Genomic DNA, 71,411 nt, shown 5'->3' on the forward strand with positions numbered 1-71,411 from the left:
AGGCTAAGGTGGAAAGATTGCTTGAACCCAGGAGCTCAAGGTTGTAGTGAGCTATGATCACACCATTGCACTGCACTGCAGCTTGGAATGGCATGAATTTCCTGTTTAGAGTTTTTGTGAACCAAATACTACACAACTGTAGTCATGATCTCCTTGGCTGGAGAGAGGCTGGCTGTCACCCAGGGCCACAGGGTGATTAGGTAGAATGAAAGGAGAGTCACCAACCCAAGACAGTAGCACAGTGTCCGTGTGGTTTTGGCTGGTGTAGTATAATACGTGAATTACACAAAGTGTATTCGATCTTGCATCACATCAGGAAAAAGCCCAGTAATCTATTTCATCACGGGGTGTGGAGAAGTTACTAGAACCATTTCTAGACACAGACTTTGGTTCTCCAGAGGCCACCAAGTTAGCTTCACTGAGCTTCGGGGTCCACAGTGGGAGAAGATGTCTCGCTGAGGCTTAGTATTGACTTCCCTCTTGTGGAGCAAAGGTGTAGGAACTAAGGGCTCTATGCTAATTAAAAGATGAGGCCAAGTGCAACGTAGTCTTTTGGGGTTGAAACCTGTGCGTGGTGGTTGGTGACTCATTTGAGGAAACTCACTCCCTGGGACTCGGAGAGGATCTGAGAACCCAGGGCCAATTCCTGTATCCTTGAGCTGTGCCCTGGAGAGCTGAGGGCTCTCAGATAAGCTCTGGCTGTGTGGGCCAAGACCAACATGCTGTGGAGATGTGGAGCAGCTGGAGAGGAGGGCTGGGTCTCCCAAGGAGCCAAGGAGTCTGAGGAAACAGGCACAGAAGAGGCTTGGGTTTGTGTAAAAGAGTTTTCAGGCCACGCGCTGTAGCTCACACCTGTATTCCAGCACTTTGGGAGGCTGAGGTGTGTGGATCACCTGAGGTCAGGAGGTCAAGACCAGCCTGGCCAACATGATGAAATCCCATCTCTACTAAACATACAAAAATCAGCCAGGTGTGGTGGCATGCACCTGTAATCCCAGCTACTTGGGAGGCTGAGGCAGAGGTTGCAGTGAGCCGAGATCGTGCCACCACACTCCAGCCTGGGTGACAGAGCAAGACTCCATCTCAAAATAAATAAATAAATAAAAAAGAGTTTGTAGAATTCTGAGTAGCTCTGTGCCCCATTGCTCCCCCTCCACACCTGGTCAGGACTTGGATCTTCTGAGGTTTCCTCCTCTTCTTCTACCCCGACCCATCTCTCCTGTTGTGAGGCCAGAACTCATATTCAAATCTTCCTTTGCCCTGGCCTGCTCATGTTTCCTTTTGCTTTTCAAAAAAAAATTTGAAATGTTCCTCCTGTCATGTGCTATTCTTTATTTGCTCAAAGTATTAGGACTAGGTGATTTCCTCCTGAGGGATTTGGCTTATCTTCTCTGACTAAATGGGTCATACCTGTAGTAGGGTCTTGCTATGTTGCCCAGGCTGGTCTTGAACTCCTGGGTTCGAGCCATCCTCCCACCTCAGCCTCTTGAATCACTGGGATTAAAAGTGTGACCCATTGTGCCTAGCCCCCCTTTAATAGAATTGATGATTAATCCACAGCTCTCCTGTCAGCCCCCAATTCTTGAATTTTGGCCTTTTATCTCCACTTGAATGTAAATATACTTCAAAATTCCCACCCAGAATCTTTGGAATCTAATTTCTTCAATCCCTTTGTTTTAGAGTCATTTTTAGGGTAAATGAATCTGCGTGGTTCTCAACTTGACACCCTCTCTAAGTGTGAATGAGTTCAAATCATATTTGTTCCTAAGGAATCACACTCAAGCATAGTACAAATCTGTGGGATATGCCATTGCAACTCTAGAAATCATGTTCTTAAGATAAAAGCCTTTAAGAAAAGCCGTCTTGATATATCATGTAAGCATGACAATGGAATACTAAATCAACATAGCTAAGATTTTCCTTATGTCCTGTGCTTTTAAATGATCAATCCTACAGTCCTGGAACCAACTTTTATGGTTATCAATACCTCCATTATTTTAAACTATCTCAGGTATCATATTCCTCCTTTTTTTTTTTTTTTTTTTTTTTTTGAGATGGAACCTTGCACTGTTGCCCAGGCTGGAGTGCAGAGGCGTGATCTCGGCTCACTGCAAGCTCCATCTCCTTGGTTCACTCCGTTCTCCTGCCTCAGCCTCCCGAGTAGCTGGGACTACAGGCGCCCACCACGACCCTCGGCTAATTTTTTGTATTTTTAGTAGTGCCGGAGTTTCACTGTGTTAGCCAGGATGATCTGGATCTCCTGACCTTGTGATTGACCTGCCTCGGCCTCCCAAAGTGCTGGGATTAACACACCCAGCCCCATCCCTGGTTATTCTTATTCAATACAATTTGCAGCTTACTTGGAAGAAAGGATTTTGAAAACAACTCTTTTTTAAACCTTTTATTTTAGGTTTGGGGGTACATGTGAAGATTTGTTACATAGGTAAACATGTGTCATGGTGGTTTGTCGTATATATTATTTCATCACCCAGGTATTAAGCCCAATAGTTGTCTTTTCTGCTCCTCTCCCTCCTCCCACCCTCACCCTCAAGTAGAGTCCAGTGTCTGTTGTTTCCTTCTTTGTGTTCATAAGTTCTCATCATTTAGCTTCCACTTATAAGTGAGAACATGTGGTATTTGATGCTCTGTTGCTGCATTAGTTTGCTAAGGATTATAGACTCCAGCTTCATCCATATTCCCTCAAAAGACATGATCTTGTTCTTTTTTATGGCTGCATAATATTTCATGGTGTATATGTACCACATTTTCTTTATCCAATCTGTCATTGATGGGCATTGAAGTTGGTTCCATGTCTTCACTATTGTACATAGTGCTGCAATGAATATTCGTGTGGATGTGTCTTTTTTTTTTTTTTTGAGATGGAGTCTAACTCTGTCACCCAGGCTGGAGTGCAGTGGTGCAATCTCGGCTCATTACAACCTCTGCCTGCCAGGTTTAAATGATTCTCCTGCCTGGGCCTCCTGAGTAGCTGTGATTACAGGTGTGAGCCACTGTGCCCAGCTAATTTTTGTATTTTTAGTAGAGACTGGGTTTCACCATGTTGGCCAGGCTGGTCTTGAACTCCTGACCTCAGGTGATCTGCCTGCCTTGGCCTCCCAGAGTGCTGGGATGACAGGCATGAGCCACCATGCTCGGGCGGATGTGTCTTTATGGTAGAATGCTTTATATTCCTTTGGGTATATACCCAATAACGGGATTGCTGGGTCGAATAGTAGTTCTGCTTTTAGCTCTTTGAGGAATACTGCTTCCCACAATGATTGAACTAGTTTACACTCCCAGCAACAATATGCAAATGTTCCCTTTTCTCTGCAACCTTGCCAGCATCTGTCATTTTTTGACTTTTTAATAATAGCCACTCTGACTGGCATGAGATGGTATCTCATCATGGTTTTGATTTGCATTCCCCTAATGACTAGTGATGTCGAGTTTTTTCATATGCTTATTGGCCGCATGTATGTCTTCTTTTGAGAAGTGTCTGTTCCTGTCCGGCTTGATTGTTTTTCTCTTGTAAATTTGTTTAAGTTCCTTGTAGATGCTAGCTATTAGACCTTTGTCAGATGCATAGTTTGCAAATAAAACAAAACTCTTAATGTCTTCACTTGCCAGACATTTACACTTAGGTTGGTGTTTGAGTCTTAAGAGTAATACCGTATTTTGCCACAAGAAGGAGCCTATGAGTGGGCTGCAATTTCAGGTATGCGCCACCACGCCCCGCAAATTTTGTATTTTTAGTAGAGGTGGGGGTTTCTCCATGTTGGTCAGGCTGGTCTCAAACTTCCAACCTCAGGTAATCTGCCCGCCTCAGCTTCCTAAAATGCTGAGATCACAGGTGTGAGCCACCATGCCTGGCCATCTTTTATCTTACTTTTAGCATCCTTATCCCAAATTCCTGGCGTTCCCATCTCTACTATCCATTTTAAATAATTCTCCATTGTTTTCCTCTCCTTGAATCCCACTTTCTGAGATCAGTGCAACCTTCATTTAGGGCTTCAACCTCCTCCATCTGCTTATTTAAAAGAGTAACTCCTAACAAGGATTTTACCCAGTATAGTAAGCATTATGATTAATGACCCTGACTGCACAAAAAATAATTTAAAAATATTAGTTGGGTGTGGTGGCTCATGCCTGTAGTCCCAGATACTCAGGCTGAGGTGGGAGGATTGCTTGAGTCCAGGAGTTGGAGATCACAGTGAGCTGTATTGCATCATTGTATTCCAGCCTGGGCAACAGAGTGAGACCCTGTTTCTAAAACAATTAAGGTAAAATAAAAGAGATAACATGTACCTGGCACACAGTACTTAATAAATCCCGTCTACTGTAAATACCCAGTGCCCATCATCCCTGTAACTCGTAACTTCTTTCCCAGTTCCCTGTGCTTTAATTACTCCTGCTTAGGAGACAGCCCAGGCTACCTTCTTATCTCTCTTCCTGGAGCCAGATTCTCAGCATTTTGTTCTCTAATTCCACCCTTTACTCCTTATTGCATGCCTTGGTATCAATGCTTCACCTGGTCTGAGGAACCAGGATCTAGTCTTACCCTGTGTCTGGCAGTCCATATGGCCTGTACATATCACTTAGTCTGAGTCAGTTTCCGTATGGGTCAGCTGGGTTAGTAGCTCCTTAGGGTTCCATGTAGCTCTCACAGACTATGGCGAGTAAAACAACAATTTGTGAGTAGCTAGCATGGACTGCAAACTATGGACTCTATTTACCAAGCAAGTTCTAAATACCGAACGTTGTGTTTGGCAAAGGGGTTTCAGGGCAGTTCAAGAGCCACACCTTCCCTGTCCTCAGGAAACCCATATAGGCTGGTTTTGCTATACTGAATTCTCACAACTCATTGATGCAATGCAGCCTAGATAATTAAGTTACTTGCTCATTGTCAAGCAGGTAGTGACTAGCAGAGCCACCATATGATTCTTTCTTTTTTCTTTCTTTCTTTTTTTCTTTTTTTTTTTGAGACAGAGTTTTGCTCCGTCACTCAGGCTGGAGTGCAGTCGTGCCATCATAGCTCACTGCAGTCTCACTCTTGGGCTCAAGCCATCTTCCTGCCTCAGCCTCTTAAGTAGCAGGGACTACAGGTGTACACCACCATGCCCAGCTAAGTTTTAAATTTTTGTAGAGATGGAGTCTTGCTCTGTTGCCCAGACTGGTCTCCTGGCCTCAAGCATCTTCCTGCCTCAGCTTCCCAAAGCACTGGAATTACAGGCATGAGCCACCATGTCCAGCCCTAAGTCTGATACCTTCTAAGAGGGATCATCTTCAGATGAGTCGGGTGTGGAGGTGAGAGGTCAGGGGTGCCTGGATAAGAAGTGACTCTGCTATCACTTCCTGTGTGAGCTGAGGCCTGGAGAGAAAATGAGGGAATGATGGGGAAGGAGGAAGCAGATGTGTTGTAGGGTGGGGGAATGGGGAAATGTCTGCGCATTTCTACTTTTACCTTTGATTTCTCCTTCAGGGCTTTGATATTTTCTTCCTGCGAATCCTCCTTTTCACACCTGCTTGGGGCTGCCCCATGAGCTTGTGAAAACGGCATGTTTCTACCTTCCAGCCACAGTCCTCAGTGCAGCGGCCCTCTCTTCCCTTGGCAGAGTTTACGATGTCTTTCAAAGTCACCATGAAGATTTCTTTCTTTTCTATTTAATTTTAATTTTATTTTTTTTGAGATGGAGTTTCGCTCTTGTTGCTCAGGCTGGAGTGCAATGGCATGGTCTCAGCTCACTGCAACCTCTGCCTCCCGGGTTCATGTGATTCTCCTGCTTCAGCCTCCCAAGTAACTGGGATTACAGGCATGTGCCACCATGCCTGGCTAATTTTGTATTTTTAGTAGAGACAGAGTTTCTGCATGTTGGTCAGGATGGTCTTGAACTCCTGACCTCAGGTGAGCCACCCACCTTGGCCTCCCAAAGTGCTGGGATTACAGACATGAGCCACTGTGCCCAGCTTTATTTTAAGTTCCTGGGTACAAGTGTAGGATGTACAGGTTTGCTATATAGGTAAACGTGTGCCATGGTGGTTTGCTGCACCTATCAACCCATCACCTAGGTGTTAAACCCTGCATGAATTAGCTCTTTTTCCTAATGCTCTCTCCCAACCTCTGCCCTCTCCTGACAGGCCCCAGTGTGTGTTTTTCCCCTCCGTGTGTCCATGTGTCCTCATTGTTCAGCTCCCAGTTATAAGTGAGAACATGCAATGTTTGGTTTTCTATTCCTGCATTAGTTTTCTGGGGATAATGGCTTACAGCTTCATCCATGTCCTTGCAAAGGACATGATCTCATTCTTTTTTATGACTGCATAGTATTCCATCGTGTATATGTAGCATATTTTCTTTATTCAGCATATCATTGATGGGCACTTGGGTTCATTCTATGTTTTTGCTATTGTGAGTAGTGCTGCAATGAACGTATATGTGCATATATCTTTATAACAGAATTATTTATATTCCTTTGAGGTATATACCCAGTAATGGGATTGCTGGGTCAAACAGAATTTCTGGTTCTAAATCTTTGAGGAATCACCACACTGTCTTTCACAACGGTTGAATTCATTCACATTCCCACAAGATTTCTTTCCTGACTTTCTGAACTTGGATCTTCTCCTATCCTCCATCCCTACCACCTGGCTCCAGGATCCCAGAGACTCAGGCTTTCTGCATTCAAAACCATAGTGGAAGAAGGCCTGATTGTTGGGGTGGGTAGTGGCCTGAAACCTGGGGAGGACTTCACTGGGCCTAAACATTCTGGTGTAGAGAAAGTCACTAAGTAAGGACTTGAAAATGTAGAGGACTCTAAGGTGGCGGTCAACTGCGGAGTCCCACTGTAGGGCAGCAAGGAGTCAAGAAGGAGGACCTGGCAACTGGGGTCAAGAGCTGCCCACACGCTCTTCACATCCAGCCTTTTTCTCCTATCAGCCTTCTAGTGTTGCATGCTCACATGGGCAGAAAGACTTGCCTTTATTTTATTTTATTTTATTTTATTTTATTTTATTTTATTTTGAGGTGGAGTCTCGCTCTGTCGCCCAGACTGGAGTGCAGTGGCGCAATCTCGGCTCACTGCAAGCTCCGCCTCCCGGGTTCACGCCATTCTCCTGCCTCAGCCTCCCGAGTAGCTGGGACTACAGGCGCCCACCACCTCGCCCGGCTAGTTTTTTGTATTTTTAGTAGAGACGGGGTTTCACCATGTTAGCCAGGATGGTCTCGATCTCCTGACCTCGTGATCCACCTGTCTCGGCCTCCCAAAGTGCTGGGATTACAGGCTTGAGCCACCGTGCCCGGCCAAGACTTGCCTTTATATGCTAGAAAGTACAAGGAGGAGGCCGGGTGCGGTGGCTCACTCCTGTAATCCCAGCACTTTGGGAGGCTGAGGTGGGTGGATCTCCTGAGGTCAGGAGTTCAAGACCAGCCTGGCCAACGTGGTGAAACCCCATCTCTACTAAAATATAAAAGTTAGCTGGGCATGGTGGCAGGCACCTGTAATTCCAGCTACTTGGGAGGCTGAGGTAGGAGAATCACCTGAACCTGGGAGGCAGAGTTTGCACAGTAAGCTGAGATCGCACCACTGTGCTCCAGCCTGGGTGACAGAGCTAGACTCCATCTCCAAAAAAAAAAAAAAAAAAAAAAAAAAAAAATGTACAGGACGGAAAATTTATTAGAAAATTCAGGCAGTGGCCGGGCGCGGTGGCTCAAGCCTGTAATCCCAGCACTTTGGGAGGCCGAGACGGGCGGATCACGAGGTCAGGAGATCGAGACCATCCTGGCTAACACGGTGAAACCCCGTCTCTACTAAAAATGCAAAAAACTAGCCGGGCGAGGTAGCAGGCGCCTGTAGTCCCAGCTACTCGGGAGGCTGAGGCAGGAGAATGGCGTAAACCCGGGAGGCGGAGCTTGCAGTGAGCCGAGATCCGGCCACTGCACTCCAGCCTGGGCGACAGAGCAAGACTCCCTCTCAAAAAAAAAAAAAAAAAAGAAAAAGAAAATTCAGGCAGCCTGGGCAACATAGTGAGACCACGGCACTACAAAAGAATACAAAAAAAAAAAAAAAAAAAAAAAAAAAAAATCGCCAAGCATGGTGGTGTGTGCCTGTTGTCCCAGCTATTCAGGAAGCTGAGGTGGGAGGATCACTTGAGCCCAGAGGTCGAGGTTGCAGTGACGTAAGATCTCGCTACTGCACTCCAGCCTGGGTGATAAAGTGAGACTTAAGTGAGATTTAAAACCTGTGCACTCTTAAGACCTCACCAGTTTATAGGTTTGTTTGTTCCAGATTTCTGGGTAATGACGGGCCCAAGGCTGGCTTTGCTCCCTTTCTCTAGGTCACACAGTATCCCAGGCCCTGTGCTGATATATCTGACTCTGCGGAAGATGCTTTGTTTTTAGTTCTGAACCTTTTCTTCTGCTGATTCCTTCTCAACCTGTGTTCCTTGTGTCGCACACTCTCCCCCAAACCAGGTAGATGCACCCAACTGCAGAAAAGAGGGAGAGAGAAGAAAGATCCCTTCTATCATTGATACAGGAGCTAGAAAGAAATTATTTAGGCAGATAGTGAGGGTAAGAGAGTCCGCGGTAAGATTACCCTTTAACAAAAAGCAGCCCCCAAATAATTTCTTTATTTGGGGTGACAAAAAGCAGCCTGAAAAATCAAGCTGCAGGCATAGATAAGCAAGCTAAAATCTTGCATAGGTAAATGCCAGGAGCTGTGCCAACAGAAAAAGGATACCTGGAAGCCAGGTATATTCAACACGGAGGTTCCCTCTTCCTTTTCCTTTGTCGCCACGTGTACAGTAAAAAAGCAGGCAACATGGCGCTGGCCAAGTGGAGATCTCACCCGCATGATAAAATATTAGTGTGAGAAGGCCAATTTCTTGGCGCGCTATGCAAATGGCACACCTGGTCCGACCAATCTCTCGGGCCCTATGTAAATCAGACACTGCCTCCTCAAGCTTGTCTATAAAACCCTTGTGCATTTCACCACAAAACCGGAAGACCCACTCGGGAGTCCCTCTCTCTCTGCAGGAGAGAGAGCTTTTCTCTTTTCCCTTTCTTTTGCCTATGAAACCTCCAGTCTTAAACTCCTCCTTGTGTGCCTCCGCCTTCTTGATTTCCTAGGCGTGAGGCAACGAATCTTGGGTATTACCCCAGACAAATGACGCCACTTCATCATTGTTCTTGAGGCACAGAGGTGCTGAGCTTCCACATTTCTCTCCACTCCCTACTCTTGGGTGATCCCTTCACCCTGGGTGCCCTGTTGCCCTAGGCCTTGGCACGTATTGTCAACTTATGGCTGTGGGAGGAGGCTGGTCTTATCTGGTGGGAAGGAGAGAGACAAGGAGGGCATTGTTGGTAGAATAAAGAAGTGGAATGAGAGCTCCCTTTACCCTTGGGGGCTTCTTTTCTGGCATTAATCCTCAGAAAATAATGTGAAAGAGAAGTTTGTCTTTGTGCTTTAGGGTGCTGTTAGAAGCTTAGAAATAATTAGGCAGAATCCCCATCCCCCCAGTCCCCATTACCAACTCTAGTCTCCTCCCCTGATACCCACACTGACCTGGGGTTAGGGACATTTATAAATGGAGCCATTGAGCAATCAGGAGAAACTCATGTAACTGAAAAATGGCCCCTCTTTCCTGGGTCCTAGGCAGCTCCCCACTTTCCACTCCCACTTCAGACATTTAGACAAGGACTTTGGTCACTCTGGCTAGACCATCTGTGTAACCCAGAATGGTGGGGTCACAACTCTTGGTTTCCAAGGATATAATCACGTGTTGTGAGCAAAAATGTGCTGAGCACACCTGACTCTGTGGCTCGTTCTTTTTTTCTTTTTCTTTTTTTTTGAGATGGAGTCTTGCCCTGTCGCCCAGGCTGGAGTGCAGTGGCACGATCTCGGCTCACCTCCCGGGTTCACGCCATTGTCCTGCCTCAACCTCCTGAGTAGCTGGGACTACAGGGGCCCTCCACTAGGCCCGGCTAATTTTTTGTATTTTTTTAGTAGAGACGGGGTTTCACTGCATCAGCCAGGATGGTCTTGATCTCCTGACCTGGTGATCCACCCGCCTCGGTCTCCCAGAGTGCTGGGATTACAGGCGTGAGCCACCGCGCCTGGCCTGTGGCTCCTTCTTGAGAAGTGATTTTGCAAAGCGGGGAAGGGTTGACTCTGGAAATGTTTCATTTGTCTATTGGCAACTATTGTCTATTACCACTCTTCATACATTATAAGAACCTTACAGTATACTCCCATTTCTTCCATCCTGGCTTTTATATAATTGTTACCATATATCTTACCTCAATATATGCTATAAACCCCATAATACATTGTTATCTTTTTGCTGTAAGCAATCAATTATCTTTAAAGCAATTTAAATAATAACAAAAATAACCTTTATATTTACCCTCATAAACACTTCTGTGAAGTGCCTTTTCACGATTTTCATCTATATTCTCTTAGGTTTATCCTTGTTATTGATTTGTAGTTCTTTATATATCCCTGATAACAAGGCTTGTTTTTTCATGCTCTTTATAATTTTTTTTTTTAGTGAAGTGTAACATACAAAAATCTGCACACAAAGTGTAAAATGTGATGTTTTGACACACACACACACATATATATATATATGCACTGAAACCATGACTATTAATTCCATTGTGATCAAAGAACATATTTTGTATCACTGAAATCCTTTTACATGTATCAAGACTTGTTTTATGGTGTAGAACATGATCTATCTTGGTAGATGTTCTGTGTGCCCTTGACAACAATGTGTTGTTGCGTGGAATGTTCTATTGTCAATTTTGTTGATTAGGTCAATTTGGCTTATAGTATTGTTCAAGCCTTCTATTTGTTTACTGATTTTCTGTCTACTTGTCCTATCGATTTTTGAGAGATGGGTTTTGGCTCCTTAACTATTTTGTGAATTTGTCTATTTCTCCATGTAGTTCTATTAGTTTTTGCTGTATGTATTTTGAAGCTCTGTTATTAGGTGTGTAAACATTTAGGATTTGATAAACGGACTCATTTGTAACAATCAAATATCTTCTTTATCTCTGGTAGTATTTTTTGCTCTGAAATCTACTTTGACATTAATATCGTCACTGTAGGTTACTTTTGATTAGTGTTAGCATGGTCTATTTTTCCATTATTTTACTTTTAACCTTGTACCTTTATAATTAAAGTGAGTTATCTTTGGGCAGTGTATAGTTAGGTCTTGCTTTGTAAGTGAATATGTTAATCTCTGCCTATAAATTGGAATGGTTAGATCATTTATATTTAATGTGATGATTTGTAGGTTAGGTTTAAATCTCTCAGTGTTGCTATTTGTTTTCTATTTGTGCCATCTGCTTGATCTGTTCCCCCTTTCCTCTTTTTCTACCTTCTATTGGATTGAGCATATATTTATATATAATTCTATTTTTATCTCCATGTTTGCCTTATTAACTATAACCCTTTTTGGGTTATTTTAGGGCTTATGGTTTGTATCTTCATGTTATTAGTCTACTTCAATTGATATTATACCACTCTTCACACATTGTAAGAAACTTACAGTATACTCCCATTTCTTCCGTCCTGGCTTTTATATAATTGTTACCATATATCTTACCTCAATATATGCTATAAACCCCATAATACATTGTTATCTTTTCACTTTAAGCAATCAATTATCTTTAAAACAATTTAAATAATAACAAAAATAATCTTTATATTTACCCTCATAGTTACCACTTCTGGTATTCTTTATTCTCCAACGTAGATCCAGATTTCTATCTGGTATCAAATTCTTCTAGCTCAAAGGACTTCCTTTACCATTTATCATGGTGCATTTTTTTTTTATTAACTCTGGAGATGAATTCTTCCAACTGTTATATATCTTAAAGAGTTTTATTTTGCCTCAGCCTTTGGAAAAAAATATTTTTGAGATAGGGTCTCACTCTGTCACCCAGGCTGGAGTGCAGTGGTGTGATCATAGCTCATTGCAACCTCCACCTCCCAGGCTCAAGCTGTCCTCACACCTCAGCCTCCCAAGCAGCTGGGACTACAGGCATGTGCCACCACACCTGGCTTTTTATTTATTTGGTTTTTTTTTTGTGTGTGTGTGTGTGTGGAGACAGGGTTTCACCATATTGCCCAGGCTAGTCTTGAATTCCTGAGCTGAAGCAATCTGCCTACCTCAGCCTCCCAAAGATGCTAGGATTACAGGTGTAAGTCACCATGCCTGGCCTGAAGAATATTTTTGCTGGGTATATAATTCTACATTGGCAATTTATTCCTTTGATTACTTTAAACATGTTTTTCCACTGTCTTCTAGCTTGTATTGTTTCCAACAAGAAAGCTACTGTCATTCTTATCTACTGCTGGTGCCCTGCCTAGATGTCCTTCTCTGGGCTGGCATGCCCACTCACAAGCTGTTGTTAATGTTGGCTACTATTGGCTCATGAACTCTCTCCTTTTCTAAAGGGATGGTTTCACCTGGGATAATATGATTTCTTCCTCTCCCCCATGGCATCCCAATGCCAATGACTGAATGATATTGGAGTACAAAAGACCAGCCCTTTTACCTCAAGTGGATAAAATCTGTGGTATGATTTATGCTTCAGGGCCCCCTGTGGATAAGATCAAGTTCAAACCTTACCTGAGATCACATCTTTCCACAGTTTTTTTTTTTTTTTTTTTTTTTTAAACATTACCTTTTCTGCTTCCTATATTTCCTTAGAGATTTTTACCGGTGAGTCCAACCTAAAAAAATCACGTGTATTCAAATCTCTTTTAAGTTCTGCTTCTAAGGAATCAAACCTAAGACAGTGGGTACCAGGAGCGGTCCTAGGAAGCAAAATATGAGGATGGGATTCTAGGGCTGGGTCACCTGTTAGTCCTCTGGCAATGGGGACAGCCATGTTGATGGCAGGCATAGTTTCTGACTTGCTTTAGCAGTGCAACTGTTAAGACTTTTACTCGGAATAACCTGGCTAGGACACAGGTGGAATTAGATTCACTGGCTGATGCAACGTGTCTGGCATTTAAGAGATATAAGACAAATTGCAAGTATAAGGACTATGGAGCTGGGCGTGGTGGCTCACGCCTGTAATCCTAGTACTTTAGGAGGCTGAGGTGGGCAGATCACCTGAGGTTAGGAGTTCAAGACCAACCTGGCCAACATGGTGAAACCCCGTCTCTACTAAAAAGTCAAAAATTAGCCGGTCATGGTGGCGGGCACCTGGAATCCCAGCTACTGGGGAGGCTAGGGCAGGAGAATCACTTGGACCTGGGAGGCGGAGGTGGCAGTGAGCTGAGATCTTACCATTGCACTCCAGCCTGGGTGACAAGAGTGAGACTCTGTCTCAAAAATGAAATGAAATGAAATTAAATGAAATGAAATAAAATAAAATAAAACAAAATGAAGGACTATGGAATTAGGTGGCTATTACTGAACTTCAGTGATGCCTTAAAGAGAAAAAAATGAAAGTCTCAGGACAACAAGTAATCAATTTAAAGCAAAATATAAGAGTTACAATGCCTCCTTGGCAACATTTAAAGAGATCCTTATCTCTTATTGCCTGAAGGCAGAGAGGCCAGGCTGAATATTTAACTTTAAGAGTGGCATAACTACAGAGAAGTTCACATTTTTCAGCCTAGGGAAGTTTCTAGTACCAAAACCAGGATCCCAATAGGAAAGAATAAGACCCTGAGACTTGGGATGGTGATATTAGGTAGATGCCCTTTGAGGTCCTTGGATCATCAGATTATTCTGGACCATTTGGACCTGCAGAAGTGACTCACACTTTTTACTGGAAGATAGAGGCCCACTCTTGCTTGAAAACCATACAAAAGTCTTACACTAGACAAATTCATTGTAAGAAAATGCTGGCTCCCCTCAGGATATGTTGCACCTCCCCCTTTGGCCACTAGACCCATAACAAAAATCAAATCGTAGCATGGCCCAATTGGGGAAGTACTTGACTTACTAAGGAGAGGGATGGATTAGATACTAAAGGAGCTGCAAGACTTGGACAACATGTGTCATCAGGAGCAAGGAAAGTAAATCAGAGAGAAGATTCTGAAGATCCTGGATCAAAGGGAAGGGACTAAAAATAGAAAGCTGGATGTAGAAGTTTGTCAATATAGGGCATTCTTATGGGACACAGGATTTAACACCCTAGCAAGTTTATTCTTAAGAGGTTGATATGAAATGATACCGGGGTGGCTTTTTGAAAGTTGGAAAAAAATAAGAGCTTCTATTAATAAAATTGAGATGTCAGAACTCATATGGAAAATTGTGAGTAAAGAGTTCACAGTTCTCAGAGAAACGGATGTGGGAGAATCAATCTATAACAAAAGATTGGAAAATCCACCGCCAGACTCTATTCCTTGGGAAGTTCTGGATAATACTCATTTTCACCAAAGCAATAATGAATGTGCTGTTGATGAGGAGTTTAATAGCCATAAGAATCTCAGTAGTGTTCATTCTCTGTAGATGGAGGCTGACAGCAGATGCTCTTATATACTGGATATACTGGTTCCCTAACAGCAATAGGAATGATAGGATCCTGAATCAGCAGAAGCTATTTGTCAGCACTTAATAATCAGAAGCAAAGTAGTTATAATTATTATAATAATCAGGAAGGTTGAAATTATGGCCAAAGGGCCTTGACCTTCAGGGATCTGTGGAGATGGCTAATAGAAAATAGTGTTTCCATGGAGAAGATATACAGTTGCAAATGCATCACATTTGCTAAAATGATTGGTCAATATATTTAAGAATATCAACAAACTCCAAGTAGGAGAAACTCAAAGACATCCACACTTAGGTACATGATGATCAAACTGTCAAAAGCTAAAGACCAGATAAAACAACAACAACAACAACAACAACTTAAGAGAGAATCTTGAAAGTGGCAAGAGAAAAGCAACTCATTAAAGATAAAGGATCCTCAATAATTTTAACAGCTGATGTCTCCTCAAAACCATGGAGGCCAGAAGACAGTGGAACGATATACTCAAAATGCAGAAAGAAATGGGCTGTCAGTCAAAGATTCTACATCCAGCAAAAGTATCCTTCAAAAATGAAGGATGAATTGAGACAATTCTAGATAATAAAAACTGAGAGAATTTATTGTTAGCATAACTGCCCTACAGAAAATACTAAGTCCTACAGACTGAAATGAAAGAATACTAGTAAGAGTCCATATGAAGAAATAAAGAACAGCGGTAAAGGTAATGACATAGGTAAACATAAAAGACACATACAAAACTGAAAGCTTTCCTCCAAAAAAAAGAACAAGAGAAGGATGTGTGATCTTATCATGCCTATTCAACAACACCTAGCTAGTACTTGTGGTTATATTTAGGGCAATTAGGCAAGAAAAAAGACATCCAGATTAGAAAGGAAGAAATAAAACTTTGTTTGAAAATGACGTAATCTTGTGTAGAGAAAATCCTAAGGAACCCACAGTAACTTACCAAAATTAATAAATTAGTTCAGCCACATCACAAGATACAAGATGAATATACTAAAATCAATTCTATTTCCATACACTAGCAATAAACAATACAAAAAGAGATTAAGAAAATGGTTGGCCGGGCGCGGTGGCTCAAGCCTGTAATCCCAGCACTTTGGGAGGCCGAGACGGGCGGATCACGAGGTCAGGAGATCAAGACCATCCTGGCTAATACAGTGAAACCCCGTCTCTACTTAAAAAAATACAAAAAACTAGCCGGGCGACGAGGCGGGCGCCTGTAGTCCCAGCTACTCGGGAGGCTGAGGCAGGAGAATGGCGTAAACCCGGGAGGCGGAGCTTGCAGTGAGCTGAGATCCGGCCACTGCACTCCAGCCTGGGTGGCAGAGCAAGACTCCGTCTCAAAAAAAAAAAAAAAGAAAACAGTTGAGTTTACAATAGCATAAAGAAGAACAAAATACTTAGAAATAAATGTAATCAAGGAAGTGCCAGGCTTCTACACAGAAAACTTCAAGACATTGTTGAAAGAAATTAAAGAAAGCCTAAATAATAGATATTCCATGCTTATGGTTAGAAGATTTAATGTTGTTAACATGGTGGTGCTCTCAAATTGATAAAAGATTCATTGCAATCCTTACAAAAATTCCAGCTTCCTTTTTTGAAGAAATCGACAAACGGATCCTAAAATTCAAACAGAATTACCAAAGACCCAAAGTAGGTGAAAAATATTGAAAAAGAAGAACAATATATATTAACATAAATTCAATCAGTGGAATAGAATTGAAAGCTGGGAAGCAAATTCTTAAATTTATGGCCAATTTATTTTTGATAAGAGTGTCAAGATAATTCAGTTGGGAAAGAACAGTCATTTCAACAAATTGTGCTGGGACAACTGGATATGCATATGCAAAAGAATGAGATTACCTCACAACATACACAGAAATTAACTCAAGGCTGGGCATGGTGGCTCACACTTGTAATCCTAGCACTTTGGGAGGTCAAGGTGGGTAGATCGCTTGAGGCCAGGAGTTCTAGACAAGCCTGAGTAATGTGGAGAAACCCTGTCTCTATGAAAACTACAAAACTTTGCTGGGCATGATGGTGCACGCCTGTAGTCTCAGTTATTTGGGGGACTGAGGTGGGAGGATCACTTGAGCCTGGGAAATCGAAGCTGCAGTGAGCTGTGTTCATACCACTGCTCTCCAGCTGGGTGACAAAGTGAGACCCTGTCTCAAAAAAAAAAAAAAAAAAAAAGAAAAAGAAAAAATCCATCATTTATTAAGCATTGAATAATATTAGTCAAACAGGATGTTAAACTGGAAATTTTGATTGGGATTTTGAGATGTAATATTTAGGAAATATAACCCATATCACATTCCAAAGTGATCTGCTGGTCTGAGATGCAACATTTCAAAGGAAAAGCAAATAAATAAATAAGTAATGGTTAAGCTACTCTTAAAACCTACACTCACATCAAAGTTGTATAAAATGGCAGAGTTGTTGGAAATTACAGGGAGAGAGAATTAACTTTGGAGAGAAGATATCTTTGTTGTTTTTTTTAAAATTTATTTTCTTTTTTTAGGCTTGTCGAGTGAAGCAGTGGGAGTAGAGAAGGAACAAAGAAATTTGTAACTGGTAGTGATAAATTGGTTGAAAACACCACTGCACTTTGACCAGCCAAGAGAGAAGATATTTTTGGAGAGAGGTGTGCTATGCGTTCTCCCCAAGAGCAAGGGCTGAGGGTGCTGCTCTTTGAATCTTAAGACCACCAGCAGACTAACAGAAGATGTTGGAATTGGCCTGCATGCCCAGGTTATAAAGTATAATACAGCCAGGCGCGATGGCTCAGCCTGTAATCCCAGCACTTTGGGAAGCTGAGGCGGGTAGGTTACTTGAGGCCAAGAGTTTGAGACCAGCCTGGCCAACATGGTGAAACCCCATCTTTACTAAAAATACAAGAATTAGCCGGGCATGGTGGCATGTGCCTATAGTCCCAGTTACTCATGAGGCTGAGACAGGAGAATCACTTGAACCTGGGAGGTGGAGGTCACAGTGAGCTGAGATTGTGCCACTGCACTCCAGCTTGGGCGACAGAGCGAGTTTCCGTCTCAAAAAAAAAAAAAAAGTGTGATATGATCACTTTACACCAAACTAGTCTGTGACAAGTGGATAAAAACAGTATTTCTTTGCTATTTTACTATTTCTTTGATTCCTACCTGGACTAAACATTTACAGGCTTTGCATGACCTTTTCTATGAATGGTCTTTTCATGTCTTTGCTAAGTTTACATATCAGTGCACTTAGAATTATCTTATAATTTATATAAGCTCTCAATGTAATTTTAGTAAGATTATTTTTTGATATATGCTATTTTGTGCTGTTTTTTTCCTTTGCTTTAGAGAGAGGTGCCCAGAAGTTTTCTCTTTGGACCTCAGTTTCTCTTAGGATGCTCTGCAGGCTGCTCCATTCTGGGAATCATGAGAATCATAGGAAGGTTGCAAGGTTTCCCAGAGGCACTTAGGACAGCCCCCCTTCAGTCAAGAAGCTTCACTGGCTGGAGAATGTTCTCAAGACCCCCTCTTTGAATCCCTGGAGAGCACCAGAGAATTAGGACATCTCAGTTGCTGCAGGGACCACAGTCCTGGAGAGCCAATTGCTGGCAGCAGATATTTTGGACAAGAAGGTACCAGAGTCCTGGAGAGGATCTGAGGAAAGGAAGGCCATCTGGGAATAGGATTTTGAGTGGTGGACATCTGTTTCAGTCCTAGGTTATGAGGATGTTTTGCACCCAGGAAGTGGTTGTTCTCATGAATGGCGAGGACTGTTGTGACTAAGCCTCATGCCTTAGTGAGGGGCAGTATCTGGAATCGAAGTAACATGGTTTGGCTGTGTCCCCACCCAAATCTCATCATGAATTCCCACATGTTGTGGGAGGGACCTGGTGGGAAGTAATTGAATCATGGGGGCAGGTCTTTCCTGTGCTGTTCTCGTGATAGTGAGTAAGTCTCATGAGATCTGATGGTTTCATAAGGGGGAGTTTTTCCAGCACAAGCTCTCTCTTTGCCTGCTGCCATCCATGTGAGACATGACTTGCTGCTCCTCCTTGCCTTCCCCATGATTGTGAGGCTTCCTCAGCCATATGGAACTGTAAGTCTTCTTTTTTTTTTTTTTTTTTTTTTTTTTTTGAGACGGAGTCTCGCTTTGTTGCCCAGGCTGGAGTGCAGTGGCGCGATCTCTGGTCACTGCAAGCTCCGCCTCCAGGGTTCATGCCATTGTCCTGCCTCAGCCTCCGAGTAGCTGGGACTACAGGCGTGCACTACCACGCCTGGCTAATTTTTTGTATTTTTAGTAGAGAGGGGGTTTCACCGTGTTAGCCAGGATGGTCTTGATCTCCTGACCTCGTGATCTGCCCATCTTGGCCTCCCAAAGTGCTGGGATTACAGGCGTGAGCCACCGCGCCCGGCCTCACTGAACGTCTTTCTTACTAAATTGCCCAGTCTCAGGTATGTTTTCATTAGCAGCGTGAAAACGGACTAATACATGAGGTTACCTCTGACATCTCCTCTGTGAAGAGTCCAGCATTGACCCTGATGGTTGTCACCTTGAACGCAGGAGACCAGTCCCTCCCTGCACACTCCCTCAGCCCTGTGAGTTACTCTCCTCACTGTGCTGCTTCTCCTTCTTGACGGTATCTCTGCAGAGAATCCTGGCTCTAGTGATGGCGCTAGGAATGACCATGGGGACAGGCGTCACGGTTCTTCCTGGGCCTGATGGAGAGGGGTCTGGGTTCTCTGGATTCCTGAAGGGATGTGGAGTAGATTCTCATCATGCTGTGGCGGGGAGCCTGTGCTATTCTCCCAGCCAAGAGGAGAGGACATCCTGAGATCACCGCAAATTCTGGGATGGAGGCTGCCTGAGGAAATGAAGCAAACACACACAAATACACAAAGACATACAAACACACCCACACACTTACACATACGTGCACACACACATCCTTCTGTGGGTAAAATTGTGCTTTGGGTACTTTGGGCAGGAGAGCAGGGGGGTTTTATTCTATCTGTCATTGCCTGCACGCCCCAATGCTGGAAACACACTGAAGTCATTTCTCCCCCTTCAGATGATCTGAAAATCCCTGTTTCAGTTCATTTCGAAAATACCCCTTACCCTCAACAACAGAGGGTTATTCTGCAGAACTCTCAACGGCAGGCCCGCTGCTGCTCCAGCTGAAATTCTTTTCCCCTTCATGAAGGCTGCCAGGAATGAAAAGGGGAGGAAAAAGAAGTGGGTGGTGGCAGGAGGCTGGGCCAGGGAAGAGTGGGACCCCGCAGGCTCCAGCCTGAGGACTCCTCTCTCCGCCTCTCTCCCCTGTTGTGAATGCTTCTGCTGAAAGCCGCTGGGTGAGTGCAGGGACAGAGAGCCGCTGGGCTGGCTCAGCGCCTGGTGGTGGTGGTGGTGGGGGGGAGCTGCTCTGGGTTCTTGAGAGGCATCTCCAACTCTGACGTGCACACGATCATACCTGGGGATATTATCAAAATTCAGATATGAATTAGGAGGCCTGGCATATGGCCCGAGATTCTGCATGCCTGGTGATGCCAGTGTTGCTGCTCTGTGGCCACACTGGATAAAAGCATCTAGAAGGGTTTCCAGGCCAGATGGGGTGGGCATTCCCTCCCTCATACCTTGGCTCTTCAACATGGATTCTGCCACCAACAGAATCCCGGACATTTTCTCCCAAGAGATGATAAGAAAAATTCATACCAAAATCATGATGGAATTTCAAAAATCTGTTCGGATATTAGAAAATTTCTCCAAACTCTGGCCTTTCCTTCCTCTCCCAACTCTTGAGCTCACAGGTGTTGCTTCGCTGACTAAAATCCTGACAGAGCTCCGATTCTGCTACCTCCCAGACAACTTTCTTTGCAAGCTGTTTCTCTACTCTTAGAAACAGGGGTGTCCCTTCAGCCGAGCTTTTCCAACAATGCTGAGCTGGGGAGCTTTGGTACATCTCCCCCTCCTTCTCAGCCTCAGCTCTCTAGGCCCTGAAGTTTGACCTGGGGGCCCTGTCCACTGTGGGGCAAAGCTGCAGACTTGTTGGTGAGAGGAGGATGTAGGTCTTAGAAAAAGAGAAAGGTGAGCTGGGGACACCTGGACCAGATCGGAGAGACCACAGGGTCCCAGAAAAGCAGGGGGTAAGGAGGTAGAAGGCTATCATATAGGGAGGTCCCTTTGATATGCAGACTTTGGGAGAGAAAGGGCACTTTCGTCTGAACCCTCCAGGAGGCCCTGAAAGCATGGGACATAAGCATTGTTTTGGCGATAACAGCTGCAGGTGAAGGCAGGTGAATGACAAGGAAGGGTGCTTAGGGTTAGATATGAGAGCTCCAAACCTAGGGGCCCTAGGCAAGACCTTTTGTTCTACCCTTGCCCCTCTCTCCTTTCCAAAACCCCAAAGCTCTGTGGTGAGCTCTGGAGACTTCAGCTTGTTTCTGAGAGACTCCGAGAGGATTTAGGTGTCTCTTCGTGGGCCTGGGGTGGGCACGGGAGAAACAGAAAGAAAGGAGACACTAGATAGGGCCTCTGGAAATGATTTGAATCCCTGACCCTTGAAATATGTCAGAGTCACCCTGTGTTAAATTCCAGGTCTGCTGGAAATGTGCTAGAAATGTGTTTAGAGGGTACTGGACCTGCACTTCGAAATACAACAAGGCTGACAGCAAGACTTGAGAATTTACCTAATGATCATCTAGTCTGATAACTCTCAAGAGAGGAAGGACAGAAACCCTCAGAGCCCTGAGGATGCTTTCCCTAAATCCAGGGACCCCCCCTAGACTTACAAGGCAGAGCAGGGCTGCAGGTATCCTCACAGATGGGGCCGACTGAGGGAGGACACGTGACCAACCTAGATGAACTCAAACTGTGACTCTTTTTTTTTTTTTTTTTTTGAGACCGAGTCTCACTCTGTCTCCCAGGCTGGAGTACAGTGGCCGGATCTCAGCTCACTACAAGCTCCGCCTTCTGGGTTCACGCCATTCTCCTGCCACAGCCTCCCCAGTAGCTGGGACTACAGGCGCCTGCCATCACGCTCGGATTTTAATTTTAATAAAAAATTAAAAATATTTTTTTTTTGTATTTTTAGTAGAGATGGGGTTTCACCATGTTAGCCAGGACGTTCTCGATCTCCTGACCTTGTGATCCACCCACCTCGGCCTCCCAAAGTGCTGGGATTACAGGCGTGAGCCACCATGCCCGGCCCAAACTGTGACTCTTAATGGCTCAAAATATAGTGTCTTGCAGTTGGTGGATGACGACATATTTCTCTGGTCAATTGAGACCCTTAAAATCATCCCTGGGATGCATCTCAACCCATCCTTCTTTCTGACTGAGACCACAGGGCAAGTCCGAATTACAGGGAAGATAATTTGGGGAACAAATCCTTGAAGAAACAGGAAAGGTGAGACCCAAGGACACAAATTTGGAAGGGACGGTAGAGTTGGGTAACTGTAGGTCCACTTCTTTCTCTGTGATGTTAGACAAGGAAGTAAATATTAAGACAAGAGAAAGTAGTATCTGTGGGGTTTCACATCCCTGTCTCTATTTTCTCTTTGGAGTAAGAGGTTTTTGTGGTGTCTTAGTCTGTTTGGGCGGCTATAACAAAATACTTTATAGAGTGGGTAATTCATAAACAAGAGGTATTTATTTCTCAGAATTCTGGAGGCTAAGAAGTCCACGACCCAGGCACCAGCAGATTCAGTGTCTGGCAAGGGCTTGTTCCTCTTAGATAGCACCTCCTGTGTATCCTCACACAGTGGGAAGGGGTGGAGGAGCTCCCTGGAGCATCTTTTATAAGAGCACTAATCCCATTCATGAAGGTTCTTCCTTCAAGGCTTAATCACCTCTTGCTATGGTTTGATATGGTTTGTTTGTTCCCACCAAATCTCACGTTGAAATTAATCCCTATAGTTTGATGGTGTTGTGAGGCAGGGCCTGTGGGGGGTGTTTGGGTCCTGGGGGCAGATTCCTCATGAATGACTTGGCGCCATTCTTGTGCCAGTGAGTGGGTTATTGCTCCTGTGAAACTGGATTCGTTCTCGAGGGAATGGATTAGTTCCCTCAAGAGTGGGTTTTGTAAAGCCAGGATGTCCCTTGGGTTTGGTCCCTCTTCCCCTTTGACCTTCCCTGCCATGTTTTGACACAGTATGGAAGCCCTCCACAGAAGCTAAGCAGATGTGCAGCCTGCAGAACTGTGAGCCAAATAAACCTCTTTATAAATCACCCAGCCTCAGATACTCCTTTGTGGCAACACAAAATGGACTAAGACACCTGGTAAAGGCTCCATCTCTTAATACTATCACACTGAGTACAGCACTTCCACCTTATCTGTGGGAGATATGTTCCAAGACATCCAGTGGATGCCCGAAATTGTGGATAGTACCAAATATATATACTATGGTTTTTTCCCCATATGTATATCTCTATGATAAAGTTTAATTACAAATTAGCAGAGTAGAGATTAACAACAATAACTACTAATAAAATAGAACAATTGTGGCCAGGCGTGGTGGTTCACACCTGTAATCCCAGCACTTTGGGAGGCCGAGGCAGGTGGATCACTAGATCAGGAGATTGAGACCATCCTGGCCAACATGGTGAAACCCTGTTTCTACTAAAATACAAAAAGTTGGTCCAGCGTGGTGGTGTGCCCCTATAGCCTTAGCTACTCAGGAGGCTGAGGCAGCAGAATCGCTTGAACCTGGGAGGCAGAGATTGCAGTGAGCCGAGATTGCACCACTGCACTCCAGCCTGGTGACAGAGCGAGACTTCTGTCTCAAAAAAAAAAAAAAAAAAAAAAAAAAATTGTAACAAAATGCTGGCACCACTACTCTTGCTCTTTGGGGCTATTCTTAAGTAAAATAATGGTTACTTGAACACAAGTACTAATAGTCGATCTGATAACCAAAATGGCGATTAAGTCACAAACTGGCAAGGAGCGTCTACAGCGTGGATACCCTGGACAAAGGGATGATTTGTGAATCCTGGGTGGGATGGTGTGAGATTTCATCATGTTACTCAGAACAGCACACAATTTAAAACATTAATTTTGTATTTCTGGAATTTTCCATTTAATATTTTTGGACCTCGGTTGACTGTAGGTAACTGAAACTGTAGAAAGTGAAACCGCAGATAAGAGGGGGGACTACTGTACTAGGTTCTAACATATGAATCTTGATCATCATTCAGACCATACCACATGGTCTTCTGGGTGTGAGGGTAAGCAGATGAGTGAGAATTTAGGCTAAATGGGGACGGTTTGAAACAGCCACGGGGCATTGAGGAAGGCAGCTGATTAGGACAAATATAGAGATGGTGAATTTGGGCTTGTAGCCTTGTGGTATTTTGGCTGGGGAACAGAGGGATTTCTGAAACCTATCCTTGATCATGGTCACCTGTCACCATGAGGGAGATATATGCCCAAGGAACAATGGCAAGTGGGGGTCAAAATCTGAATTTCTATCTTGTCAGTTCCGGCTCTGGCCCCAAATCCTATAGTATATACTTCTGGTAAATTCTGCTGGGTTACCTTCCAAATGTTCTCTTCTTCCTCAGCTTGTAAGGCCTAAGAGCCTCAGAGTAAAGTAAGCCTCGATGCTTGGTCTGTTCATTTCATCCATCACATCTAGCCCCGTAACCTAACTACCTCTCAACTTTACCACTGTGATGGGAGGAGAGGACATCCAGACACACCTGTGATAATCCAAGGGCACGGAGACAGAGAAAAGAAGACAGAAAGAGAATGCACATTCTCTCTCAGCATCAGCACTGATTTGCTTAAGATGATGCTGTTAGTAGCACCAGGCCTGGCAGCCATCAGCTAGGGAATCAATAGCTTTCAAAGGAAAATTAACGAAACATCCCAGTCTACTCTCTTACGTTTAGCCTTTGGGAAAGTGAGAGTGGGAGGGAAGGAGGGAAAGAGAGAGATGAAGATGTATCCTGATCTCTCCAACCCAAGAGTTCCTCTCCACTCCAGCAGTACAGAAGGGGAGGGCAGAAGAGACAGCCACACCACACACACTATTATTATTTCATAGATGATTTCATTAAGTAGTAAAGAGGTGCGATCAGAGTCTTGGTATTTAATCAGTTAGATACTTGAAGAGGAATAAAAAAGTTTGCCTTCAGTGATCCTTGGATTAGAAGGATTAGAAGTGACAAGGTGGACTGGAGCTCCCCCTGCAGGACAGTGAGCAACACTGATCCCTTGTCCTCTGCTCCAAAACAGGATGGGTGGCAGGTTCCTGCGGCGGCTGCTGGCGGAGGAGAGCCGGCACTCCACCCCCGTGGGACGCCTCCTGCTTCCCGTGCTCCTGGGATTCCGCCTTGTGCTGCTGGCTGCCAGTGGGCCTGGAGTCTATGGCGATGAGCAGAGTGAATTCGTGTGTCACACCCAGCAACCGGGCTGCAAGGCTGCCTGCTTTGATGCCTTCCACCCCCTCTCCCCGCTGCGTTTCTGGGTCTTCCAGGTCATCTTGGTGGCTGTACCCAGCGCCCTCTACATGGGTTTCACTCTGTATCACGTGATCTGGCACTGGGAATTATCAGGAAAGGGGAAGGAGGAGGAGACCCTGATCCAGGGAGGGGAGGGCAACACAGATGTCCCAGGGGCTGGAAGCCTCAGGCTGCTCTGGGCTTATGTGGCTCAGCTCGGGGCTCGGCTTGTCCTGGAGGGGACAGCCCTGGGGTTGCAGTACCACCTGTATGGGTTCCAGATGCCCAGCTCCTTTGCATGTCGCCGAGAGCCTTGCCTTGGTAGTATAACCTGCAATCTGTCCCGCCCCTCTGAGAAGACCATTTTCCTGAAGACTATGTTTGGAGTCAGTGGGTTCTGTCTCTTGTTTACTTTCCTGGAACTTGTGCTTCTGGGTTTGGGGAGATGGTGGAGGACCTGGAAGCACACATCTTCCTCTTCTAAATGCTTCCCAACTTCAGAGAGCACCAGAAGACACAAGGAAGCAACCGATAGCCTCCCAGTGGTGGAAACCAAAGAGCAGTTTCAAGAGGCAGGTGAGAAGGACACCCTCTCTTCCTGTCACTGATGTCTGTGTCCTGATGATCTCCTCCCGGGGCAGGTCCCTCACCTTTCTGGGAAGTACAACTTCTGCATGTTACAAAGTAGGTAACCAGGTTCTAGGCACATGTGTTCTGACCGCCACTCCCAACGCTTTTCTTTGTTTTCTCTTGCTCTCAAAATCTATCCCAATGTCCATCCCCATCAACTTGATGGTTCCTTCCAGTGAACAAGGACAAGAATGCTGTCCGTTGTCCCTCCTGAACTTCCATTTAGGTCTCTCCACTTAGGAAAAATCTCAGCTTCTTCTTGATTCTCTACTTTGCGGAGTTATAAAGACACCTGGCTTGCCTGAAGGAAACCCTATGATTGAATCTTCTTCCCAACATCCAGTGAGTGGGGATTCATGTCTGTGACAAATTAGAGGCTGTTGAAGGATCTCTAAGGGCCCCGTGGGCCATGCAGTCTAAAGCATTTCCTGACTGTGCCTTTTCACTGGAATTTTCTGGTGTCAGCATCACAATTTTTATGGGCTTGGTTCAAGAGTCAGCCAGCAGAAGCCTCCCTGAACTGTGTCTCTCCTCTGCCCTGCTCAATAAATATTGATGAGCATTCCTCACCAATATTTGGTGTTGCTTCCTGTTGGCATTCCTGTTGCTGAAGATAATGCCCCTTCCTGTCTCGGTGGCTTCATTTACCTCTTTTCTGTTTTTCCACATTCTCTGCTCCCCTTATCATCAAAGTTTTGTAAATGAATGCCCCTCAGACCTGCAGCATATGTGATAAGCCAGAAACTCTGGGCTTCAAGCATATATAAGTCAGTGTCCTTTAATATCTAGAGATTTATTCAATTGCCCAGCCATATCCTTAAGGAAGATTACTGTGAATTCAGGGGCTTAGGCCCCCTTGATCACTGATAGCTCTGATTTCTGCTCAATTCTCATTCTTCATTTCTGCAGTTCTCGTTGCAGCTGTTAGAATTGTCTCCAGCACAGCAGCAACTCATATGCTGGACCAGGTTCCTACTTTTAAAGTTCATAACCCTCAATGCCACACAAAAAAGGCACTAGAGTTCTACTGCTGATTTGAGAGTAACAGCAAGGGAGGCTGATATCACAGTGTGATTTGGCAGATAATTGGAATCTGAATATCAGCCTTCTCAAGTCTCTTAAGTCGTTTCTGTTGGACAGTGTTCTATCCTTTTTTTTTCTTCTTCTTCTTTTTTTTTTTAAAAACAGAATGCTGCCCCCTTTTCTTAGTTTTCTCTTGCCCTGAAATTCTCAACAAAAGCAGTTATCTTTTTTTTTTTTCTCTCTTTCTGAATCCCAAGTTATTCCTAAGTAAGTTAGGGGTTCTCAAGGGACACTTTTGCAATAACTAGGAAAATTTTTTTTTCTTCCTGCTACACAAGTTCTTCAGAAGAATCCCTCATCCACTGTAGCCAGAGCCCAGCCAAAGTGACCAAGGAAAAGTGCAAATGGCATCATTTGGAATTCTTCCTTATACCACCCCTTTTAAAACAGCTTTATTGAGATATAATTCATACACCATATAATTTATCCACTTAAAGTGAGGCAGGAGAATAGGGTCTGGAGGCAAGGAACCTAAGGCTATTTCACACCTATTTTGTCCTATTTCCTAGGACAAAAACGAAAGGAAAACCCTAACTTTCCATGCCTAAGTAACAAAAGGACCAGAGGCTACCCCCTTCCAAGGTTGTGGAAGGGTCCCTTTGCAACCCCCCTCCACAACCTTTTCTGGTGGAAGGAATCACAGCAGATGGGAAATTGCCTGTCCCCAACAAATCAGGCTGTTTGCAGATAAGTCTTCCTTTGCAACCTTGCAATTTCACCCTAGCCTCTGATTGGTTGCTTTCTGCAAAGCATGAACTGGCCAATGGGAAACTTCTAGTGGGTATTTGGAGCCAAGAAGATCCTGTATCCAGGGCCCTTGAGCCGCTGCTCGGGTTGTTCCCACAGTGTGGAGTGTACTTTGGTTTTCAATAAACCCCTGCTTCATTCTTTCTTTGCTTTGCTAGGCATTTTGTCCAATTCCTTGTTCAAAATGCCAAGAACCTGGACAACTTGCAGTTATGACCCTCTACCGGAGACAAAAGTATACAATTAAATAATCTTCAGTATATTCAGAGTTGTATATCCATCAACACTACCAATTTAATAACATTTTCATCAACTTAAAAAAACCCTACTCCCTCATGTTACTCTCAACCTCTGATTGTCACCCAAAATATGCAGCCACCGTATGGTTTTGTCTCTATTGGTTCTCCTACTCTTTCATACAAATGGAATCATGCAATATGTGGTCTTTCACGTCTGGCTTCTTTCACTGAGCATAACTTGAGGTTCACTCATGTTGTGGCATGTTTCGGTATTACATTCCTTTATATGGTTGAATGTTATTCCATTGTTAGGATATACCACATTTTGTTTAAGGATAGGCCACATTTTGTTTATACACTCTTCAGTTTCTGGACATTTGGGTTGTTTCCATTTTTTGGCTCTTATGACCACCGCTGTGAACATATGTGTACCACTTTTTTTTTTTTTTTTTGGATGGAGTCTCACTCTGTCACCCAGACTGGAGTGCAGTAGTGTGATCTTAGCTCATTGCAACCTCCACTTCTTGGGTTCAAGCGATTCTCCTGCTTCAGCCTCTTGAGTAGCTGGGACTACAGGCGTGCACCACCATACCCAGCTGATTGCTGTATTTTTTGTAGAGACAGGGTTTTGCCATGTTGGCCAGGCTGGTCTCAAACTCCTGACCTCAGGTGATCTGCCTGCCTCAGCCTCCCAAAGTGCTGGGACAACAGTCCTGAGCCACCACACCTGGCCTCAGTTTTAGGGTTGTGTGAACCTATGTTTTCAGTTCTCTTAAATACCCAGGAATAGAATGTTTGGGTCATAAGGAAACTCCACGTTTCAACTTTTGAGGAACGGACAAACTGTTTTCCACAGCAGCTGCACTATTTTTACATTCTTATCAGCAATGTGGGAACACTTTTTATTTATCTATTAAATTCTAGCCATCCTAGTGGGTGTGAAGTGGTATCTCATTGTAATTTTGATTTGCACTTGCCTAATGGCTAATGACATTGAACATTTTCCATGTGCTTAGTGGTTATTTGTATATCTCCTTTGGAGAAATGTCTATTCAAATCCTTTCCCCATTTATAATTAGGGCTTTTTTTTTTTTTTTTGTATTTTTGTTGTTGCATTGTAAGAGCTCTTTATATATTGTGGGTATTAGATACTTATTGTATGTATGATTTACAAATATTTTCTCCCATTCCATGATTGTCTTTCACTTTCTTGATAGTGATGCACAAAAGCTTTAAATTTTGATGAAGTCTAACATCCATTTTTTCTTTTGTTGCTTATGATTTTTGTGTATTACCTAAGAAACGATTGCCTAATTCATAGCCATAAAGTTTATGCCTATGTTTCCATAAGAGTTTTATAGTTTCAGCTTTTACATTTAGGTCTCTGGTTGGTTTTGAGTTACTTTTTGTGTATGGTGTAAGATAAATGTCAAACTTTATCTTTTGCATGTGGATATTCAGTTGTCTCAGCATTATTTCTTTTTTAAAAACCTTTTTATTTTAATGGGTACATAGTAGGTTATATATTTATGGGGTATACAAGGTATTTTGATACAGGTATGCAATGTGTAATAATCACATCAGGGTAAATGGGGTATCTATCATCTCAAGCCTTTTTAGCCTCTGTTATAAACAATCCAATTATACTAGCTATTTTATAATGTACAATTATTTTTGACTATAATCACCCTGTTGTGCTATCAACTACTAATTCTTATTCATTCTTTCTATTTTTTGTACCCATTAACCATCTCCACTTTTTCCCCCTACCCTTCCCATCCTTGGTAATCGTCAAAGAAGATATATAGATAATAGGAAAGCACATGAAAAGATGTTTAACATCATTTATCATTAGAGAAATGCGAATTATTGACATTAGGTTTAGGGCAGAGAAATACAAGATAATACTGGAGGATTTTGTAGCGGTAGAAAGTAAGAAAGTGCTACTCCCTCTTCCCCACAAAATGACAGGAGTTTGTCAAAGGGACACAGATGTCAACTGAAAAATCTCCCAGTGGCCAATACAGGAATAATCTCAGCAGTAAAATAAACAACGTAGTATTGGATTATAACCCAAAGTATAAAACAAGAATCAATGAGTTCATAATATAAATAATTGAATAAATAGGAGATAACTGACAAATTTCTCATGCAGAAGAATGTAGATACTCCACTGCAAGGAGGTGAAATATAACTACTCACTTTTTTTTCTTCTTTTGAGATGTAGTTTTGCTCTTGCTGCCCAGGCTGGAGTGCAATGGTACGATCACTGCAATCTCTGCTTTCCAGGTTCAAGCAGTTTTCCTGCCTCAGCCTCCTGAGTAGCTGGTATCACAGGCGTGCGCCACCATGCCTGGCTAATTTTTGTGTTTTTAGTAGAGACGGGGTTTCACCACGTTGGCCAGGTTGGTCTCGAACTCCTGACCTCAGGTGATCCACCCATCTCAGCCTCCCAAAGTGCTGTGAGCCACCGTGCCCACCAGCTACTCCCTTTTTAGGCATGGGCTGCACATAGTGACTTCCCGCTAAACAGTAAAATAGGGGGAAAAGGGGAAATAGAGCTTTACAGGCGAGAAACCCGTCAAATACTACCTCAGCTGGGTGATCAAGGTTAACATCAACAGTGATAAGCAATATTGACAGCATGTATCCTGGATATGATGTGATGATGGTTTTTGTATTTTCCCGTTCTAAAATTTCCATGGGGCTATTCTTTATATTTTCTATTACTTCTCTGAGACTTTAACTTTTCATTTGAATAGCTGCTTTATAGTCTTGATAATTTCAACATGTGTGGCAACTTACATTCTGCATCTGTTACTTTTTTTTCCAACGTGAGTTGAGATTTTCCTGGTTCTTCACATGCCAATTAATTTCGATTGTATCCCGGACATTTTGAACGTCATTAGGACGCTCTGGGTCTTGGTTAAGTTTGGTGGAGGATCTTGATATTTATGTTTTAAAAGGTAATTAACCCATTTGGGTTCAAGTCATAAGTTTTGACCAGCCTTCTGAGGTTGTGTTTCCAATGTCAGTTCAGTTTTCAAAGCCTTTGTAGTACTCTTCCGACAGGTCCCACATGGGTGCCACCTAAAGTGTAACCCAGGGTCCTTGGGTTTTTCGGTATGCATGGTGAAAAAGTTACCCACTTGTAACTGTTATATCTTGAATTTTTGTTTTGAAAAGTTCCAGGAAGAAGCTCAGCCCAGGAAAAACAAAGACCAGTTGGACCCAGAGATGCCTGAGTTGGAGATGAACTTTGGCCAACTTTCCTCATCACTATACTAAAAATCCTGCCCAAGGAGGAGCTTATTAACCATTTTCTATATATGTGACATATGTAGAAGCATGACCGACAACTGGGACTGCACTGCCTTGACTCCACCTGTACATACAGTGACTCAGCTAACCAGACTAATAAAAGCCATGTTTGCACCGTTGCTCAGGGAGGCAATGCTTTGGGGAATTATTCCCAGTGTCCTCCTTACTTATTGCAAGTAATAAAATCCCCCTGGGAAATCCTCCTTGGTTGTGATCATCGGACTGTCACCTGCCAAGCAATTTAACCCATTCATTGTGTGGGTAATGAAAGGCCACTCTGGGACATGAGAACTGGGCCCATAGTTCAGTTCTCAAAGTCTTTGGCATGTAATTTAGGACGAGATTCATCATACCAAAAAAGGGAGATAGTCTCAACAGAATTCTAAAATTACTTAAACATCAGAGGCAGTGTAGAGAAGGCGTACTTGGTGGTATGGTAGGTTTTCTGACAGGAAACAAAAGATGGAGGTAAAATGGAACCAGTCCTTTCTTTCTGAGAATACTGACTGCAGCATTGACCATAGCATGAAGCCAAGCCTATATGGTAAATAAGCTCTTCCTTGGGCAGGATTTTTAGTATAGTGATGAGGAAAGTTGGCCAAAGTTCATCTATCTGAAGTAAGAAATGTAATAAAGGAAACTTTCAGAAATAACAGATCATCTGGAGATGTTGGGCAGTGTATTTGGTAAGTGATAACTACCAGGTATCAATACAATAAGCTTAGTTTGAATACAATAAGCTTAGTTTCTTTTTAAAGAATTGTTCCTGCTCAGTGTTCTCTGAGATCCTTGGATTGGTTTGGTGTCTCACAAATTTTGGAAATTCTCAGCCATTATTTCTTGATTTGATATTGATGTTTTCCCATCAGTCTTGGATGCTGTGTTCTGTTTCTGTCACTTTTGTGTGTGTGTGTGTTTCAGGAATTTGCTTATCTACCTTCAAGTTTCATGTTTTCCTCAACTGTGTTGAGTCTCCTAATGGGCCTATGGAAGGCATTCTTCAACTCTATATAACTTTTTTTTTTTTTTTGAGATGGAGTCTTGCTCTGTAGCCCAGGCTGGAGTGCAGTGGTGCAATCTTGGCTCACTGCAAGCTCCACCTCTCGGGTTCACGCCATTCTCCTGCCTCAGCCTCCAGAGTAGCTGGGACTACAGGCGCCCACCACCATGGCTGGCTAATTTTTTTGTATTTTTAGTAAAGACGGGGTTTCACCGTGTTAACCAGGATGGTCTTGATCTCCTGACCTCGTGATCCGCCTGTCTCAGCCTCCCAAAGTGCTAGGATTACAGGCGTGAACCACCATGCCCGGCCTTAAATTTTTTTATTTTTATAGTTTCCATTTTATTTTTCCTTATAATTTCCATCTATTTGCTAAAATCACCCATCTGAGCTTGCATTTTGTTTACCTTTCCCCTTAGGGCCTTCATCACATTAATCACAGTTATGTAAAATTATCTGACAGTTCTAATGTCTATGTCTTATGAGTCTTGTTCTAATGATTGTTTTATCTCTTTGAACTGTGTTTTTTTCTTGCCTTTCCGTTATGTGTCCTTTTTCTTTCTGTTAAAAGTTGGACATGTTATATATTTTTTTGCTTAAATTATTTTTACAATTCCCTCTTCATAGTATGAAGTAAAATTTATTTTTTATGCTTGGAGATGAGTGTGTCTTTCCTTCTGCTAGGACTTTAGTGCTCTTGAGTGCATAGCGGTGGTTTGGTGGTATCAATCTAGTCAGAAATTGGGCTAGGTTTACAGCTTGTTGTTGTGGTTATCCTCAGTGCACAACAGACTTCAAATTTCTCCAGAGACAGCTTATGTGTAGGGTGTGGGCTTTATTTTGAAAGTACGTTTTAAGGAGGGCTGCATTTATGTCAACTCGACACAGAGTGGACAGTGGTAATTTTGTAATATATCAACTTTGCTAAGTTAAACTATGTTTCCCAGAATTTCCTTTCCTTTTGTTTCTGGTTAGAATAGCCCAGAAAAGACATGGTTGTGTAAGTCTTGAAGGGCAGAACCGAAGCATCCCTCCAGTTTTATACTTGAAACGGTGGTGCAGGGACACTAGGTGCTACTGCAGCTCATGCACTTTGTAACCAATCAGCTGGTTCTCCTTGTTGGGATGGGGCAGAAGCTTTCCCCTGAGTCATCTTCAGCTTTTTTGATTCCTGAGCCGTGTGTGTGTCTAGTCCTGTGGCAAAGAGTGTCAGCTCCTCTAGCAAGGATACTCATATCTTTAAAGTTGGAGACAGTGAACAAATGACCAACTCGTGTCTTAGGTTACAATTCATTCTTGCTCTTCCCTACTTTATGTTCATCTTCCCTTCTTAACTGCTTGCCCTGCGAACATAAAGAAACATAGTGATTCCACTTCTCTGATTGAACCTTGGCTGGTACACAGACTTATAGACATTTTGTGATGGAGAAAAATTGTGAATTAGGGAGACTCACTAAAGAAGGAAGGTCATCTCTGGTATGGCAGGAATGAAGACATAAGGATTTTAAGGGATTTACCTGAAAATATTTAAATGACTACAGTAAGGGGAATAAATATTTTGCAGGAATGCTGAAACTTCTCATCCAATACTTAGGTAGACATACAGATACACAGATGCCATAAACACTCATGGTAAACATCAGTAACTGTTAAGAGCATTCCTTCCTGCTTGGTCCCTATTAAAGAACCAGATTCCTTCTCCATAGAGTATTCCAATTTACAAAGAAAATCATTCATTAGTTGTCTAATTTAAATGTTTTAGAAATATTCAGTGGAACTTTTAGCAATAACCCCAAAACAGATATCTCAAGAACCCCTTTTTCTAATCATTTAATCATACTACTGAGAAAAATTATTATGGAAAAGGCAGTATTTGATATTGGGACATAAGAAGAATGAAAAATCTATTAAATAAGCAAAAGCCCATTAGCCTGAGGCTGTTTTGGTACTTGAGTTCTTATATAACAAAATACAACCTGACTTAGTATGTAAACGAACTGAAGTCTAACTTACTATATTTTTTATAGCAAATAGCTGTGTTTCAGCCAATCACGGCCGACCTTCAGCCAATAACAGACAGCCAACTGATCAGACCATGCCCCAATAAGGCAAATGCCTCATCGTATCATTGCCAAATAAGGCAGACACCTAAATGTTAGCTAATCAGGTGATTTCTCTACTTTGCTTCCTACAAAAGCTAGCAGCTCATACTGCTGGGCAGAGCACTCTGAACCTCTTTTGGTTCTGAGAGCTGCCCAATTCATGAATTGTTCTTTGTGTAAATAACTTCTATTAAATTTGTCAGTGCAGAGTTTTTTTTTTTTTTTTTTTTAAACAAATATCATTCACAAGAAAAGGAAAAAAGTGGGAAGAAAAAAAAGCAAGGCACCTCAGAAACACAAGATCAAAAATCCACTTAAGGAATATAGATAATTCCCTGAAACAGGCAAGCATACTATTTGTTGAAAGCCTCCATGGATGTTCTTTGGGATAGCAAAATGGTTGCTACTTTTCAAATAGGATACCAAAAAGGCAATATATCTGCATCTCTGAATCCAAATCATTCTCACGTTAGCCAAACTGCAGGCTTACCAACACAGATCCTTCAAGTCTTCCTGGCATTCCAGGCCCCTAGGCTGCAGCTCGCCCAGAACTCCTGGGACTCTAGAAGTTAAATCGGTCTAACTAGCAGACAAACACAGACCTGAACGCTCAAACTTGGAAAGAAAGGCCAAGATTAGAGGCACCTCCCCGGTTGGCTCCACCAGGGGTCACAACGTCCAGCCCTAATGCCTTGCCAAGTCCTCTCTAGCCTTCCACGGGCATTTCTGGGTCTCTATAGCTGTTTGGAGGAGCCGCTCAACGGTTCCGTCCTGCCGCGCGCCTAGGCCTGGGCCAACCCTCGCGCGCTTCCGGCGCGGATACCCAGCAGCTTCCGGTCTTGCGCGCTCAGGCCGGGCAATGTGCGAGGGTTTCTTTTGGGTCCTGAAGCCCGGAAGAGACACTGCGCAATCCCCTTTTACGTGAGGCGGTGGCGGCGGTTCGGAAGTCGTCTGGTCTTCCTGCGGCCGCTCGCAGCTTTCTGGCCTCTCCCGCGCCTCACGTCGGACTCCGGCTCCGCGGCAGGGAAGCAGCATGGAAGCTGAGGACCTCCAGGAGGAGTTGACCTGCCCCATCTGCCTGGAGTATTTCCAGGATCCGGTGTCCATCGAGTGCGGCCACAACTTTTGCCGCGGGTGCCTGCACCGCAGCTGGGCGCCGGGCGGCGGCCCGTTCCCCTGCCCCGAATGCCGGCACCCATCGGCGCCCGCCGCGCTGCGACCCAACTGGGCCCTGGCCAGGCTGACGGAGAAGACGCGGCGCCGGCGCCTGGGCCCCGTGCCCCCGGGCCTTTGCAGCCGCCACTGGGAGCCGCTGCGGCTCTTCTGCGAGGAAGACCAGCGGCCCGTGTGCCTGGTATGCAGGGAGTCCCAGGAGCACCAGACCCACGCCATGGCACCCATCGACGAGGCCTTCGAGAGCTACCGGGTGAGCTGGCTGTCTCTGTGACTATGACGGGGCTGCCAGTATTGCCCGATAAAGTTTACTTAATTCTCCTAAAAGAGCCACGAAGTGGCCGTCATTCCTACTGGAAGCATGAAAAGCCCCTGAAACTCAAAGAAGTTAAGCAACACGAATTTCAGAGCTGAGGTTAAAACTGGAATGAGAGGAGGGGAGGTACAAGCCTCAGCAATTATTGTGCAGAATTTTCAAGAAACAGGCCCTTGGGGAGCTCCTAATAAAGAAAAACGTACTGAGAGGGTGTGTGCCGCTGCTGTCCAATAGAAACCACATAAGTAATTTAAGATCTTTCTAGTAAGATGAAACGAGGTGACGTTAAATTTAATAATGTATTTTATTTAATCTGATTACCCCAAATATTCAAAGTTGAGATGAAAATTATCAATGAGTTTTTTTTCCCCCCGGAGACGGAGTCTCGCTTTGTTGCCCACGCTGGAGCACAGTGGCCTGATCTTGGCTCATTGCCACATCCGCCTCCAGGGTTCAAGCAATTCTCCTGTCTCAGCCTCCCGAGTAGCTGGGATTACAGGCACACGCCACCTCACCCGGTTAATTTTTGTTTTTTAGTAGAGAGGGGTTTCACCATGTTGGCCAGGCTAGTCTCGAACTCCTGACCTCAAGTGATCCACCCGGCTTGGCCTCCCATAGTGCTGGGATTATAGGTGTAAGCCACTGCGCCCGGCCTCAATGAGATATTTTATACTCCTTTTTCATAATAGGCCTGAAATTGGTGTGTATTTTACGTTTACAACACGTAGCAGTTTGGAATATCCACGTTTCAGGTGCTTGTATGGCTAAATGGATACTGCATTGGACAGTGCCTGTCTCTGTCTGTAAATGTCATAGACAACTGATGATTTGGGAAACGCCTGGCTTGTAATGATGAGGCTGGGTTTTGTTACTAGCTTCCTTCATCAGTTGGGAAAATCATGTAACATTTGAATTTGGGGATTATCTGTCCTATCTATCTCATGGGTTAAGAAGCTTCAGTTGAAAAGCTTCACTTTACCTTACTCTGCTTCAGCCATACTGGCTTTCTTGCTTTTGTTTCAAGTCTGTTCTCTTTCTCTACCCACATCTATCCTTTAGATCCTTTTAGCTTTTAGCTCGAAGACCTTCCCTGATCATCCTTTCCAGAGTAGCCCCACCCCCTCCCATTACTGATGGTGTAGCTCCAGTGGTCTCCAGCAGAATTGATAATGCAGTAAGTACATGAACACACGAATTTATTTATTTATTTTATTATTATTGTTTTTGAGATGGAGTTTCGCTCTTGTTACCCAGGCTGGAGTGCAGTGGTGTGATCTCAACTCACTGCAGCCTCCGCCTCCCAGGTTCAAGTGATTCTCCTGCCTCAGCCTCCCGAGTAGCTGGGATTACAGGCACCCGCCACCATGCCCGGCTAATTTTGTATTTTTAGTAAAGATGGGGTTTCACTACGTTGGTCAGGCTGGTCTCAAACTCCTGACCTCAGGTGATCCACCCACCTTGGCCTCCCGAAGTGCTGGGATTATAGGCGTGAGCCACCTTGCCTGGCCAAACACATGAATTTAATGACACAGTGAAAATGTTTGGAAACTGTAAAATACTGTACAGTTGTACCAGCTGATTATGAACAGGAAACATGCAAAGCTGGACTAGAAAGTGTACTTTCATTCCTTTACTCAGTGACCTTTATTGATGCTTACTGTTTGCCAAACATTGTTTTAGAATCTGGACATAAATGAACGAGAAAGACATGGGCCTTATAAGGAACTTAAGCGTGTAGAACGTTAATTTCAGTGTGTGTGAGAGTTGCTGAAGTATTTACCAAGTGTACAGAAGGTCTGAGGTCAGAGTGATCACTGAGGAGTGAGGAAAGGCTCCATTGAGGAGTTAAATGTGTTAGCTCTTGAAGGATGAGTAGAGGTAGGAGAGAGGGTATTTCAGGCCAAAGAAACAGCATATTCCAAATGTGGTGGAGTGGAATAGCAGGTGATGTGTGAGAGGACTGGAGGTTGCTCAGTACTTCTGGAGCATGGAGCATGGGAGGGAGGATGGTGGGCCACGAGCTTGAAGAAAAAGGCAGGGCCTTATCACGAAGGATCTTGTTTGCCATAGTAAAAAGATTGAACTTTCTCTTTCAGGCAATGGGGAGTTATTAAAGGGTTTTAAGGCAGGGAATGATATGATCAGTTTTTTGTTTTAGTCAGATAACTTTGACATCCACGAAGACTAATTAGGCTGCTGTTGTACCATTTTAAGCAGGAGGTAATAAGGACCTGAATTAGTTCAGGGCAGGGATGATGGAGAGGGAGGGATGGGGTAATTATGAGCTGGAATTGAATGACTTGGTGATCAGTTAGACTTGGTAGGTGAGAGAGAGAGAGAGGAGTCTTGGATGGTAGTCCAGATTTCTGCTTCAGATGGCAGGTAGATGACTGTCAGGTTAACCGAGGTAAGGTACACAGGAGGAAGCATAGTCTTAGGACAGAAGATCCCATGCTCATTGTGGAATGTACTGAGTGTGAAATAACTGTGACAGGAAGTCCAAGGAAGAGGGACAGGAGGTGGGGTGCCTTGGAGGCTAGAGATAATATTTTAGAATCCTCAGCCTATTCTTGAAGTCATGGAAGAAGTAAGAAGATGAGATTCTCCTAGGGGGACCACATAGAGGGTAAAAAAAAAGGCACAAAGAGAAGCTTGGGAAACACCAATGGTTAGTAGCCAGCAAAAGACGTGGAGAGGACCCATCAGATAAATGGAAGGAAAAATACACTTGTGGGTGGGGGCCGAGGGAAATATAAGTGTATGGGTATGAAAGGGGAACATAGCCCTTAAATCTTCCATCTTCAGCAATAATAGCTATCAGTTGTTCGTTACTTCTTATGTACCACCCACAGTTCTAAGCATTTTTCATATTGTAATTCTTTAATCCTCATAGACATCCTATTAGGTGGATTCTGTTATCCCCTTTTTGAAAATGAGGCAACTATGCCACAGAGATGTGAGGTTACATGCCCCTAAGGTCACAGAGCTAGGAAGTGGCTACGCTTGAACTGAGGTCCACTAACCCCTAGTCCTTTACACTTTTCACTCTGCCACAACTAATCTGAGAAGACTTCTTAGAAGAGATGGGATTTCAGGATTAAATACAAGGCCCAGCAGGACAGGAGTGGATGGTTAAGGGTTACACTGGGATGGGCTGAATGTCACAAGATTGACTGGGTAGGTGTTCAGGAGCCAGGTCACTGGGCAGAATTCCCTGATACCCGCCCATCTCTCTATCGTCCTCTGCTTAGTCACTGCCCTATTCAACCACCTTTCATTCCATCCCCACCCCAAGTTAGTTAGAAAGACATACACTGCCCCTGGGTGAAGCTGCCCTATTTCCAAGCATCCCATTCTCAGCGTATACTCAGATGGATGGACTATGTTTTAAAAGTTGGACAGCTGGAAGTTCCCTAAATTCGTGGAAAATATCCCCATCCTGTACCCGTTTTGGTGAGGGGAGAAAAAGAGAAAGAGAAATAGCTTCATAAATCTCTGGATGCAAATGGTTTGCATGGAAAAGGCCTCTAAGTGCAGCTCTTTTTTCCTTCATGCCTGACTCTAGGAGCTAATCCCTCCATTCTGTTAATTAATTTAAGATGTTTCTTGAGCACTGGTTTTGTGTCAGATGCTGTGGCACTGCACCAGAGGCAGCGCTGGGAATCCAGTGGTGAACAAGACAGGTAAAGGCTTTCCATGGAGCTCACAGTCCAGTTGGGCTGAGGGTGGGAGGTAGACGACAGGCAGACAAATAAATGAAATAATCACAGGTGGTGATGGCCTACTGGGAAAGAAAAAGAGTGCTATCCCAGACCAGGCGCGGTGGCTCACGCCTGTAATCCCAGCACTTTGGGAGGCTGAGGTGCGAGGATCACTTGAGGTCAGGAGTTTGAGACCAGCCTGGCCAACATGGTGAAGCCCTGTCTTTACTAAAAATACAAAAATCAGCTAGGTGCGGCGGTGGTTGCCTGTAATCCCAGCTAGTCGGGAGGCTGAGGCAGGAGAATTGCTTGAATCCAGGAGGCGGAGGTTGCAGTGAGCCGAGATCATGTCACTGCACTTCAGCCTGGGTAACAGAGCAAGACTCCGTCTCAAAAAAAACCAAAAAACAAAACAAAAAACAGAAAGGAAGTGCTATGCCAGAGGATTTCAATCGGGTGAGCAGTCTTCTCTTAGGAGGTGACATTGCAGCTGAAACTTGCTGGATGCGGAGTCTGCCATCTGAGGAACTGTGGGAAGAGGCCCTGAGGCTAGGGAGAGCTGGATATGTTTATGGGACAGGAAGAAGGTCTTTGCACCTGGAGGACCAGGAGCAAGGGAAAAGGTGGCATGAGATGTGACACGAGATGTAGGCAGTGGTCAGCTTATGTTGGGCCACAATGAAGTGTTCAAATTTTCTTGGTGAAGAGGAAAGCCAGTGAAGAATCTTGAGCAGGAGAGTGACAATATCTGATTAGTTTTTAGAAAAGTTATTCCAAGGCCAGGTGTAGTGGCTCATGCCTGTAATCCCAGCACTTTGGGAGGCAGAGGCAGGAGAGTCTGGGAGTTCAAGACCAGCCTAGGCAACTGTGAGATCCCATCTCTACAAAAAATACAAAAATTAGCTGGATGTGGTGATGCACATCTGTTAGTCCCAGCTACTCGGGAGGCCGAGGCTAGAGGATCGCTTGCACTCAGGAGTTTGAGGCTGCAGTGAGCTATAATGGTGTCACTGCGGCTGCCTTGTGCATATTGTATGAGAGAAGGACATGACTGTAAGTAGGGAGAGCAGTCGGGAGGTTATTGTAGTTCAGACAAAAGATGATGGTGACCTAAGCTAGTGATGGCAGTGGGGTTGGCACGTAGGTAGAGTTGAGGTGTATTTCCGAGGTAGACCTACCAGCTTGGATCGATTGCAAAAGTTACAGTGACTGAAATTCATACAACTCAGGAGCTGGGATGGTATTTAAGAGACATTTAGTCCAGTTGTCTTCATTTCATAGGTAAGGAAGCTTTGATCCAGGAAATAGGTGAGGCTGACTTGCTCACAGACGTACAGCTGGTTTGAAGGTCTAGAGTGAAAGTGAGATCCTTGGAAGTTTAATGTTGTTTGAGCTACATGATCACAAGTCAGTAAATGTCTTCGTTCTATAAAAGTATGCTCTTTTATTATACTTGTGTTTTCATATAGGTAGAATTTTCTGGTGCTAAATGAAGAAAATGGTTTTTTAAAAATTACTATATTTATTTATTTATTTACTTATTTATTTATTTATTTATTTATTTATTTATGATGGAGTCTCACTCTGTTGCCCAGGCTGGAGTGCAGTGGCGCAATCTCGGCTCATTGCAACCTCCACCTCCTGGATTCAAGCGATTTTCCTGCCTCAGCTTCCTGAGTAGCTGAGATTACAGGTGTGCGCCACCATGCCCGGCTAATTTTTTTTTTTTGTATTTTTAATAGAGATGGGGTTTCACCATGTTGGTCAGGCTGCTCTGGAACTCCTGACCTCGTGATCTGCCCACCTTGGCCTCCCAAAGTGCTGGGATTCCAGGCGTGAGCCACCGCGCCTGGCTGAGAAAGTGATTTTTAAAATTTCTGGTATTTCTAACCCAGATTGAAATGCTTGGTGGTGCACTCCTGCCACCTCCTGGCAGTTTCTGTTGTTGCAGGGAAGGTGCTTTGTAATTTCCCCCAAGGTTGTCAAATTAACTCTCTCGTATGAGAGAATTCATGCATACTGACTTGTTAAGTCTTTTTAAGACATAGAAAATCTCTCTTTAGTAGATTATTATTTTTTCATTATCAAGCAAAAGTGAAAACTTTCAAAAAAGCTTGGTCCTATTTGAAGGAGCTAATATATATCTCATTACAAACCTCATATACATCAAATTTGACAGTGACCACAAAGTGGCAGTTATAATTGAATAAAGAAGTGAAATTATATGAGAGAGTAGCAGGGTTATATGCCTATTAAAGCTAACCATGAGAGAGTAAATGGATTATATAATGTTAAGAAACATCATGGTAGAAACAAAATAGCACAGATGGTATTGTGCCATTTAGCAGAACTGTGTAAATCCCTTTTATAATTTAATTTTTTGTTTTCCTATTTCATTTTACCATGAAAATTTCAAGCATACATCAAAGTTGGAAGAATTTTGTAATAACACCAGTGTACCCACATCTATATTCTACCATTAACATTTGACTCTTTTATCACACTGCTGTCCTTTTTTCTGTATCTCTCTGCATACATCAATTCTTATCTCGTTTTGATGCTTTTAAAATTCAATTGCAAACAAAATACTTTAGCATGTATATCATTAATCAGATTTAACATTTGTTTATGTTTTTTTTTTTTTTTTTTTTTTTTTAATATGTAGAATCTCATTCTGTTATCCAGGCTGGAGTGCAGTGGTATGATCTCGGCTCACTGCAGCCTTTGCCTCTGGGTTCAAGTGATTCTCATGCCTCAGCCTCCCAAGTAGCTGGATTACAGGCTTGTGCCACCATACCTGGCTATTTCTTTTGTATTTTAGTAGAGACAGGGTTTCACCATGTTGGCCAGGCTGATCTCGAACTCTTGGCCTCAAGCGATGCACCTGCCTCGGCCTCCCAAAATGCTGGGGTGAGCCACTGCGCCTGGTCTATGGTATTTTTTGAGGTAAAATTTAATACAATGAAAAACACAAATGTTAGTTGTACATTTGTTGAGTTTTGACAAATGCCCTTCTCAAGATAAAGGATATTACCATCCAGAGAATTCCTTCATGCCCTTTCCCAGTTATTCTCTTCCCCTTTCCCCTACCAGGGCAACCACCGTTCTGATTTTTTTTTCAAACACAAATTAGGTTTTGCCTGTTCCAGAACTTCATATAAATGGAATTCCATTGTCTGTATTCTTGTGTAGGATCCTTTTGCTCAGCATGTTGATTTTGAGATTCATCCATTTTGTATAGGTTGGTGCAAATGCAATTGCGATTTTTGCTATTATTTATCCACCTTCCTATCAGTGAATACCTGGGCTGTGTCCAGCTTCTAGCTATTGTGAATAAAGCTGCAATGAATATTTGCAGTGAACATTCTTGTACAGGTCTATTTATGGGTACATGTTTTCCTTTTTTCTGGGTCTAGGAGTAGAATTGCTGTACCCTAGGATTAATGTAGGTTTAGTTTTACGCCAAACCGTTTTCCAAAATGGTGGTAGCATTTCATTCGCCTACTGATGTTGTGTAAGAGTTCCAGTTGCTCCATATCCTTGCCAACTTTGATGTTATCAGCCTTGTCAGTTATTTAACTTGATTTTAACCATTGTCCCTTGTAAATGGTTGGATGAAAAGTTATGCCTATTAGTAATAGTTTTCTAGGGAACAGTTTAAAAAGTTGTGCAGGTTATTTTTTAGTTCTTGTCATTTCTTGTTTTTTCTTTTAGTTTTATTTACACTTTTTAAATTTTATTTTAACATATATTCAGACTTACAGAAAGTTGTCCCAGGCCACCCTCCAGCATTTGACACTATTCCCTAGTTTTGTAGTTTAAATGATCTCTTCCTTCGGCATAGGAGAAACCATTCTCTCTTGGTTTTTCACCAACTGCTCACCTTAGCTTCTTTGCAGGATTTTTATTCTCTGCATACTGCTTAAATGTAGTTGTTGCCAGTTCTAGCCTTGATCCTCTTACTCTGTAGAATCTTACTGGCTGATTTTGCGCTCACTCGAGGCTCTGACTGCCACCTGGGCTTTAATCCCGAAATCTGCTTCTGCAGCATACATCTCCTTCCCAACTCTAATTGCTAACATACCACTTGGATGTCCCATAGGCATCTCAGACTCGATTTATTTAGGTGAAATTTATTTTCCTTCCTCCCATTTACACACTGCTGATCTTCCTATATTTTCTAATTTGATAAATAACGTACAGTCCATCCAGTTACTTAAACCAGAACCGAGGGGCTAAATCTGGACCTTTTCCTCCTGCAGCCATTTGGTCATCAGTTCCTGTGGGTTTTTCTCTTGTGGGTTTCTCTAACCTTTCTGCTTCCATCTCTGCACTCGCAGCTGGCATTCTGCTATGATTGGATGCTGCCCCTCAGCCCAATTTGTCAGTGTTGATTGACTTGCTTTATTTTTTAATAACTTACTTGGGTTTTTGAATTACAAAAATGGCATATGCCACTTGTAGAAATTAAAGCAAAAATGTATGAAATTTCTAGTACCCCACCTCCAAATTTGTAAGCGATTCTTTTTCCTCGGAAATCACCAATGTTAATACTTGGGTATAAATCCTTCCAGATTTCCCTTGCCTTCACATACAAATACACACACATAGATAAACACGTATGCGCATACACACATTTATTCTTTTCAAAACAGAATTATACGATACATATTGTCTTACGGCTTGCTTTCAACTTATTGTGTATTTCATGTCAATATATAGACAGCTACCTGAAATTGATGCAAAGTATCAATATAGCATAATTTAATAATTCCTAATTAGTGGATAATGAATAATGCTATAGTGACCATTTCTTTACATATTGGTTATTTTTGCTAGTGTTGTGTTGCGTAGATTATTAGAAGTAGCATTATACACATTTAAAATTTTGTTAAATCCTGCCAGTTGTCTATCAAAAAATGGTACCTTTTTGATCTCCTGTGGTACCAGAGGCCTTCCCCCTGCCAGTAGTAGATATTTGCTAATCTAAGTTTTTAGTTTTTGCCAGCTTACCAACTTACTAGGAAAACTCAATATAGTGTTGTGATGATTTCAGACCGGAGTAATTCTTATCATAGGCCTGTGACCGTCTTCAGTATTTTCTCAATCTCATTCTCTGTTTTGATTAGGTGACTTTTAGCTCTTAAAAAATGAAGTTGCCAGGCATGGTGGCTCATGCCTGTAATCCCAGCACTTTGGGAGGCTGAGGTGGGAGGATCTGTTGAGCCCAGGAGTTCGAGACCAGCCTGGGCAACATAGGGAGACTTTGTCTCTACATAACATAAAAAAATTAGTTGGACCTGATGGAACATGCCTGTAGTCCCAGCTACTTGGGAGGCTGAGGTGGGTGGATCACTTGAGCTCGGGAGGCTGAGGCTGCAATAAGCCATGATCAGGCCACTACAGTCCAACTTGGGTGACAAAGTGAGACTTTGTCTCAAAAAAAAAAAAAGAAAAAGAAAAAAGAAGAAGATGGTGGTTGAAGAGATGTTTTCTTACCCGTGTGTGTTTCTGCTGGCAGGAGAAGCTTCTTAAGTCTCAGCGTAATCTCGTGTCCAAAATGAAGAAAGTCATGCATTTACAGGATGTAGAAGTGAAGAATGCTACACAGTGGAAGGTAATAGCAGAAGTGGTTGGATATTTCTTGCTCCTGAGGTCCTTTTGGTCTGGACATTTTTTGCTCCTGAGGTCCTTTTGGTCATGGGGTTATGCAGTTCACATAGGTCTTGGATGCCTCAGAAGCCCTGTTTCCTCCATATCGTGACTGAAAGAAGAACTTTCTGGGTGTCAGTTCAGTTGTCAGGCCCCTTATAGATATAGGGATAGGAGAGGAAGTACCTGTCCCTGCTGCTAGTGGCTTTTGGTGATATGAGTTCCACATACTTCATCCCCATCTCTCTACTTTAAGATAGCACCCCTCTCCTTCCTACTTTTTCCTAAATATACTCTCTAGGTTGGAGTTGGTTTGGGCCCATGGCATTGTGGAAGGAAGCAGATGAATGGACTTTGCTTTCGGGGAAGCTAATTGTAGTTGGGAGGTACGCATGTGCACACACACACACACACACACACTCATACTCCTAAAGATTTAACAAAACTCAATGAGTGTTCTGAGGGCTAAACTAAGTAGTAGATGTGCAAGTTTGTTTTAGTTTAAAACTTGTCAGTAGTAGAGACTGAAATGTTAGGAAGAATGAATGAATACTATAATGACTAGTATAGAGCTATCAAGTAGGTATAAATAAAGGAGTAATGGAAATTTTAGGGGAGTGGGCAGGAGCTTTTCAAGAGGGGTTGCTTAGGATTGACTGTGGATTACTGGGGAATTGTGTAAGGAATTTAGTAGCTGGGGTCAGGCAGGAAAAAAGAGTGAACAAATCTCATGTGGCCTTAGGATAAGATAAAGAGTCAGCGAATGAGAATCAGCACAGAGTTTTCAAAGCTGCACAACTTCCTGGTTGAAGAAGAGGACCTGTTTCTTCAGAGACTGAACAAAGAAGAAGAAGAGTCAAAGAAGAAGCTGAATGAGAACACATTAAAACTCAATCAAATGATCGCTTCATTGAAGAAGCTCATCTTAGAGGTGGGGGAGAAGAGCCAGGCCCCCACCCTGGAGCTGCTTCAGGTGAGACGGTTACGGGCGGGGATGATCTTGTCTTCACTAACTGAACTCCCTTTTGTCTTTAGAGCTGAATATCCTTCCTGGTGAGTGGGTTTCATAGACATGTCTTATCTCTTGCTAGTTCTGTGCTGTCACACAACTAAAAAGCCAAAGAGATTCAACATTCAAAGGAAATTAATGTGAAATTTAGGTAGGCTGAGCTCAGGTCATACGAGATAAGTTGATTCACATGGTCTGCACAGTTCATCTAGGATCTGAGACTTAGTACGTGTAAGACTTTTTCATTCATCTTATGTGTACATTTATAATTATTTAAACAATAAAACAAAGCAAGCATAAAACTCCCAAGGACATAATCGTATCAACAATGAAGAGACACTTATGTTTCTCGCTTGTTTTTAATCATTACAATCACAGCTTGATAAAACTTTGTTCTTATCCCCATATTTTGAGTGGTACTTTCATTTAAACAATTTCCAATGTCTAGCAACCTTTAAAAGATTATAGTTCTAACTCAGCACTTAAGTCTGGGTCTTTAGGCCAGTTTGTTATCAAAAGCCCCTCCTTTGAGTTAATCTTTACCTTTATATCCTCTGTAGATAAAGTGTCCTTATAGCTTCTTTCAGTTTTTGGCTAGGCTCCTACATTTGTGACTGTCTTTGTTTTTTCTTTTTGCTGAAATAATTCATGCTCGGTCTTGGATGCCTCAGAACCTCTCTCTCCTTCATTTCATGTGAATGAAGATGAAAGGATCTCTGAAAGGTGTTCTCAAGAACATTTTCTGTCTACCATTGCTATTTTTTTTTTCATAAGGAAGAGACAACATTCTCTTCTACTCTTAAGGAATTCAGAAACCTGGACCCACCCTCTAGTTATTATCAATAAGAAATTGCTAGCTAGGTTTTATATGATAGATATAACTTAACATTTAATATTAAGTATAATGACTTCCAAGAATTATGTAAAAGTTTTACAACATGCTTAAGCGATGAAGTTCCAAGTACATATCCGAATGTGTGTCATAAAAGAATATCTGAAATAACACATTTAAAATACAGGCTTAACGTCTAATTAGAATCTGAAACCTCTAAGATACATGTGAGCCAGCAGAATGCTTACAAAAAGTTGTATCAGCAAACAGAAATGCAAAGTTAGGGAAACGATTAAAAAAGATGAAACTGGGGCTGGGTGCAGTGGCTCACGCCCGGAATCCCAACACTTTGGGAGGTTGAGGTGGGCGGATCACCTGAGGTCAGGAGTTTGAGACGAGACTGGCCAACATGGCGAAACCCCTCTCTACTGAAAATTAGCTGGGTGGGGGGTGGCACATGCCTGTAATCTCAGCGACTTGGGAGGCTGAGGTAGGAAAATCGCTTGAACCTGGGAGACAGAGATTGCAGTGAGCTGACATTGTGCCTCTGCACTCCAGCTTGGGCGACAGAGCGAGACTCCATACCAAAAGAACAAAACAAACAGATGAATCTGGAACATAGAATCTCAGAGCCTGAGAGAACTTACTGTACTTATCTCTCTATCCATCCATCCATTTTAAAAATCGATTTCCTTCACTTTTACCCCATGACCCACTTCTTTTTTTTTTTTTGAGACGGAGTCTGGCTCTGTCGCCTAGGCTGGAGTGCAGTGGCCGGATCTCAGCTCGCTGCAAGCTCTGCCTCCCGGGTTCACGCCATTCTCCTGCCTCAGCCTCCCGAGTAGCTGGGACTACGGGCGCCCGCCACCTCGCCCGGCTGGTTTTTTGTATTTTTTAGTAGAGACGGGGTTTCACGGTGTTAGCCAGGATGGTCTCAATCTCCTGACCTCGTGATCCGCCCGTCTTGGCCTCCCAAAGTGCTGGGATTACAGGCTTGAGCCACCGCGCCCAGCCCCCCATGACCCACTTCTAATGTACATCTTCCACATTTTACCTGTTTCTTTCTCCAGTAATGGCTACCCGGGTTTCCTCCAACACCATCACCACTACAAATAATGCTGCAGTGAAACCATTAATATCTGCTCTTTATTGTTTATTTTTATTTATTTTATTTAGGTTTTGAGACAGGGTCTTGCTTTGTTGCTCAGACTGGAGTGCAGTGGTGTGCTCATAGCTCACTGCACCCTCGGGCTGCTGGGCTCAAGTAATTTTTCCGCCTTGATCTCCCAAAGTGTTGGAGGGTTACAGGTGTGATCCACCGCCCCCGGATGTTTTTTTTAAATTGGTCCTTGGGTTTCTTCTCTAGCTGTTTTCTCAACTTCTTGAGTTGGAATGCTTGGCTCATTTATATTTACCCTTTTGTTTGCTGGTAAATTTATTTAAGTTATACTCCTACCTTTAAGTATTGCTCTGTATTCCACAGATTTTGACAAGTTGTTATATTTATTGTCATAATAAAATAAACATTAAAACACATTTTAAGGCCAGGTGCAGTGGCTCACACCTGTAATCCCAGCACTTTGGGAAGCTGAGGTGGGAGGATATCTTGAGCTCAGGAGTTTGCACTAGCCTGGGCACCTTAGCAAGACTTTGCCTCTATTTAAAAAAAAAAAAAAAAAAAAAAAAAAGTATGACACCCGTGGAGAAAAATGTATACATCATAAACTTGACAGATTATCACAAAGTGACCACTCATGTAACTACTATCCAAGTCAAAAAAATAGAACATACATAGCATTCTAGAAGCTTCCTCATGTCCCCAGTCGGTACTTCTCTTCTCCTCAAAGGGTAGCCTCTGTCTGGACTTCTCACACTCTTGTTTTTTTTACCTTTTTTTTTTTTGAGATGGAGTGTTGCTGTGTTGCCGAGACTGGAGTGCAGTGGAGCAATCTCGGCTCACTGCAACCTCTGCCTCCTGGGTTCAAGCGATTCTGCTGGGATTTGCAGGCATGTGCCACCACACCTGGCTAATTTTTGTATTTTTGGTAGAGACGGGGTTTTGCCATGTTGGCCAGACTGGTCTCGAACTCCTGACCTCGAGTGATCTGCCTGCCTTGGCTTCGCAAAGTGCTGGAATTGCATGCGTGAGCCACCACGCCTGGCACTTGTTGTGCTTATTTTTGAGTGAGTATGTTTCAGGATGCTCTATTTTGTACTGGCTTCTTTTGCTCACATTACATTTGTGAGATTAATCCATGCAGTAGGTATTTGTCTTCATTGCTCTACACCAGTGTTTTGAATCAGGGTGATTTTGCTCCCTCCGAGGGCAAAATCTGATATTATATAGAGACATTTTTGGTTGTCACTACCCAAGGGTGGTTACTACCAGCATCTCTTGTGTATAGGATGCTGCCAAACATTCTATAATGCACAGGACGTGCCTGCCTTCAACTCCCAGCAAAGACTTATCCAGACCAAAATGTGAGTAGTGCCTGCTGTATAGTACTGTTGTATTCCATTTTATTAATATACCAAAGCATATTGTTCATTTTTCTTTTGAGGAAAATTTGGATGATTTATGTTTCTGTTGTTATTAAAACACAGGAATATGTGAGAACATATCTTTTTGGGTGCACATTTGTATACATTTCTGTTAGTTGTATACCTGTGAGAACAATTCCTGGTCATAGGACATACATGTGTGTTCAGCTTTAGTAGATGATTCCAAACCATTTTCAAACTGGTACAAAGTGATTGTTCCGGTTTACACTATTGTTACCAGTGTGTAAAGTTAGAGTTCCAGTTGCTCTGTATCCTCACCAATACTTAGATTTGTCAGTTCTTTAATTTTAGCCATCCTGAAAGGTGCAAAATGTCATCTTCTGCCCTCAGTCAGCACCCCTTCCCTCTTCCTAAAGGTATATGGATATATATGTGTGTGTGTGTATGTGTGTGTGTGTGTATATATATATATATATAAATAAAGCTATTTTCTTTCTTTTTTCTTTCTTTTTTTTTTTTTTTCTTTTTTTAGACAGGGTCTTGCTCGCTCTGTAACCCAGACTGGAGTGCAGTGGTACCATCTTGGCTTACTGCAACTTCCTCCCCCCCAGGTTCAAGCATTTCTTGTGCCTCAGCCTCCCGAGTAGCTGGGATAACAGACACCCGCCATCAGGCCTGTCTAATTTTTGTATTTTTAGTAGAGATGGGGTTTCATCTTGTTGGCCAGACTGGTCTTGAACTCCTGACCTCAAGTGATCCCCCAACCTCAGCCTCCCAAAGTGCTGGGATTACAGGCGTGAGCCACTGCACCCATCTAGATAAAGCTATTTTCCTGTTAACTAGTGAGATTGAGCACTTTTCATGTGGTAATTAACCATTTTCTTTTTTTTAAATGAACAATTTAGGTTTACAAAAAAGTTAAGAAGATGGGACAGAGTTCCCACATACCCCTTCCCCCAGTTTCCCCTATCGTCAACATCTAGTGTTAATATGGTTCATTTGTTACAATTAATGAACCAGTGATACAGTTTACTAACTAGAGTTCATAGGTTATTTCCATTTCCTCAGTTTTTACCTAGTGTTCATTTTATTTTCCAGAACCGCACCTAGGATACCAGATGACATTTGGTTGCCATTGTCTCTCCTTAGGTGCCTCTTGGCTCTGACATTTGCTGAGACTTTTCTGGTTTTTGATGATCTTGACAGTTTTGAGGAGTGCTGGTCAGGTATTTTGTAGGATGCTCCCCTGTTGGAATTGGTCTGTTTTTCTCTTGATTAGGCTGAGTTACAAGTTTTTGGAGGAGCTCTATTTTTTAAGTACATGTTGCCATTGGTTACCTGATATGTTACTTAGAATTTTTGCATCTGTGTCTTTAAGTAAAATGGGTCTATATATATTTTTTTCTACTATTTCATTTCATGGCTTAAGGAACAAGGTTATAATAGTCTCTGAAAAATCAGTTGGGAAAATTTCTATTTTTCTCTTTTCTGCTACAACTCCCAAGTTGTATTTTCAGTTCCATAAAGTTTAGTAAAATTCACCTGTAGAAAACATTCTTTGGACTTGGACATGATAAAATATCCCTTGCGATTATAATTTAAAAGCCATCTTGTAAAACAATGGGAAGGAGAAGAGCAGAAGCTCAAAGCTGGAGCTGCTGAGGACCTACCAAAAGGCAGGCAAAGGAGCAGGCTCTGTGATTGAGACTAGTTGGGGAGGCCGGCGGGAAGCCAGGAGCCAGTTCATGTCATGGTGCCAAAGGAGAAAGAGTAGGGCCACGGGCAGCATTGCCGAATAGTGCAGAGGGGCCACATGAAAGAAAGGACCAGATTCTGTCAATCTGTTGGCTTTGGCAGCAGGAGATCATATGTGACATGAGCAAAAGCAGCTGTCAGAAAATACCTGCTCACACAGTTGTGTCCCAGGTCTCCAGGAGAAGGTTCGTAACTTGCTTATGTCTTCCTTCTTTTCACAGAATCCAAAAGAAGTGTTGACCAGGTATGTGCTCCTGTTCTCTTATGGGGACCTGGGTGGCATGGTAAAGATACAGGCTGAGCAGAAGGGAAACAAGGCCTAGGCTCCATAGGTCAGTCTGGGCACACCCTAAGAGGGGGTCTGAGGAAAAATTCTCCCGATTGCTTCTGCGAGGGGGAATGGGAACAGAAGCCATCTGAACTTTGGGCTAAGAACGTTTGACTGGGAGTGGGGGTCTTGGCTACCCTAGTTGTCCCCTAAGAGCGGTCTTCTCTACCTTTTTAGGAGTGAGATCCAGGATATGAATTATTCCCTTGAAGCTGTAAAGGTGAAGACAGTGTGCCAGATACCATTGATGAAGGAAATGCTAAAGCAGTTCCAAGGTGAGCAGAATTTCTAGGAGGACTTGGGGCTCCTTAGAAATCTTTCAAGTAAGAGAATAAAGAGAGAAGTCTGAAGAGGAAAGAGGAAACAGCATGCAGCTAATAGAGTGTCAGGAAAGGTGGTTAATAAGTGGGTATACACTTCATTCAAGAAACATTTATTTAACACACCGTTATGAGGTGCTAGTGATACAAAAAGAAAGAGACCTGTTCAGTTCTTCATGAGTTCATAAGCACATTGGAGAGACAGACACATGGCACTCACTGTGATATAGTAGGAGCCAGTGTTTGCTGGCAGGAGGAATAAAATGTTACAGAAGTCCAGAGGAAGGGCTCTGTTGGGGGTGAGATGGGAAAGTTTTCACAGCAGAGGTGACAGTTTTGAGATTTGAGGGATTTGGGATTTGAGATTTGAGTAGGAGTTTGGCAGGTGGAAAATGGGGATGACCGTTTCACGCAGAGGCAGCAGCATGAGCTAAGGTGTGGAGAAAACGGAGGGGTGGGTATCCAGTGAGGCTAAAGAACAAGGTGTATTCTGAGGAAAGATAGAGGTTGAGGTTGAGAAGAAGAGTGTAAGACAGACTGAAAATAAACCCATTGGATCTCCAGGGACGCACCAAGGCATGTACATGCTCTAGAGGCTGTGCTGGCGATTCTCATGTGCACATGTTAGATTAAGAACCATGTTGTAGGCCAGGCATGGTGGTACATGCCTGTAATCCCAGCATTTTGGGAGGTCAAGGCAGGTGGATCATTTGAGGTCAGGAGTTGGAGACCAGCCTGGCCAACATGGTAAAACCCTGTCTCTACTAAAATACAAAAATTAGCTGGGCATGGTGGTGTGTACCTGTAATCCCAGCTACTCGGGAGGCTGAGCCAGGAGAATCGCTTGAACCCGGGAGGTGGAGGTTGCAGTGAGCCACTGCGCCCGGCCTGTTCTGCCTTCTTTCAGGTGCAGGCAAGTCTTCTAGAGCTACCCGCTGTGGGTGTGGTTGGTCTTCTTTTATCTTGGTGGTGACCATCAGACGTGCTGAGAGGATGGGAACCTCTATGGACTCATCCCAGTCCTCATCCTCCTTGCCACTAGATCTCTCCACGGGGTCCCAGGACTCAGGGTCCCAGGACAATTTAGTCATGATAGTTCTAAGTCCATGTGGCAGTCAGTGACCCTTCAAACAGGCTACTCAACAAACCAGTGTCTCCATTTTGTCATCCTGTTCCCACAGGTGGGACAATAAGTTCTCCAGCACTTCAGCCTGAGCTAGTATCTCTCTAGTTGCAGCTCATCTTGTAACTGGTGAACCCTTGCCTGTGCCACAAGGTCAGCCTTGGGGTCTGCTCTAAGCAGTCAGGAGTGGCCAGCCAACTGCAGCTGCCACAGCTTGGGCATTTGACTTTCCCTTAGTTGGATCTACCCCCTGCAGCAGTTCTTCCAGATCTTTTGGCATTTCGGGGATATCCCCATACTCACCTGGTGGGCCCCACCCATCAAGGATAGTGGCTATCGGGCCCCCCATAACATAGACAGCCAGCCCAGGATTTCCCTCGTGGATTTCCCCTCCCCTGATCCCATGGATTTCCCCTCCCCTGATCCCATTGTCTTGGCACTCAAGTGGAATTTTCTCCGACCTCCTGCTGGGCTAATTGTTGTGCTAGACCTCTGTTGATTTCAGTAGGGATGGCACTGTGTCTGAGAGGTGGAAGAAACCTGGAGCCAGTGAATGAGACACAGGGTTTATTGAGGATTTATATGCTGGGTGGTCTAGGAGCAGTGGGCTGGACATGAAAATTAATTACTACTGTTTGTAAAAAGCATGCAGATTATATAGCATTTTCACTTAGCAGCCTCCTACTAACAATCTCCATTTAACCTGGAACAAAGGCCTTGATCCTCTGTACAGCCTGCATTCCAAGAATGGGCCAGAGGTTCAGATGTTCAGATGTCCTTCCTAGATAAGGAGCAGATCTCTGGGTTGGCCACTCCCACTTTCCTTAGCTTGGAAGTCTGAACACACATTCTACTTAGACCATAGGGTCATTCTCAGGGTATGCTTGAGTTATTGCTGTCAGGCACATCTGCCATATGATACTATAAACCTTAAACCACTAAAATAAGAGAATTGTAGCTAATCAATAAAGGAAATAAAGTGGAATTATAAAAAACGATTAATAAAAAATAAGGCAGAAAAAAGAAAAGAGCGTATAGGGCAAATAGAAAACAGGAAAATAATAGAAGTCTTATACTAATAATCACATTAACTATAAATGGTCTGAATGCTCTAATCAAAAGGCAGAAGTTGGTTGGATTGGCTAAAAAAAAAAAGCAAGACCCAACTGTATACTGGAAAAGAAACACATTAAATATGAAGAACCATATATGTTTAAAGCAAAAGAATGGAAAAAGATATGTTGATAGATCTGGAGTGGGTATATTAGTGTAAAAGATTTCTGAGCAAAGGATATTACCAGAGATAAAGAAGGTTATATCCTAATGATAAAGGGGTCAGTTTGTCAAGAGGATATAAGTTCTAAACATTTATGAACTTCACAGTGCTTCAACTATATTAAGCAAAAACTAATAGAGTTGCAAGGAGAAATAGACACATTCACAATTACTTTTGGAGTTTTCAATAACTTCTTTTAGTAATTTTTAGAGTAGGCAGTAAATCAGCAGGGATATAGTAGACTTGAATAACATGATGAATCAACTTGATCCCATTATTTATAGAACAGTCTACCCAACAGATATGTACTACATATTTTTTTCAGTGTACGTGAAACATTTTCCAAGATAGACTAAGCTGGCTGTAAAGCAAGTGTCAAATTCAAAGGATTCAATTCATACAGAGTATGTTCTCTGATCACAATGGAACTGATAGAAATCACTATCAAAATATCCTTGGAACCCCCCCCCCGAATTGTCAAGAATCTAAATAATAGACTTTTTAGTAACCCTTGAATTAAAGAAGAAATCAAAAGGCAAATTAGGAAGTAGTTTGAATGGAATGAAAAGGAAAAGACCACATACCAGAATTTGTGGGATGCAGCTAAAGCAGTACTTAAAAAAAAGTGTATAGTGCTATATTGGAAAGAAGAAACTTCTCAAATCAGTGACCTCAGCTTCCACCTTAAGACACTAGAGAAGGAGGAACGAGTAAAGCCCAAAGTAAACAGAAGAATGGAAATAATAAAAAATCAGAACAGAAGTCATTGCAGTAAAATACAGAAAGCCAACAGAAACCAATGAAACCAAAAGCTGGTCCTTTGAGAATTTCAGTAAAATTGATATACCTTTAATCAAAATGATCAGAAAAAAAGAAAACACACTCATGTCAGAAACGAGAAATGTGACATCATTACAGATTCTACAGATATTAAAAAGATAATAGAATATTAGGAGCAACTTTTGCCAATAAACTTGACAACAGATGAAATGGACGAAGTCCTTAAAAGACACAAATTATAAAAGCTGACTCATGAAGATAGAGATAACTGGAATAATCTTGTTTCTATGAAATAAATTGCTATTAGAAACCTTCCAAATGGCGTTCGTTTTTTCTTTTCTTTCTCTCTCTCGCCTTCTTTCTTTCTTTTTTCTTTATTTTTGACAGTCTTGCTCTGTCACCCAGGCTGGGGTGCAGTGGTACAATCTCAGCTTACTGCAACCTCCACCTCCCAGGTTCAAGTGATTCTCCTGCCTCAGCCTCCTGAGTAGCTGGGACTACAGGTGCATGCCATCATGCCTGGCTAATTTTTTTTTTTCTTTTTTTAGTAGAGATGGGGCTTCACCATGTTGGTCAGGCTGGTCTTGAACTCCTGACCTCATAATCCACTGCCTCAGCCTCCCAAAGTGTTGGGATTATAGGCGTGAGCCACCGTGCCTGGTCCCCAGATGGCTTTCTTGGTAAAACATTTCACCAAATATTTAAGAAATGAATGCCAATTCTTCAAGAACTCTTACTGAAAATTGATGAAGAGGGAATACTTCCCAAGTCTTTCTGTGAGGCCTGTATTACCGTGATACCAAAATCTGACAAAGATGTTACAAGAGAAAATAATTATAGATCAATGTCTCTCATGAACATAGATACCTAAATTCTAAGAAAATTTTAGCAAATTGAATCCAACAATATATTAAAAGGATAATATGTATTAATTACAATGAATTTATATATCCTTTGGTATACAAAAAGGATAATGTATAATAATCACAATATATGAGATTTATCCCAGGAAAGCATGGTTGGTTTAATATTTGAAAATCGATGTAATTTATATCATTAAAGTTAAAAAAAAAAAAAAGGAAAACCATGTGATTGTCTCAGTTGAAGCAGGAAAAGCATTTGTCAAACTCTAGCATACATTCCTGATTTTTAAAAAAAGTCAAGAGACATGGAGAGTCGGAGGGAAGGGAATTTGGAGGCAGGGAGGCCGGGGAGGACGTTGTTAACACATTGAGTGATGCTGGAGATTGGAGTAAAAGCAGTGGCAATGGGAGTGGAGGGGAGGAAAAGAACCTGAGTGACAAATTTCAGAGGTAGAATTGATAGGACTTGGTGACTGACTAGCTATTGAGGGTTAGAGGAAAAAGTCGCAAATAAAGATTTCACAGTATGATGTTCAGGTGGAGGTGACTCTGACACCTTAGAGAATGTAGAAGGCAAGATGTCTGCACGTGAAGTGGATTAGTCCCGAGAGTGTAGAAGGGAGAGTAAGAAAGATAATTAGCTCAGTTTTGAATGATTGGGGAGATTTGTAGAGATGTCCCATAAACAACTAGAACCCCTGAAGAGACCTCGTTTTTCTGTCCTATGTGACACCTGTGTGTATCTGGCCAAAGAACCAGCTAGTCAGCAGCTTTGATTCTAGTTTGGTTCAACATGTGAGAATTTGTTAATATCTCTCCAAATTTTAGGCTGATTGTGAAAACTTGGATCATGAAATAATTAGATCCCCAGTTTCTAGAGGTTAGTCTTTTTTTTTTTTTTTTAAGATAGAATCTTGCTCTGTCACCCAGGCTGGAGTGCAGTGGCATGATTTCAGCTCACTGCAACCTCCGCCTCCTGGGTTCAAGTGAGTCTTCTGCCTCAACCTCCCGAGTAGCTGGGATTACAGGTGCCCACCGTCACACTGGGCCAGTTTTTTGTTGTTGTTATTTTTTTATTTTTTATTTTTGGTATTTTCAATAGAGACAGGGTTTCGCCATGTTGGCCAGGCTGATCTCAAACTTGTGACCTCAAGGAATCTCCCCGCCTCAGCCTCCCAAAGTGCTGGGATTACAGGCATGAGTCACTGTGCCCGGCCTAGGGCTTAGTCGTTTAGAGCAGAAGGGAAATGAGGACTTCAGGTTGCTAAAGGCCGTGCTGTGGCCTGCTAGGCCTGGCTGAGGATCAGCTGGGCAGCAGTGAGGAGTCATGAGTGCTTGTTAGGAGGAGCAAGATGAAACTGATGCATGGAAGAGATGGGCATTTCTGGGGAAGGGTTGATGATAAGCTGCTGCGCTACTTATCTCAGCTCTCATTTTCCCCACAGTGGCTGTAAACCTAGCTGAAGACACAGCTCATCCCAAACTCGTCTTCTCCCAGGAAGGGAGATACGTGAAAAATGCAGCATCAGCCAGTTCTTGGCCAGTGTTTTCTACAGCATGGAACTACTTCGCTGGATGGAGAAATCCTCAGAAGACTGCTTATGTAGAGAGATTTCAGCACTTACCCTGTGTTCTGGGAAAAAACGTTTTCACCTCAGGGAAACATTACTGGGAAGTTGAGAGAAGAGATAGTCTGGAGGTTGCCGTTGGGGTGTGTCGGGAGGATGTCATGGGAATTACTGATCGTTCAACAATGTCCCCAGATGTGGGCATCTGGGCGATTTATTGGAGTGCTGCTGGCTATTGGCCCTTGACAGGCTTCCCTGGAACTCCCACACAGCAAGAGCCAGCTCTCCACCGAGTGGGGGTTTACCTGGATCGTGGGACTGGGAATGTCTCCTTCTACAGCGCTGTGGACGGAGTGCACCTGCACACCTTTTCTTGTTCTTCTGTCTCACGCCTCCGGCCATTTTTTTGGTTGAGTCCATTAGCATCTTTAGTCATTCCACCAGTGACTGACAGGAAATGAGGCTTTTCTTCCCCTGACCAAAACTTCCCTGTAGTCCAGCTCAGGGACGCACATCCCCGGGCCCTCTTCTGCCCTTCATGTCTCTATCCTGGATCGTCTATCTTCTGGGTCTCCCTAATGGAACCATTTGGTATCTGCCCTTTGTGTGCTTCACAAGAGGCAGTCCCATGAGAGGTGGTTCTGGCCAATGGAGATGGGACAGGAAATTTTCCAAGGTGCTTTTGGGAAATCTTTTTATAGGTTTTAAAGAGATGTGCAGGGAAGACATGGATGTTAGCAGCCATATTGGAACTCAGAACACAGGAATGGTGGAAAGGTAGAAGAAACATAGTTCTTGTTGCCATTGTGAAATTGTTGAAATTTCCTTAATCCTGAGCTTCTTGTTATATGAGATAATTACGCCCTTATTGTGTAAGACAATTTTGGTTGTATTTGGTTACTTGCAGCCTGAAGTACCCTAACTGGCACTAAAGGGACATAGTGTGAACATCCCACAGTATAGGCTTATGTCATGTTTGTGAAATTTGACAAAGGCATAGAATCTTTTTCTATCCAGTCAGGCATTGCCTGTTCTTTCCAGTAACTACTGATTCCCTCACTTTTCTGTCTTAGAAAATTGTGGGGGCCAGGCGCGGTGGCTCAAGCCTGTAATCCCAGCACTTTGGGAGGCCGAGATGGGCGGATCACGAGGTCAGGAGATCGAGACCATCCGGGCTAACACGGTGAAACCCCGTCTCTACTAAAAATACAAAAACTAGCCGGGCGAGGTGGCGGGCGCCTGTAGTCCCAGCTACTCGGGAGGCTGAGGCAGGAGAATGGCGTAAACTCGGGAGGCGGAGCTTGCAGTGAGCTGAGATCCGGCCACTGCACTCCAGTCCGGGCGATAGAGCGAGACTCCGCCTCAAAAAAAAAAAAAAAAAAAAAAAGTTAATTGTGGGAATCCCCCCTCACTCTGCCCATGTTGCATTCTCTCTCTTCCCAACCATGTCTCTGCCCTCAGCTATTAACTGTACTGTGTATTTATCAAGTTCCTATATTGTATGTACATGGTTATTCATGTCATCATGAGAATGTTGGAACGCTTGTTAAGTACTTACCGTTTGCTAGCCTCTTCATATGCTGTTGCATATGATTCTCATCACAACTCAGTGAGATGGAAAGTAAAATCCTATTTGTACAAATGAGAAAATCGAACTCTTCAGAGTAACTAGCTCAGTATTGGCTAACTGGTAAATGGCAGTGTTGGGATTAAAATCTAGATTTGTCTGAGATGAAAGCCCATGCTCTTATCTACTCTCCATTTATTCGGAAGCATTTATTGGATGTTGATCTTTGTTTCAGGTTTTGATTTTGTTACATGTTTTTTATACTGTGTGTATTTTCCTCACTCTACCCTTCTGCTCTAGATTGTCTGAACCTAGGAGATTGTAGCAGTTACTGGATAGTTATTTTTAAGATAATGATTGCTTTTCTCTGTTTATATAAGCCATGTGTACTCATTGTAGAAAATTTGTAAGATACAAAAAGTATAAAAATTAAAGTTATGCACTACTAACATTTTATTTTCTCCCAGATTTTCAATAAAGACATTCAGGCAGAGATTTAACAAGGATTTTATTTTAACTTATATTTTAGTTTAAGGGGAACATGTGCAGGTTTGTTCTGTAGATCAATTGCATGTCACAGGGGTTTGGTGTACATATTATTTCCTTACCCAGCTAATAAGCATAGTACCCAATAGGTACTTTTTTGATATCCCACCCTTCTCCACCCTCTACCCTCAAGCAGTCCCTGGTGTCTGTTGTTCCCTTTTTTGTGTCCATGGGTACTCAATGTTTAGCTCCCCTTATAAGTGACAACATGTGATGTTTGGTTTTCTGTTCATGTGTTGGTTTGCTTAGGATAATGGCCTCCAACTCCATCCGTGTTGCTGCAAAGACATGATCTCATTCTTTTTTTATGGCTGCATAGTATTCCGTGGTATAGATGTACTACATTTTCTTTATCCAGTCTATTGTTGATGGGCATTTAGGTTGATTCCATGTCTTTGCTATTGTGAATAGTCATTCAGTGAATATATACATGCATATGTCTCTGTGGTTGAATGATGTCTTCGGGTATTGGGCATATACAGAATAATGGGATTGCTGGGTTGAATGGCAGTAGTGAGGATTCTTACACAACTTCCAGCATCTTCCCTAACTCTTCCTCCCCTCTTCCTCTTCTTACACATCAGCCATCTTGGCTTGTCTTCCTGTTCAGCCTGAGCAGCCCCCTCATTCAACAGTTTCTACTGAGTTCTCAACTTCCCAGGATATTTGCTGTTACAGGTTGAATTATGTTCCCCCAAAAGATATGTTGAAGAGCTACCTGTGAATATGACCTTATTTGGAAATAGGATATTTGCAGATGTAAACAAGATAAGGTCATTTGGGTGGACTGTAATCCAATATGACTGGTGTCCTTATAAAAAGAAGGAAATGTATGCATATGTTCACACACTCATGCCCACACACACACAGAAAAATGCCAGATGGAAACAACGTGAAAGAGGCTCTGGAAGATGGAGGCAGAGATTGGACTGGAGTTACACTGTCACAAGCCAAGGAACCTGGGGCTACCAGAAGCTGGGGGAGGCCAGGAAGAACCTTCCCCTAGAAGCTTTGAAGGGAGCGTGGCCCCATCAACACCTTGATTTCTGATTTCTAGCTGCCAAAACTGAGGTTAGCCAATAAATTTACATTGTTTTAAGCCACCAAGTTTGTTATGGCCACCTTAGAAAATGGTAACTACGCTTGCCCATAGGACGTCCTTCAGTGCTTGCCTTACTAATAGCTAATCCTTTGGGAACTCATCAGTACCTTCCCTGCCTCTCTTCCTTCTGGCTATTGAAAGGTTGATTGATTCTACTACAAATCCTTGCTCTCTGCCTTCAGGTGGGCCCTTTGAGCTGCATGGTAAACTTTTTTATCACTTGACTTGTTTTTACGTCTGTTGGGAATGATTCCAAACTTTTAAGCCTTCATGAGTCCCCCTTCATACGATTGCAAATAACTTGCATCTTCAACAGAGAAAAAAAAATTCTTTTCCTCTGCCCTTCTTATTCTTCACAGTTCTTTGTCTCTGTGCTTGAGTCTTGATATTGACCCCCCTAGTCTCATCAGGTATGGGATGGGACCTAGGTGTTCATTTTTTTTTTTTTTTTTTTGTGACGGGGTCTGGCTCTGTCTCCCAGGCTGGAGTGCAGTGGCCGGATCTCAGCTCACTGCAAGCTCCGCCTCCCGGGTTTATGCCATTCTCCTGCCTCAGCCTCCGGAGTAGCTGGGACTACAGGCGCCCGCCACCTCGCCCGGCTAGTTTTTTGTATTTTTAGTAGAGACGGGGTTTCACCGTGTTAGCCCGGATGGTCTCGATCTCCTGACCTCGTGGTCCACCCGTCTCGGCCTCCCAAAGTGCTGGGATTACAGGCTTGAGCCATCGCGCCCGGCCGGTGTTCATTTTTATTTAAAAAGCCGACCAAAAGAAAAACAAAACAAAACCCCACCCATAAACTTCTTTCCATGCTTCTTGATATACAAACAGGATTGAAAATAAACTGCCAGTTGTAAACTAAAAATCCTAAGCCTCCCGTCTAACTGAATGAACCCCCTCCTGGCTAAGGGGACTCCAGAGAAACCTGCAAAACAAATTTCTGGCCATGATTGACTGAGAAGTTAGACATTCATCAGGTGCATTTCCTCCCTTTTGGAGTTTAGACACAACAACTGCCCAGCATTAAGAGTAAAATAGAGACAACAGGATTAACAAAATGGGCTCTGTGACGATAAGATACCAAATTATAAGTAAGACCTAAGGCCATGACAGACCTTAAGTCACACACCCTTACAGGTCAGTCTGATGCAGTGATTAGCTAACAGACCTCCTGTCCTTCAGGGATGTCCTAGAAAGGTGCTGTAGTGCTGCAGTTGTCCACTTTGCGGTGGTGCCTGCATATCATGAAGATCTGTCTGCAAGCTGAGGAGCGAGGAAGTCAGTCCAAGTCCTGAAGCTGAAGAACTTGTAGTCTGATGTTTGAGGGCAGGAAGCATTCAGCACAGGAGAAGGATGTAGACCGGGAAGCTAAGCCAATTTAGCCTTTTCACATTTTTCTGCCTGCTTTATGTCTTGGCTGCACTGGAAGCTGATTAGATGGTGCCCACCTACATTAAGGGTGGGTCTGCCTTTCCCAGCCCACTGGCTCAAATGTTAATCTCCTTTCGCAACACTCTCACAGACACACCCAAGATCAATACTTTGCATCCTTCAATCAAGTTGCCACTCAGTATTAACCATCACAATACCCATATATACAAAGACTTCTAGAATTATTTCTGTGTCTACCCATCTATATTTATATTCAGCGAAGCATGAATTAATACTGATGTCTCCAACTCTAATCCAGCTCCATGAGATTCATTCTAGCCTTCCCTCCTTCCTTATCTGTAATTTTCTTCTCTCATAGAAACCTGGCTCTCATCATCCACCATCTGTTTATTTATAACCCCTCATACACGCAAAGCAGATTCAGAATTGTTAACCTGTATCCCAGTGAGAAATTTATCAACTGGAGTATAGTGTTTGTGTACAGTTCCTTTTGTTTTTCACCTTATGTTTTCCCATCAAAACAACATTTTCCAGTTATTCAACTCCTTCCCCTACCACTCCATTCTTCAGTGAGATTGTGTAATAGATTTGTAATATAGTTAGATTCTTCCTCACAGTCTGCATTTCATCCTGGAATTCTTCCAACATCCTGTTTAATTTTTAAAATTTGTGTATAGCGAAGTTCACTCCTTGTTGATGTATGGTTCTATGGGTTTTGGCAAATGCATGAGTTATGTATTTATCACTCCAGTACCAAATAGAATACCAACTATCATTACCCTGTGTATCCCCTTTGTAGTCATCCACCTGCCCTCCCAACTCCCAGGTGGGAGTTGGGAGGGCAGGTGGATGACTCCCAATATATTCTGCATGTATTGATATAATCTTGTGGTTTTTGTTTTTGGTTCTGTTTATGTGATGAATTACACTTACTGATTTGCGTATATTGAACTAGCCTTGCATCCCAGGGGTAAAGCCTACTTGATAGTGGTGGATTACCTTTTTGATATGCTGCTGGATTAGGTTTGCTAGCATTTTGTTTGTTTGTTTGTTTTTTGAGACAGAGTTTCGCTCTTGTTGCCCAGGCTGGAGTGCAATGGCGTGATCTCGCCTCACTGCAACCTCTGCCTCTCGGGTTCGAGTGATTCTCCTGTCTCAGGCTCCCGAGTAGCTGGGATTACAGGCGCCTACCATCACACCCGGCTAATTTTTGTATTTTTAGTAGAGACGGGTGTCATCATATTGGTCAGGCTAGTCTAAAACTCCTGACCTCATGTGATCCACCTGCCTCGGCCTCCCAAAGTATTGGGATTACAGGTGTGAGCCACCACGCCCAGCCAAGAATTTTGTTGAGAATTTTTCCATCTATTTTTTTTTTTTAAGGATATTGACCTGAAGTTTTCTTTTTTTGTTGTGTCTCTGCCATGTTTTTGTATCAGGATGATCCTGACCTCATAGAATGAGGTAGGGAGGAGTCCCTCCCCTTCAGTTTTTTGGATAGTTTCAGCAGGAATGACACTAGCTCTTCTTTATACATCTGGTAGAATTCAGCTGTGAATCCTTCTGATCCTGGGCTTTATCTGGTTGATAGGCTTTTTATTACTAATTCAATTTTGGAACTTGTTATTGGTATGTTCAGATTTTAAATTTCTTCCTGGTTCAGTCGTGGGAGATTGTATGTTTCCAGGAATTTAGCTACTTTTAGTAGGTTTTCTAGCTTGTGTGCATGGAGGTGTTTGTTATACTCTGAGGTGTTTTTTTTTTTTTAATAATTCTATTGGGTCAGTAGTAATGTCCCCTTGTCATTTCTGATTGTGTTTATTTGGATCTTCTCTCTTTTTCTTTATTAGTCTATCTAGTGCTCTATCAATCTTACTTATTCTTTCAAATATCAACTTCTGGTTTCATTGATATTTTGTATATTTTGCACCTGAATTTCATTTAGTTCAGCTCTGATTTTGGTTATTTCTTGTCTCTTGCTGGCTTTGGGTTTGGTTTGCTCTTGTTTTTCTAGTTCCTCAAGGTATGATATTAGGTTGTTAATTTGAGATTCTAGCTTTCTGATGTGGGCCTTTAGTGCTATGAACTTTCCACTTAATACAGCTTTGGCCATGTCCCAGAGATTTTGGTATATTTATATCTTTGCTCTCACTAGTTTCAAAGAATTTCTTGATTTCTGCCTTAATTTCATTGTTTACCTAGAAGTCATTCAGTAGCAGGTTGTTTAATTTCCATGTAATTGCTTAGTTTTGAGTGCTATTCTTATTATTGTTTTCTATTTTTATTGTTTTGTGGTCTGAGAGTGTTATTGGTATGGTTTTGATTTTTTTGAATTTGTGGAGAATTGTTTTATGGCTGATTGGTTGATTTTAGAGTATGTGCCACTGCAGATGATAAGAATGTGTATTATTTTGTTTTTGGAGTGGAAAAAACACAAATAAATGAAAAGACATTCCATGTTAGTGAATTGGAAGAATAATATTGTTAAAATGTTCATATTACCCAAAGCAACCTACAGATTAAATGCACTCTCTACCAAAATCCTGATAGTATTTATTATAGAAATAGAAAAAAATCCTAGAATGCATATGGAACCGCAAAAGGCCTCAAATAGCCAAAGCAATTTTGAGCAAGAAAAACACAGCTGGGGCCATTACAAGTCCTGATTTAATACTATATTTCATAGCTACAATAATCAAAACAGCATGATACCAATATAGGAGTTAAAAAGGAATTATTTAGGCAGTTAGTAAGGTAAAAGAATTCTCAGTGGAATTTCCTTTTCATAAAAAGCAGCCCCCACATCATTTCTTTTCTAACAAAAAGCAACCTGAAAAATCAAGCTGCAAGCATAGATACACAAGCTGGAAGCTTGCATAGGTGAATACTGGCAGCTGTGCCAATACAAAAGAGATACTTGGAAGCCAGGTACATCCAACATGGAGGTTTTCTCCTCCCTTCTCTTTGTTGCCACATGTGCAAATGTCATGGTACTGGCCAGGTGGAGACCCCACCTGCATAATAAAAGATCAGGGTGGGATGGCCAACCTAATCACAGCTATGTAAATGGGACACCTGGTCCAAACAATCCCCTGGGCCCTGTGAAAATCAGACACTGCCTTTCTAAGCCCCTCTATAAAGTCAACTGCATCTCACCCCAAACCTGGAAACCCACTTTGGTTCCCTTCCTCTGCATGAGGAAGTTCTCTCTTCTTTCTTTCGCTATTAAACTTCTGCTGTTAAACCCACTCCTTGTATGTGTCCTCATATTTGATTTCCTTAGCACAAGACAACAAACCTTGGGTATTTCCCCAGACAAATGACGTCGCTTCAATATTGGCATAAAAACATACATATAGACCAAACAGAACAGAATAGGCAGTGCAGAAATAAACCCGTGCATATACAGTCAGCTTATCTTCAACAAGGGTGCCAAGAATGTACAATAAAGACAGGATAGTCTCTTTTCCATTGTGGCCAACATGGTGAAACCCCGTCTCTACTAAAAATACAAAAATTAGCTGGGCTTGGCGGCATGTGCCTGTAATCCCACCTACTCGGGAGGCTGAGGCAGGAGAATAGCTTGAACCTGGGAGGCGGAGGTTGCAGTGAGCTGAGATCATGCCATTGCATTCCAGCCTGGCGAAAGAGTGAGACTCCGTCTCAAAACAAAACAACAACAACAACAACAACAACAACAACAAACAAATGAAAAAAAGGGATAGTCTCTTTAATAACTGGTTTTGGGAAAACTGGATATCCACATGTAAACAAAGAAATTAAACCCTTATCTTACACCATACACAAAAATCAACATAAAATGAATTAAAGACCTAAATGTAGGACCTGAAACCATAAAACTCGAGGAAAACCGTAAGAGAAAAGCTTTCTGACATTAGCCTTTATAATGATTTCTTGAGTATGACAACAAAGGAAGGCAACAAAAGCAAAAACGGGCAAGTGGGATGACATCAAACTCAAAAGCTTCTGCACAGTAAAGAAGCAATAAAAAATAAATAAAAAGCCCAACTATTGAATGAGAGAAATTATTTGCAATCTGTATTAGGTTATTCCTCCATTGCTATAAGAAATACCCAAGGCTGGGTAATTTATAAAGAAAAGAGGTTTAATTGGCTCATGGTTCTGCAGGCTGTACCGGAAGCATGGTGCTTGTATCCGATGATCTTCTTGGGAGGCCTCAGGGAGCTTTTACTCATGGTAGAAGGCAAAGTGAGAGCAGGAGAAAGCAGGAGTGAGGGGGGGGGGGGGGAGAGTGCTACACAATTTTAAACAACCAGCGAATATCAGTGAAGCAAAGCATTTTAGGATTTGAGTTGAGATGGAGAAACAAAGAAGAGGTCAACATATCCCTATAATGGAAAGGAAGAGCAGGGTATGAGAATGATATGGGAGTGCATAAGAAGGGGAGTTAGGGATATGCCATTTTTTTCTATTCCCTCTGTATCTGAAATCTTTTTTTTTTTTTTTTTTGAAATGAAGTTTTACTCTGTCACCCAGGCTGGAGTGCCATGGTGTGATCTCAGCTCACTGCAACCTCCACCTCTTGGGTTCAAGTGATTCTCCTACCTCAGTCTCCTGAGTAGTTTGGACTGCAGATGTGTGCCACCATGCCTGGTTAATTTTTGTATTTTTAGGAGAGTCAGGGTTCTGCCATGTTGGCCAGGCTGGTCTCAAACTTCTGACCTCAAGTAATCCACCCACCTTGGTCTCCCAAAGTGCTGGGATTAAAGGTGTGAGTCACTGCACTCGACCTGAAATCTCTTGACATGTTATATTCATGTAGTCTATGAAATTGGAGTACAACCAACAGCTAGGATGGGAACTGCCTGTCTCTATTCCTTGACTTCTTTCCTATGATATGGCACATGGAAAACCCTCAAAAGGGTGCTGTGGGCAAAAGAGACTAGATATTATTACTCAGACTGTCTTCTCAAAAGGGTTGCTTGGAAAGGGGTTACAGAAATCTGGGTTCCCAAATGAAAAACAATCAATGGACTTTAAGAATTGTTTATCTCCACAGTTAATTGGCCCCTGAGGAGAATATTCTGTTATCTTCAGGCTCACTCCGCAAAATATCTCATTCTCCTCATCACTTGGAACAAACTCCAAGTAAAGCCCTTTGGGGATGCTTATCTCAGTGCGTATAGCACAGTCTAATTGACGTCTTGAGTAATGGTCTCCAGAAGTGATGCAAGATGTGTCTTCTGGGATGGAATCCCCAACGCCATTCTATTTAGTGTCTTCAATTTGCCTCAGCTGACATAGGTCCTCTGGGTTAGGGGGATGTTTTATTTCTCCCAGATGATGTCCGTTTTTTCTTATGATTGGCTCACATCAGACCAAGAATGTTCTTACTCTAACCCCCATGATTACTATTGAGAAGACATTTATGCAGTCAGAAAGCCAAATTTATATTTTATTAAGTAGGGGAGGAGGTGTAAAGCTTAGAAGAGAGTGCCTTGAGAGATCCAAAACAATGGAAAACCATAACAGATTTTATTTTGACTCTGGGCACATTCACGATTAAACTGGTGTTCAGTTTACCTTCTTAATAAACTGATATTAATGGAAATTCCTATTGCCCAAACTCTGATATTCGAAGGGAGGGTTGTCTCAAATATATGTATAGAACCAGAGGAAGCATATGTGTGATTCAAAGGCCTGACTAGTAGAGGCTAAAGAAGTTCAGTTACTTAATCTGTCCTGATGTATGTTGATGGAGCTCATGATATGAACACACATGTGTCCTATTGGTCCTGGTGGTGTTCTGTCATTAGGGTAATTAGTGCAAACAACAATGACTGCATTGGGGCAATTTCTTCTATGCTGTTCCACCAAAATGTAACTTAAATGGAAATTTCCAGGCTTAGGGAAGGAAGTCTGGTGAGCACCTCAGAAAAGGCTTGTTTTGTCACCAGTAGCCAACACGTGGGTCAGCGTGGACCTCTCTTGCCCTCTGCATTTCACTTCTATGCTTGTCTTCCTACGAGTCTCTGCAGAGGAAATTCCAGGTAAGATAATATTAAGGCTTGAGGTATCTAGGAAACTTTATTAGAAACTAGGGCATTGTCAGCTTATCCCTTAAGTTAGAGGATGACATTTGACCAACCTATGAGGAAAGCTTCCTCAGAAGGCAGAGAAAAAAAAATCACTTGAAGGCCACAAATCAGAATGAGAAATTATTAGCAAAGTTGCTGAAGGGAGGAAGAGAGACATGGGTCAGATGGTGAAAAACTTACACCATGGAGATTTGTACAGAAAGATGGACACTAATGTGGAAAGCAATGGAGAAGTATATGGATACTTAAATAAAAGGGAAGTGTGTGGAGATCTCTAATGGGTTGAAGTGATCAGGAGGAACATGGGAGAAGTTGAGCTTTTAGTCCACCAGAAGCTGAGTATGAAACAACAGTGTGAAGTGACAGCCAGAAAGATGATACTGTAGGTTGCATTAGAAGAGACAGAGTAATAAATGTGACTTTTTTTTTTTTTTTTTTCCCAGATGGAGTTTTGCTCTTGTTGCTCAGGCTGGAGTGCAATGGTGTAATCTTGGCTCACCGCAACCTCTGCCTCCCGGGTTCAAGTGATTCTCCTGCCTCAGCCTCCCAAGTAGCTGGGATTACAGTCATGCACCACCACGCCCAGCTGATTTTGTATTTTTAGTAGAGATGGGGTTTCTCCATGTTGGTCAGGCTGGTCTCGAACTCCTGACCTCAGGTGATCCACTTGCCTCAGCCTCCCAAAATGCCAGGATTATAAGCGTGAGCCACCGTGCCTGGCCAGATGTGACTCTTTCTGAGTTCTTCACTTTAAAAAGTAAATATATAATCTGCACTTCATGAAAGTCTAGAAAGACATTTAGGAGAAAAAACACAAAAAGAATAGGGTGGTGGATATTTGAGGGATCAATTAAGGTTACTTTTTTTTTAAATTATACTTTAAGTTCTAGGGTTCATGTGCACAATGTGCAGGTTTGTTATATATGTATACATGTGCCATGTTGATGTGCTGCACCCATTAACTCGTCATTTACATTAGGTATATCTCCTATCCCTCCCCCCTCCCCCCACCCCATGACAGGTCCCAGTGTGTAATGTTCCCTACTCTGTGTCCAAGTGTTCTCAGTTGTTCAATTCTCACCTATGAGTGAGAACATGCGGTGTTTGGTTTTCTGTCCTTGCAATAGTTTGCTCAGAATGATGGTTTCCAGCTTCATCCATGTCCCTACAAAGGACATGAACTCATCCTTTTTTATGGCTGCATAGTATTCCATGGTGTATATGTGCCACATTTTCTTAATCCAGTCTATCATTGATGGACATTTGGGTTGGTTTCAAGTCTTTGCTATTGTGAATAGTGCTGCAATAAACATACGTGTGCCTGTGTCTTTATAGCAGCATGATTTATAATCCTTTTTGTATATACCCAGTAATGGGATGACTGGGTCAAATGATATTTCTAGTTCTAGATCCTTGAGGAATCGCCACACTGCCTTCTACAATGGTTGAACTAGTTTACAGTCCCACCAACAGGGTGAAAGTGTTCCTATTTCTCTGCATCCTCTCCAGCATCTTTTTTGTTTTTTTTTTTTTGAGACAGAGTCTCGCCCTGTCACCCACACTGGAGTACGGTGACATAATCTTGGCTCACTGCAACCTCCGCCTCCTGGGTTCAAGAAATTCTAATGCCTCAGCCCCCTGAGTAGCTGCAATTACAGGTATGTGCCACTACGCCTGGCTAATTTTTGTATTTTTAGTAGGGACGGGTTTCACTATGTTGGCCAGGCTGGTCTCGAACTCCTGACCTCAGGTGATCTGCCTGCCTCGGCCTTCCAAAGTGCTGGGATTACAGATGTGAGCCACTGTGCCTAGCCTGAAATTAACAATTATTAATACATCTTATGTTAGATATAGGGGATGACAGAGGAGAAGAAAAATATTCAGTACACACACACACACACACACACACACACACACACACACACACACAAATAAATGCCCATAACTATTACAGTTTTTGTTTCTGCAGCTGCTTACATGGTTTTGGCTGGTGTTTATAATGACTTGCTTTCACTACCCATTCCGATTCTCTTTGTCTACAGTTATTCATGATTCTTTGCTTGGTGGGGTAACCCAAACCTTTATTCCTGAAGCATCTGGGCCACTAGCAGTCTTGTCTGAATTGGGTTTTGGTTTTCTATTGGCTTACATCATGGGACATGAGAGTGCACCCTAGAAAATCTGATTGCAGACATAATTCTCCTTATCCTCACCATATAATAGTAACTGAGTTTCCCGTTGCTAGTCAGAATCAGTCTCATTAGCCAATAGAGTAACCTTAATTGCCTATCCATTCAGTTCTATGAGAAGCCCCAAGTGGCACGGTGGCAGTCTTAACTATCAGAAAATGGGATTATTGTTGTGACACCTGGTGGAAGAATTTCTCCTTTTGGAACTAAGATGTCTAAAACAGTAGAACCTAAAAGTGAAGGGATAGAAAGCTAACATTTTGCTGGTGGGTCACAGTTACAGAGACTATAGTGAGAGGACTCGTTCTCGCTTCTACCTGGTGATTTCTGGTTCCATGAATCTTGCTATGGGAGGAACAGCAGGATAAGTTGAATGCAGATTTAGAGTATATTTCGCATCCTGGAGGACATTGCCCCAGCACCAAAAAGTGTTGCCAACCAGACGGTCTTCAAAAGGCCTTCCCTTGGATTCTCCTTTAGTTTTTCTGACTTCTGGGTCAGGTGTGTGCATTCTTTTTTTTTTTTGAGACGGAGTCTCGCTCTCGCCCAGGCTGGAGTGTAGTGATGCGATTTCTGCTCACTGCAAGCTCTGCCTGCCGGGTTCACACCATTCTCCTGCCTCAGCCTCTTGAGTAGCTGGGACTACAGGCGCCCGCCACCATGCCCGGCTAATTTTTTTGTATTTTTAGTAGAGACGGGGTTTCACCGTGTTAGCCAGGATGGTCTTGATCGCCTGACCTCGTGATCTGCCCGCCTCGGCCTCCCAAAGTGCTGGATTACAGGCGTGAGCCGCAGTGCCCGGCCAGGTGTGTGCATTCTTAATCGGACCATTAACAAGCGCCCCAGCTACTGCAGGATATCCACACCACCAATTTCAGAGGCAACAAGAACTGACATGGGTTTGAGTCTGCCTTTGTGGGGTTACAGCTCATGCTTGTGGGTTCCAGCATGCCTTTGATCTGCCACTTTTTATGTCCATGTTTTTTCCTGACTACTTGCCCTCTGGACTTAAAGTTCCAGCATCAGACACAAAGGTAACAGCCATGCATAGATGGCCTAACCAGCTTCCACAATTGTATGAGAGAAATCTCTTAGTGTTTTAGCTTTTCTAGTAAAATCCTCACTGATAAAATAAACAACCCCCTCAAGCTTTGCCCCAAACTCTGTGTGTGTGTGTGTGTGTGTGTGTGTGTGTGTGTGTATAGAGAGAGCTTAAAAATCTGCCTTCACAAACATGATCACTCTGAAATCTCAGAATATCTAGACTCTATTAAG

The 71,411-nt window shown here is 42.9% G+C and overlaps 2 protein-coding genes across 3 annotated transcripts; both read left to right on the plus strand.

The window, feature by feature from the left end:
- The first annotated feature begins 24,738 nt into the window (after positions 1–24,738).
- On the plus strand, positions 24,739–31,163 carry LOC104673588 (gap junction gamma-3 protein). Its single transcript, XM_010377674.1, has 2 exons — positions 24,739–25,519; positions 30,829–31,163. Exons 1-2 carry the CDS (start codon positions 24,739–24,741, stop codon positions 30,885–30,887), a joined length of 840 nt encoding a protein of 279 aa, XP_010375976.1. The 3' UTR covers positions 30,888–31,163.
- Positions 31,164–34,904: 3,741 nt separating this feature from the next.
- Positions 34,905–58,464, plus strand: TRIM4 (tripartite motif containing 4). 2 transcript variants are annotated; one of them, XM_010377673.2, is made up of 6 exons: positions 34,905–35,491; positions 44,777–44,872; positions 45,650–45,880; positions 51,227–51,249; positions 51,511–51,608; positions 57,141–58,464. In XM_010377673.2, exons 1-6 carry the CDS (start codon positions 35,099–35,101, stop codon positions 57,722–57,724), a joined length of 1,425 nt encoding a protein of 474 aa, XP_010375975.1. In that variant the 5' UTR covers positions 34,905–35,098; the 3' UTR covers positions 57,725–58,464. The 2 variants fall into 2 exon arrangements, with proteins under 2 accessions (XP_010375975.1, XP_030788707.1); XM_030932847.1 differs by lacking the exon at positions 57,141–58,464 and adding an exon at positions 54,378–54,576.
- The last annotated feature ends 12,947 nt before the right edge of the window (positions 58,465–71,411 follow it).

The sequence above is a fragment of the Rhinopithecus roxellana genome, chromosome 6 (assembly GCF_007565055.1).
Source record: "Rhinopithecus roxellana isolate Shanxi Qingling chromosome 6, ASM756505v1, whole genome shotgun sequence".
NCBI classification, from domain to species: domain Eukaryota; kingdom Metazoa; phylum Chordata; class Mammalia; order Primates; family Cercopithecidae; genus Rhinopithecus; species Rhinopithecus roxellana.

Excerpts from the sequence above, each read along its gene's own strand:
- LOC104673588 (XM_010377674.1), top strand. The coding sequence starts at position 24,739 with ATGGGTGGCAGGTTCCTGCGGCGGCTGCTGGCGGAGGAGAGCCGGCAC. Across the intron at positions 25,520-30,828 it reads AGAGCAGTTTCAAGAGGCAG|TTCCAGGAAGAAGCTCAGCC; the intron begins GTGAGAAGGACA and ends TGTTTTGAAAAG.
- TRIM4 (XM_010377673.2), top strand. The coding sequence starts at position 35,099 with ATGGAAGCTGAGGACCTCCAGGAGGAGTTGACCTGCCCCATCTGCCTG. Across the intron at positions 44,873-45,649 it reads AGAATGCTACACAGTGGAAG|GATAAGATAAAGAGTCAGCG; the intron begins GTAATAGCAGAA and ends ATGTGGCCTTAG. Across the intron at positions 51,250-51,510 it reads CCAAAAGAAGTGTTGACCAG|GAGTGAGATCCAGGATATGA; the intron begins GTATGTGCTCCT and ends CTACCTTTTTAG.